The 72089-nt window shown below is 46.1% G+C and overlaps 2 protein-coding genes and 1 long non-coding RNA gene across 5 annotated transcripts; 1 reads left to right on the top strand and 2 right to left on the bottom strand.

Moving 5' to 3' along the window:
* Nucleotides 1-8811: 8811 nt before the first annotated feature.
* On the bottom strand, nucleotides 8812-10869 carry LOC135395869 (uncharacterized). Its single transcript, XM_064626958.1, has one exon. It carries the CDS (start codon nucleotides 10867-10869, stop codon nucleotides 8812-8814), a length of 2058 nt encoding a protein of 685 aa, XP_064483028.1.
* A 1218-nt stretch (nucleotides 10870-12087) lies between these two features.
* LOC135395863 (uncharacterized) lies at nucleotides 12088-13008 on the top strand. The gene has a single exon (XM_064626953.1). It carries the CDS (start codon nucleotides 12088-12090, stop codon nucleotides 13006-13008), a length of 921 nt encoding a protein of 306 aa, XP_064483023.1.
* Nucleotides 13009-43767: 30759 nt separating this feature from the next.
* On the bottom strand, nucleotides 43768-45880 carry LOC135379076 (uncharacterized). Of its 3 annotated transcripts, none has more exons than XR_010418704.1 (4): nucleotides 45578-45880; nucleotides 45435-45498; nucleotides 44007-45358; nucleotides 43768-43898 (listed from the first exon to the last, which is right to left on the bottom strand). It is a non-coding gene; the product is annotated as an uncharacterized LOC135379076 (long non-coding RNA). The 3 variants fall into 3 exon arrangements; XR_010418705.1 differs by having other exon boundaries at nucleotides 43768-44092; nucleotides 44894-45358; XR_010418703.1 differs by having other exon boundaries at nucleotides 43768-45358.
* Nucleotides 45881-72089: the final 26209 nt, after the last annotated feature.

The raw sequence follows: 72089 nt of genomic DNA, 5'->3' as shown, positions 1-72089 counted from the left end.
CTACCTATGGAAAGATAATATTTTCGTATATGGAAAGATAATATTTTCGTACCTCAAAAAACTGAAACTCTTCCGGTAGCCTTTTTTCGGTTGGACATACTTGGCGAAATTTGCTGAGGAAATTGTCGAACTTTTTATAGCATGGCGTCGTTTGGCTTTTAGCGCTCAACTCCTCTTTCAGGAGCGGTCGTTCCGTTGTGGTTTTGGGTAGGCTTCCAAAAGAAAGTGACCATCCACTCGAACACCTGCTTCTTAGACACAGATTACTGGGTGGATGTCGACAGAGCTAGAAATAGGCAAGTTTCTCGTGCGCATTACAATTGGGTTTCGTTAGTTACTCTTTTATTTTCCTCCACGTTTGTCGAAATCTATTAGTCTGACCGGCACTGTACACTGCTGGCCAACCGTGTTCGTGGATATTGCATCGGCTGGTCTCCACGCATTTTCGATATGACGACAAAAACTGCACCGGTGCACACCCCTAGTTGCAACAGTCGGTCTACCTGAGATGGCTCGCTCTCCAAGAAAGAATAAAGGAGAACGCGATACTGCATGGTAATGGGTAAGCTGATAGTGGATGTTTGTCCGAAGTAAGTATCTAAGTATCTATCATGCTTCTGGTATAATCATCCACGGCTGTTGTGCTGTAATCGCAGTCGAGCAGAGGATGCAGCTTCGCGCCAGCGTCCGGTCAGATAAGTTGTGTACAAGAATGAATTCCGTGGCTGATGTTCCTTCTGCTAATTTAAGTCTCGATTACGCAGGGGCTCCGATTTTTGGAAGGGTAAGGTGTCGAACCAATTTTACGAATTTGTGGTGGATCACCCCATTTGAGGCACTTTTCTCTCTTAGTAATGTCCTATGCTCGAATTGTTTTTCACGCTAGAACCACAGTCTTCGCTTTATCGATATAGAATTCTTCGGGAGAGCCACCACCTGTTGGGAGTATGACCCGTACTGACTCAAAACCGCAGCTTCCTAGAGAAAGCCGTCAAAATCAATCCAGAACGGTGTCGTTAAACGAGCCCCTACGAAATAATGATGAGCACAGATAACCCACATAGCACGCGCGAGGCCCTGTTCCGCACAACTTTAAGGAAAGCTCTCCACATCCGAAGGACGCCGAAGCGAAGCCGAAGACGGCGTGACGTAACACGGGCTACGGCACGTGACCAGTGACGTCCAACGGCACAGCTGAAACATGTATACGCGGCACGCGAGCCGACAAAAAAAGAAAAAAAAAAACGACACGGAGCACTTTCTACGTCACGCGGGGCTCGTGTCTCGCGCCCGCGGCTGCGTTTCTCCGGCTGTCTCATGTATATTTTACCGCGCAGTGACAATATGCCGAAGATGGGAAATATTTTGCATGGCGACTCCTTGTGGACAGCTTCACAGATGAAGCAGGGTTTGGAGACACATTAAATCTTCCATGCTCCTTTAATGTAAAAGCCTGAGTCTGTGCACACAGAGTGACGTAACGGACACATGCGACTCAAACCCGCAAAGTTGAATACACTTTGCTGGTTTCTGTCGTGTGTTCGTCTCGGCCCTCCGCATGTCGAAACTCATGCTGTTACATTCTGCAGTTCATCCACCAGCTAGCCTACGCCTACGCCATCTTGTCAGGTGTAGATAAGTCAGTTTTGTCAAACAGCCATAGCCAACTCGTGTCTCTGCAAAGTTCATTCAGCTGTTCCCGTCGGGTTTGCCGCCTTACCGCAGTAATATTGAAATGGGCAGCCATCTCTCGGCGTCTATAAAACTTCCTCTTCTCAAGCACAGTAGTGCGTCCCGCACCAAAGGTTACCCATCATTTCACTCTGCCGTTTCTCATGGCATTTCCCACTCGTGAGAACATTGGCTAATTCGCAAGAAATCAGAGTTGCTTTTTCACTTCCTAACCAACTATCATCACTTGCACCCTTCTTGAAGCCCGAATAAGCGCCGCATTTCTTCCCATGCAACAAGCTTTGTTGAATCTTTAAAACAAATAATGTGTTTATCGTATACTCGTTCAATCTGGTGTCCCATACATGGGCCAAACTGGTTGATGTCTTAAAGACACCTTACGTGGACATTCGAACAATGCAAAGAATAAGCTCAACACTTCTGTACTTTGCGAACACATACCATTCTGTTTTCATTTTCATCCTGCACTGTTGGAAAAATGGGTACTTTCTGTAAAGCTATAAATAGTTTATACCCTAGGTAGCGTCTAGAATTCGTACCTCTTGCATTCACACATGATCCCGCTACAAAGTATACCGGGTGTTTCAGTTAAATACCCGGGCAAAATAATTGGCGAACGCGTACACCAATCGACGAACATTCTTTTTTACAAGTATCTGTCCGATGCCACCTCCAAGCTGCGCACCATGTGAATGAGTCGGAGGCGCTCATTATTTAAATAAAAATTCAAACGTGTTGCGTTAAAATACATTACTACTAAAGCAGGGCGCTGCCGGCATTAAAATGTGTGCTATTCCTTTTGGGACCTTCAATTGACATCTTTTAGAGGAAAATCTGCCACCAGAGCGGGTCAATTGTTGCTGTAAATAATTGGTCTCCGTTTACATATTTTGTCGCGGTTGGTCGCAGTGAAGCGCAAAAAGGACGTAATTCATTGCTGGAAAAGGGAGTGGAAGCGCGTCTTTTTGCGCTTCATGGCGCCTCCTACTCATTCACACAGTATACAGTTTGTAGACGCTATCGGACAGACGCTTGTAAAAAAAGTTCGTCGATTGGCGCATCGGCCCGCGAATTATTTAGCCCGGGGATTTATCTGAAACAGCCTGTATGCTCATGCAGTTTACGATAAATTCGTAGCAGAGAGGACCAGGAAAATAACATTTTTTAAAGAGAGAAGGAGAATAAAAGCAAGAAAAAGAAAACACATTGACACGCGTATACATGCACACGCAAAGAACTGCAGAGCAAAGTTCGTGCACAGTACTCCCCATTTAAAAACAAATACGAAATGAGGAATGAAACAGTAAATTTTCAAGGAGCCAGACCGCTTACATTTACAGTCCTTCAATTGGGATCACCCACTCATCCGTGGAAGGCCCCTGCGATTGGCTACCAGCCTTTGGGCAACGCCCCCGCTTCGCGATGTAGTGCCGGCTTTCTCTCTCTCTCTCTCCCCAGTCCCAATTTGGGCGCGCCGCACTACATACGCGGGCGCGGAGCCATTCCGGTGTGGGGGCGGGATCAAGTGTATGACTTATGTTGTTACTGACTATAGACATAATTATTGGAGGTACCTATATTACGAAGTCACAAACTCACCGTGTGGATATAATTACTACTAGAGAGTTTTAGCAAAGTGCATCCTCCCGCACGATTGATTTCCGTCGGGGCGGCCACGCAACTGCGCATGCTCAGATGACGTCACCCTCACCGTATCTCTCCGGCCGTCGCCGGAGCTCCGCTTGCTAGCCGCCATTACCGGAGACATTTACTGTAGCAATCTTCAGCATGGCTGTGCCGTCTGCTACAGTGGCACCTGCTAAACAGCGATTTACAATCGCCGACGATCTACATCTACTCCGCGAGGTGCTAGCGGAGCATCCCTATGAGTCTTCGGCGAAATCGGCTTCCATTACGGAAGTGGTAAACTTTGTTTCTGGCAAAACCTTCACAACGAGAGGCATAACCGAAAGGACAGAGCTCCTCCTCTCGCAGTTCAGGATACCAATGCCGTTTCCAGAACAAAAATCCGTTCGATAGGCAGTCCACAAAAAAAAAAAAAAAATGGGAAGGAAAACCCATATATTCCATATTTTGTTCATTGCGGATCTCAGAGACGTGTCTACCCTTCGCCCCCGTCGAGAGCGCCTCCGGTTCACTCTGGTTTGCTAAAAGTGTTCACGCTGGCGTTGCGGCGGATACGATCGGTTCGCATTCATCGTATTTGTTGCCGATAGGGAGGTGAAAAATCCGATTTGCTAAAACTCTCTACTCTATCGGTGTCCCTAGACGGGCACAAAATCCAGTGAACCGGTAACGAATTTTGGAGGCAATTGCCTCAGGACGAGAGCCACCGATATTTCGAACATAGACTGTACAACTAGAAGAACACTCTCTGTTCGATATGTCTTTCGTCCTGAGGCACTTCGCTTCATACATGTACCAGTGCCTGTGTCTCTTAATAAAATAACTGTTTAACTTATTTGATACCACCTGAACATGAAAACAAAAATGACGCTACCGAATACGTTGCGCAAGTAAGGGTATAAAAACGCTGAAGGTATAAGCAGCCTCCTCTACCGTGAGAGGTAGTCTGGACGATCTATTCCTTACGCATGGTATACACCGGCGGGGTGGTGGGAGGGGTGGTATATTTATCAAAACAAAGGTATACATCGGGTATAGAAGGGTTGTGATGGTTGCTAATTCAAAACATTATTGTACGAAAACAACACGAAACATTATCGTGATCGACTCGTAAGGCCGGCTGCCAAGGCTGCAGAGCAGCAGGGGAAAAGAGTACCCGAAAAAATTGGGGTACTGGAGCAGGGGTACTTCTGCTGCGCGGCTGCCCCACTGCTGTGGCGCAACCTCATCAAATCGTAAGTGTCGCTGCAGCCCTGATGATCCGCTGCCGTTGCTGTACAAATTGCTGCTGCGCAAATTCAGGCTATGGAATCCACGCCTAACAAAATATAGCCTCGAGGAGGTATAGAGCCTTCTCAAAAGTCAGTCTGGCCACCTTCTAGCAGACGACATTCGGCCATATCTTGGGCACGCCGTATGTGTGGTGCCGTGTATGTTAAGCGAGCGCGCGATGGGGAACGAGAAGTCAGTGGTCGAGAGACTTGACGAACATACGAGATGGGTTTTCCCTAAGACGTGTGGACCCTTTTTGTGAACATATGAGTTCATCTGGCACGTCTGGCCGCGCTAGCGAGAACAGTATGCTTGTTGTTAGAAATGTTTTCTTCTCTTTTTGGTGACTGCCTGGGGGATGACAAAGAAGTGAAGGCTGGGAGAAAAAGGACAACGTTGTGTGTGTGAGATACGTTTTCCGACTTTTCCTTTTTGTGTTTTTTTAAATAAACGGCTATGAACGTGTCGTTCTATCCCCGCATCGAGTTTCTCCTTTTCGACTCTGCTAATAAGTTTGGTGCCGAAACCCGGGAAGGGTTAACGTCAACGAGAAAGTCTGGGAGTGAAGGAGAGATATCCAGAGATGGACCGACTGAAACGGAAACGCGTAACAATTCGAACGGCAACTAAGAAGCTCATGGATGAGATACAGCAACTGGTGCAAAGACCTGTTTCGTCGGACTGCAGAGGTGAGCTTCAAGAGAAACTTGACTTGCTAGCAGTTAAGGAAGATGCAATAGAGCAGCTAAATAGCTCAATTGAAGAATTGACTTTGGATGACGCTGCGTTTGATGAGCTGGCAGGTTCGCATACCTATCAGGATCGGATGTGCATCACAAGATCACGAGCTACACAAAGACTAAACGCAGGAGGTAACGAAGGGCCGTCTCGCACGTCTGCAGTAAGACAAGGCGGAAGGGGCAACGGGGGTGCAGAAGACTTAACGGAGAGTAGACGAGGAACCTCAGTGAAGCTCCCGAAACTGGAGATTCCAAAGTTCAGTGGTGATCTCATCTTCTATCGAGTAGCGCAGAAGACACGCCAGACTCTCACTGGCTTCATAACTAAGGACACTATACCGCCGGAAGCCCCCTGGTCTCTACCGGTACCGCCCACTTTTGTACGCCTCCCAAACCTTCTGGAAAGAAGAGATCAGGTCCCCCCTCAAGTCCTCCGAGCCCATTTTCATGCTCTGGTAGACGAGAAGTTTTCTACGTTTACGGCAGCATATACTGATGGCGCATCCCGAAACAACAAGTCCGCCTCAGCCTTCGTCATTCCATCCGAAGGCGTCGTGCACGGAAGACGCCTTTCACATCCAACCTCCTCCACAGCTGCGGAACTCTATTCCATCCTTTTCTTTCTACAACACATCGCTGATTTTCCACCCCGGGAATGGGCAGTCTTTACAGACTCCAGATCTGCACTTCAAGCAATTGAAAATTCCGGCATACGAGGCCCATCCGCACCCCTAGTCACAGACGTGTTAATGGCTTACCACACTATCTACGCCGCAGGCCACAGGCTAGTTCTCCAGTGGGTTCCAGCCCATTGTGGTGTCGTGGGGAACGAGCAGGCCGACAGCGCCGCAGAAGCAGCACTCTCGTATCGGAAACGGACCCGTATTGTTCTGCTGAGAGGGGACCGCCGTTCAATTCTGCGCCGCCTAGTGACACCCCTGGCTTCCCGCCAACGGACAACCGATATTCTTCCCCCCTCTATGTTGAACAGAGTTGCTCCCACGCTCGCTTTCCGCATGCCACGAAACACCTCTCGTCAAGATGCTGCAGTAATCCACCGAATGCGCCTCGATGTGGCCTTTACAGCTCAGTGGCGTTACCGCTTGAGCCAAGTTGACTCTCCCACCTGCTGCCACTGTGGTGCTCTTGAGGATCTGGAGCACATTCTTCTTCATTGCCCCCACTACGAACCTTCCCGAACCACACTCTCCGAGTCTCTTCGTCAGCTGGACTCTCGCCCTTTCTCCCTATCGAAATTGCTTGGTCCCTGGCCCAATCCAGCCCAGCAACGCTCTGCGCTCAAAGCTTTTCTGACATTTCTGGACACCATCGGACTTCGATCGTTATTGTGAAGGGGCTCGTTATTTTACTCCCCCCATTCCATCCAGCAATGGGGTAGAGTATCGCCTGTGGCGATGAAACTCCCCACTCTCCAAGGTCGAAAATAAAGTTGTTGTTGTTTCAGACAATGGGGAAGCTTTTAGGATGAATTTGATTCTACTACTAAAAGCAATCCCACGATTTCGAATGTTGATAAATTCAAGTAATTGAAGAGCTACCTGATAGAGAAGGCAGTCACAACTGTGAGTGGACTATCAATAACCGCAGAAAACTACGATGCTGCTTTGACGCTTCTGAAGGAGAGATTCAATCGAAGAAACCTCATAATCGATGAGCATAGGTCACGACTACTGAATTTACCTGAAGTTGGTGACTCCGGACAAGCATTAAAGCTTCGCGAACTGCATGACGAGGTTACGGCAGGAGTCAGGTCACTGGAGGCTTTAAATGTCCCACAAACCACTTACGGTGTGTTACTTCTGTCCGCACTACGGAAAGCGATTCCGAACGATCTCAACCTCGAGTATGACAGGAAGCACATTGACGGCGATGAAGACATCAAATCATACGTAGAATTCCTGAGAATCGAAGTGGCGAGCTGCGAGAGGCTGCAGCATGTTGGACCGTCAGGCTTTGAAGGTCGCAGGTCTCCACGAGATAAGCAACGACATCCGAAGAATACTTTTTCAGGACTCGCTCTGATGGTCAGTGCAGAACTACCGACTTGTGTTTTCTGCGGATCGAACGACCACAACCTTGAAGGCTGTACAAAACCTCTGTCTATTCAAGAAAAGAAAGAAAAGCTGAAATTCGAAAGACGATGCTTCCGCTGCGGCAAAAAGTACCATCGACCCAGAGAATGTAGGAATGCTTCACGACTCAGGTGCTTGAGATGTGGAAGTAGACATCTCACAGTTATGTGTGACCCAGTGGGCATCCAAGAGCAAGTATCTCCGGTGGCCAGTACGACACTGGCTTCATCTACAAGTTCGCGCTGCCCTGCTTTAGCCAACGGTACCGTCCTTCTTCAGACAGCACGGGTTTGGGTAGAAAGTGAGACCAGGTGTCAACTTGTTCGTGTACTTCTAGACAGTGGAAGTCAACGGTCATTTATCAAGAGGTCACTTTCGGAGAAGCTCAAGTGTCAGTTACTAGGGGAGAAACAGCTTACACTTCATACGTTCGGGACTGACTTAGCATCGCAAACAAAATGTCGCCGGGTTCAAGTCTGGTATCGTAGCTAGTACAACAGAAATGAAGTTCCCGTCGAGGCCTTAGAGATGTCAGACGTTTGCAACGATGTCATGGAAGGCCCGAATAGCGACTTAGTCTCCGGTCTTCGACTGAACGTAATGCTTGTTGCTGACGTTTCCCCTTTCGACGACAATTGCGAAGATGGCATTGGAATACTCACAGGATGGGACTTCTTCTGGAGGGTCGTTACAGGAGAGACGAGGCACATCAGCGAGAGCCTTGTAGCAGTCAACACAAGATTCGGTTGGACATTCCTAGGACCTTCACATGCGAGCCCAGCAACGATATGCTCAAACGTTGGAGTGATGCGGGTAACAGTAGAAATGCGTGATTCCGATCTGTCAAAGCAGAAGAAGTAGTTTTGGGAGCTAGAACATCTCGGCATTCAACATAGCGACATCACAGTCGACGATGACGCAGTTCTCCAGGAGTTCAGATCAACTGTGAAAGAGGTGAATGGGAGGTATCAAGTCAAGCTACCCTGGAAGGCCTCCAGATCAAGCTTACCTTCCAACGAGAGCGTTGCAAAGGACAGACTCCGTTCGTTAACGAAGGAGTTTCTAAAGAATGATCAGATCATGTTCGACTATGACAAAGCGATCCGACAGTACATGAGAGAGGGGCACGCTGAGCAAGTCGACCTATCAAGGTCAAGTGACGGCGTCACTTATTATATGCCGTACCGTGCAGCCTTGAAGCAAGAGAGACAGACGAGGTCGCAACTTTCAACCACTTTACTAGAATGAGACCAAAAAATACAAGCCTATCTTTCAAACCCTCCCCCTCTTCTTCCAAACCTGAGCGCCGCATACCGCTTCAACCGCCAAACAAAGACGATACCGCCAATCATGAAAGATAACACCCTTCAGAACACCCGTTCGGAGTTGATAAGGTGTTGCTGTTTCTCTGTCAGGGTCGCCGTCGCAGCACTGACGCATTTATCTTTAAGTTGCATTATCGTCTTTGTCTCTAACACATGCCGCACATGAACGTCTTTAGATCTGTATAAGACTTTTGTCTGGCCGTACTGGGGTTGGCACCGGCAATAAATGACGTGGCCTGCAAGCCGAGATCCCTCTTCATCTTTCTTGTCCACCTTGTTTCGATGCTCTCGGATCCGGTCATTCAAACACCTAGAGGTTTCTCCTACATACTGTCGACCGCATGACGTTGGTATGGAGTACACTACACCCGCGCAACACTCCACGAATCTGTTCCTGTGTCTTACCCTGCAAGTCGGTCTGGCATCCTCTGCCGCGCCCCATCCCGGCAATGAACTCAGTTTGCTCCTAACAGTGGGCACAATCTTAATCCCTTGTTTTTGTGCCACTTTTACCAGTCGGTGCGTTGCTCCATGCACATACGGGATCACCACCGTCTTCTCGGGCCGCTCCTCCCGACCTGTACCGGAGCCCCTTGAGCCCTTCAGAAGACGCCTGACCACTCCTCTGGTAAAATCGATCGGGTACCCTGCTCGCGAAAGTCTTAGCAGCTGCTCCCTCAGGCTTGCCTCGACTCGATGTTGACAACTCTTGACAACGCATGCCCTCACCAAGCTGTTTACGATGCCCATCTTCACCATCTTCGTGTGGTTCGAATTGAAGGGGAGTAACGGTTTTTCCGTCCTCTGACCGTACATCCAGCACAGGTGTCGGGCTTCTCTAATCAGCCTCAAGTCCAAGAACTGCAACGTGTCCCTCGCGGGTTCCTCCAGGGTAAATTTTAACCCGTACTCGTTGGTCTGGAACAGCCGCAACACAGGGACCCAGTCCACTTCCCCCACCGAAACCAGAAGGTAATCGTCCACGTACCTACAAATTCGTAGCATGTTGGGTGCAGCCCTTTGTAGTCTTCCCTGAAGTTGCCTATCGAACGCCGCCAGGTATATGTTGCTTAGGGCCGGGGCTATCCTGGACCCGATGCACACCCCCTTCTTTTGCCGGTATATTCCCTTCTGGAACTCAACTGTGGTGGACAATAAATAAATGTGTAGTAGCTCCACGAAACTCCGCGAGGACATCCCGGTTTCAGTGGAAAACGTGACCGGGTTTACCCTGTCCAGCTCCTCCTCCACCAGCCTGAGAAGAAGTCCAGTGTCCAAGTTGAAAAACATGTCTTCGACGTCAAAGGATCGAAAGTCATACTTCTCCTCCCTTAAAGAACCCAGAAACGCGGTGACCTCTTCCGACCGCGACAGGTAGTAAGGGTCATTGACTTCAACGATGTTGAGGCCCTTGCGTAGAACACTGGAGACGTAGGACTGCCAGGACCCTCGCTCAGACACAATCGGACGGAAAGGTAACCCTTGCTTGTGAGTTTTCGCTGTGAAGAAGACGTCAAGATGGGTCTTCATACACTTCTTTACTTGGTTAACGGTGCCCGGCATGCCGGCATCCTCTAGAGCTGCGATGGCCAACCTCCTGAACCCCCTGATGTCTTCTTCAGACAAGGCCATGAAATTCTTATTAAGGGCCTGCAGCGCCTTCTGTTGAAACTCCCCTTGTGGAAGAACCACAAATCTTCCCTCCTTGTCCGCCTGAAGTAGACAACAACCATTTGTTTTCAGATCCCTTTTCACTGACGATAAATTCAGGCTCGATCGAATTGCACCTTGATCTCGTAAAGTCGTCACTGCATCAATGCACTGGTCCGACACTGCTACTTGGGCGTTTGGCGGGCATTTTAGAGCTATCTTCCTAGTGAACGCCACCATCTCTTCTGATGAAACCTTGCTCCGTGGACTATACTTTGGTCCCCGGGCCAGAACGTCTAGGGTATTCTTATGCAAGGCAACCCCCTCCGCCACATAAGGGGAACTATTGGGCCTTCCCCCTCCCGGGGCATGCCTGTTCCGACTGAACAACAGTTCCTTCATAACTGCCTTCCACACGACGTCGTGTAGTGTACTCCATACCAACGTCATGCGGTCGACAGTATGTAGGAGAAACCTCTAGGTGTTTGAATGACCGGATCCGAGAGCATCGAAACAAGGTGGACAAGAAAGATGAAGAGCAATCTCGGCTTGCAGGCCACGTCATTTATTGCCGGTGCCAACCCCAGTACGGCCAGACAAAAGTCTTATACAGATCTAAAGACGTTCATGTGCGGCATGTGTTAGAGACAAAGACGATAATGCAACTTAAAGATAAATGCGTCAGTGCTGCGACGGCGACCTTGACAGAGAAACAGCAACACCTTATCAACTCCGGACGGGTGTTCTGAAGGGTGTTATCTTTCATGATTGGCGGTATCGTCTTTGTTTGGCGGTTGAAGCGGTATGCGGCGCTCAGGTTTGGAAGAAGAGGGGGAGGGTTTGAAAGATAGGCTTGTATTTTTTGGTCTCATTCTAGTAAAGTGGTTGAAAGTTGCGACCTCGTCTTTCCTTTTCTGTTCTAACCGAGTGTCCCTATTTATTGTCGCTAAGAAATCTTCTGTTCTGAGTTCTACCAACCGGCCCTACTTTTTCTGTTGAAGAGAGACAGAGCACGAAGATAAGGATCGTCTTTGATGGGTCTTCAAACGCAAGCGGGTTTCCTTCACTTAACGACGTACTCACAAGGGGCCAAATTTGAACCCTGAGTTGCTGGCTATGCTTATCAGATTTCGGAAGAGCAGTATAGGACTCGCTGCTGACATCGAGAAAGCATTTCTTCAAATTTGTTTGGACGAAACTGACCGTGACGCCCTCTGATTCCTGTGGTATGACACGCGGCCCAAACGCAACGAACCACTGCCAGGAATCGAAGTTTGGAGGATGACCAGAGTCCCTTTCGGAGCAGCATCGAGCCCCTTTCTTATGGCAGCGACGCTTTGTCTCCATTTTGAAAGGATGTCCGCATGTTACCCTTCTCTAACACAGGTACTCGGTGAAAGCTTCTATGTGAACGACCTTGTGACGAGTGTGGCTACACCACCTGAAGCCGAACGTCCCTTCAGCGAGACAAACGAAATACTAACGGCGGCTGGGATTAACTTAAGAAAGTGGACAACGAATTCATCATCTCTGCAGGAAGATAGCAAGGAAGACCCGCTTCGTGCGGCCAACCAGTAACAATAGGTTAAAGCTCTTGGACTCTGTTGGGACACGAAGGAAGATACTCTCCAGGTTTCTACGGAGTCTCTTCGGGCATTTTTGCTACTGATGAGAGATACAAAACGGTCATTGCTGCAAGCAATTGCGAGGATATTTGATCCATTCGGCTTTCTTGCTTCGTTCACTATCAAGGCAAAGATCATTTTCCAGCTGGCATGGGAGCAAGGCGTCAGGTGCGATGATCCATTGCCGGATGAAATTGCTGTTGAATGGTCACGGTGGATCAATGCGGTGCTAGGCATACTCAAAATAAGCGTACCGAGAGCTCTGATGCCCGAAGAATCGACATCAGTGTTGTTCGTACACTGCTTCTGTGATGCAAGCATTCGTGCTTACGGAACCGTCGTACACCTTCGTACCGAAAGCAACATTGCCGTGGAGATGGTGGCGGCCAAATCGAGGATCGCCCCTTTGAAGCGCGTTACACTACCGCGATTAGAGCTCCTAGGTGCGCTATTGGGGGCACGATTGACAACGTACGTGGTTCGGGCGCTTCACCTGGAAGAGGAGGTCACGTGTTTCTGGAGCAATTCCAGTATTGTTCTCCATTGGATAAAAGGAAGTGCCAGTCGTTGGAAACCTTTCGTGGAGAACCGAGTGACAGAAATTCAGACTCTTTGTGACCCTTCAAGATGGCACTTCTGCCCTGGACATGAGAACCCCGCAGATCTTACAACGCGTGGAGTGCAACCGGAACGACTGATCATCGACGAATTCTCGTGGCGAGGGCCCAAATGGTTATCTTCTAGCGATGAAACGTGGTCAGTACTCGAACAGAGAGCTCCAGAACCTTCCACAGATGCAGTCGAGGGAGAGATGAAAGGAGTATTACAGTGTCTCGCGGCAGCTGAGGCAGTTGCACCACAGATGTTCCACATCAGGGACTTCAACATTCTGGTAACAGTACTTCGGCTAACAGCATGGATCAAGCGATTTGCAGTGAACTGCAGAAGTACGGAAGCAAAGTGACGGGGACACCTCACTACAACAGAACTGAATGAGGCGGACAATTACTGGATTCGACAAGTTCAGCGTGATAGCTTCCCAAAAGAGGCTGACATCATCTCAAGACATGCCGGAAAAGTAAGCGAGGCATCGCCCCTATATAATTTAGCTCCCTACATGGACAGTAACGGCATCCTACGCCTACGTGGATGACTGCAAGAGAGCGACGGAAATACAGCCCAAAAACAACCAATTATATTGCCAAAAATACATGACTTCACGAAGAAACTAATCCTACAGGAACATAAACGCTCAGGTGTGCGCGACACACTGGTCCATCTGCGGAAATGCTATTGGATTATTAAAGAGAGACAAGTTGTAAAAAAAACGTGCTTCATCAGTGTATGACACGTCGAAGATGCCGAGCGAAGCCAGCAGAGGAACCCCCTGCGCCACTTCCGAAGGGCAGGGTGACAAAGGACAATCCTTTTGCTGTGATGGGTCCTACTAAAAGAAGGTAAAGCACCACGAAGTCTATGGAAAATATGTCGTGTAGTGAAGACGTTTCCCGGAAGGGACGGACGTGTGCGGCCGTGCTTGATTCAGCGCCCTCAAGGAGCAACAGTTAGGCGTGCAGTTCAGCACCTATTTCCTTTAGAGGTCAGTTAAAACAATGGGAGCACCCATTGCGGGGGAGGATGTTAGAAATGTTTTGTTCTCTTTTTGGTGACTGCCTGGGGGATGACAAAGAAGTGAAGGTTGGGAGAAAAAGGACTAAGTTGTGTGTGAGAGATATAGGAAGGGAGTTGCCTCAGGATAGAAGCCGCCGATATTTCGAACAGAGACTGTTCTTCAAAGAGCAAAAAAAAAAAAAAAAATCTTTGCTCGTTCTGGAATTTTCCCCACGTAACCACTAACCTCCTTATCTTTCGCTATGCTTGCCAATTCTTGCCTGTTGTCCCGTTTCGTCCACGTGTTCGTGAACCTTCCATTTTTCTGTGACCGGTCTGTAGCCTAGATGACTACGTTCACATAATCCCCTCCACACTCTAACAAAGCAGCCATTCACTCCGGCCGTAGAAGCCCGTACGGACCCTTTCTTCCCTCCGGGCTGTTGACCCACAATTCGCATGAACCTTTAAACACGTCACACCTAACCCTATAAATACCATGCCAATGATGAGGACGGTGCCCAGAAGAAGAACAGTCTCTGTTCGAAATATCGGCGGCTTCTATCCTGAGGCAACTCCCTTCCTACATCTCTACCGGTTCGCTGGATTTCTACCCGTCTGTGTGTGTGAGATGTTTTTTCGTCTTTTACTTTTTATGTTCTTTTTTTTTTTTTAATATTGGCTATGAACGTGTCATTCCTTCAGCGCATCGAATTTCTCCTTTTCGAATCCGCTATACGTGTCATATACGAATTCAGCTTCCATCCAAGTTGCTTTGTCGACTTTCAGATACGGTACACCATATTTTTACATGCTGCATTGTGTTCTTATGCACATTTCAAGACCAGTCGTGTAGTTTGAATGTGGGACCTTACTGTGTTGCATGCTTTCGCAGATGCTTCCTACTATCAATGTTCTATGCTAGTTCGCCCATTTAGAATGGCAACAGAACGCCTCTGACGATAATTATTTGGAAAGCCATGTATCATGTGAACTTTAACCGCCAAACAGTTTGTGCACACGACTTTTTTCCTTCGGCGTCTCTCATGCCACGCTGGCTGCAGAAGGGCACGCAACAACAGACTGATATTACAAATGCAGATGGACGAACAACTCATGAAAAGAGCGATGCTTCGATGAGAAAGCAGACCAAGTCCCTGGAGGCGGACGACAAAAGATCACCCCAGACGCGCGGTTCAAACAGAGCCGTACTGTCCGCACGCGGGCAACGCTTCCATCCTTGGCCAAAATATGGCGGACGCGCGCTGCCAGGGCGTAGTTGGCTCGCCTTAAAATAGATGGCGCTGACTTTTCGCGAAGTCGAATTATCCCCTTTTTAGTGTTTTCTTTAGTTTTTTAGTTTTAGTGTTTAGTGTAGTGTTAGTGCAGCAGACCCCAAACTCGGGCGTCACCAAGTTCCAAAACGCAGCTACTTCTACTCTCTCTCTCTAGTGTTTTTTTTTTGCAATGACATCTACATACCAGTATGTACCTGCTAAATAAAATTTAGGACCATATTGGAATTTATTTACTCGCTACAGGAAGGTAAGAAACGGAAAATGCAGGTGTGTCAATGGGATGGACAGCCAGATAAGGCCCATTTTCTACACATGCATACAAATGGCGTAGCTTAAATTTTGCTACGATGCGGAATTGAACTTCGACTTCCACTCGAAAAACATGTTCTTCCTACCTCACATGACCGCGTCAGCAGCGATGCTGAGCGTTGTAATCGGAAAAGAACGTGCGCCTTGTGCTAATAAGCCATATTTTGCTGGCCATGCAGAACATTATTTTCAAGATTGTGCTCGTTTAGCAGCACGATAATCACGATCTACGCTGCTACACTGCACAAAGGTAGCATCGGCCATCCTGCCGTCACCATGAAAGTCCGACTCGTGAAAACTGCTTTTCCTGCACGAAAACCCTGCGCGTGCATTGTTATATTGAAAAAGGGGATATGTCATGCTCCTGGATTTTATTCAATTTCTGCTAAATCGCACACACAGAAATGATGCGATTGGGATATGCATGTATAGTAGGCACATGCATATCTGTTACACATATTGTAGTTGCGTTATTCATGGAAACTTATCCGCAATTAATTTACCAAATATTCACTCGCAGTTTCCCCGGTTTGGGATTTTTCGACTTATCCCCTTATTGCATACGGAGGCTTAATTGTTTGCACTACATGTAAAAGTATGTATAACATCTTCATAACGTTTTCTGTACTCCTGAAGTAGAACCGTCCTAGCTACGGCGTCCTTCTGTGTCGTCCGTCTTTCTGTTGTTAAGCCCAAACTCTGTTTTCCTCTTTTTCTTTTTTCCGCATGGAGTTCCTCGGCCAGATCTGTCTGTGTTTATGCTACGTTGAATCTATGGCTGAAGATGACAGTGAGTCATCACCTGCCTTTCCCTGACGTGACCAGCACCTCGTTCGTATCATCCTTAGATCATTCCGGGTAGCAAACGAAAAGTCAAACTTCCTCGATGTCTCGTCTTCCACATGCTGCGTTATTAGCCATGGAGCCAATGAACACGCAAGGAGAGCGTACACTCGTGGGGACACTTAGCACGATGAACTCATAAAACTGGAGACACCACCCTAGCAGCACCATGTACTGAAAGTCGGGTGCAATAGGGGTGGAGGGTGTGTGTCTTATCAATGTTCTTGAGTCTCACGAGTCTGTTCAATGTCTTCCACCTACCCGTCCACCCCTATTGCACTCGACTTTCAGTACATTGTGCAACTTGGGCACGCTCTGCGTCGCCCTTCGCGCCGTGTGTCCAATTCTTCCCCACTGTATGCTATTACTACATGCCGATATGGACGCGGTACAAACAAATAAGAAAATCTCACAATGTTATTAATAATTAGGCATATTCCACGTCTTCCGCCTGTCATGTGATGGTCCATCTTGTACCAACTGTCGGTCCATGGGCTACATGTCGGTTTGGTACAGCCCCCTGGGTTTGTTCCTGTCACGCCAGGGTCCAGTGATGACACACTGCAGAGGAATCATGCAATGCAACGACAGTATACAGACACCTGATGCAAATACAGACAAAGGAAGCTATAAATGCACTTTGTATACTCCAATATGCAGGGTATGTTCTTCAGCCTTTACGGAATATTTATAAAAAGGCTACGAGAGCAACATTGATGTTGTTTTTCGAGGTTGAGTTCTACTGCCATGCGAACATCTTCTGATTCATTCATTAGAGTTCAATTAGTTTAAACTAATTAATGAGACGGCGAAGGGAAGAATTAATGCGAATTCTCATTAATGACAAGATTTCCAGCAAAAGCGAGATAGCAGATTGAGAGACTGTCCTAGTTGCAAGCTATTTCACGTTTAAGCAATAATTTCACCTAATTCATACAATAAACAGCCTGTCCTTGCCAAAACTGTTTCCTTCCCACAGTATTCATCGTCGCTGCTCTCAGACAAGGCAAGCGTTGCGCAACAGTACGGATAGAGAAGCCTTTACGCATCGCGCTTGGGTCGTTGTTTAGTTGAGAATAGTTTGGGTGTATGAAATTAAGGCACTAGGAAATTAACACTAGGGCACATTGATAGAGAGGCACAAACTGTCACATGTACCTCGAAGTTTATGTGCGTGAACGAGAAAACCTTACAAAGGGAGCCTAAGGGTCATATTATACCGACATGCATTCCACCGTAACCGTAAATCTCGTAAAGTACCCCTGACATGACCTCAGTACACTCGACGTAGGTTCCACACGCCTATTCGTAGTCCAAATCGGCAATTCTTTCTTGGAAGTAAAACTGTTAAATTCCGGTTTCCCTCCTGAGCAAAATACATAAATAATATATATATATATATATATACGGTTACGATTCCGTTCCGGTCCGCACCAAAATAGCGGTATTTTTCGGTTTTCGGTTCTGCTTTTCTGTTCGCTCCGACATACTGGTTCCCGTGATTCATTGATTCTCTACAGCGCTGCCTCCGTTCGTTTTGGCCTACGTTGGCGATGTCTTGATCACCAGCTCCTCCGCGGAACAACACGCCGACAACCCCCACGCATTTTTCGCTCGTCTAGTGGAACATGACATCATTATCAACCTCGAGAAGTACGAGGTTCGCGCCCTTTCCCTAGACTTCCTCGGCCATCGCATCAGCGCTGAACGCTTATCCCCTTTACCGTCCAAGGTGAAGGCCATTGATGATTTCCCCCTGCTTCAGGCCGTAAATCAGCTTCGCTGCTTTCTTGACCTGGTCATCCTCTACCGCCGCTTCGTGGCAAACTGTGCTGTGCTCCTAAGACCTCTGGAAGATTTGCTGAAGAATCGAAGCGCTTCGTCAACTGCCTTGGTTTGGTCAGAGGGCGCCACTTCCACGCATTTCTTTAGGTCAATCAGTCCATTGCTGTCGCAGCGCTTTTCGCTCACCCCCGTCTTGACGTACCCTTCTCCCTGGTGGCTGACGTGTCTAACAATGCTGTCGGGGTAGCCCTTCATCAGTGCATGGACGGCCTCCTGCGACCCTTGGCTTTCTTCTCCAATAAGAACTTTAGTTCAGTGCCGTAGCCAGACTTCCAAGGTAGGGAGCGCTCGATACAAAAATTATTCCCCCTCCTCTGATCCTGGGTACGACAACACACCTCAACTTGTGCATACCGCGAAATGCGGACGTTCACAATACGATTACATGTAAGCTGTCATGCATGACCAATGAGGAGGTGTCACGAGATTGGAAATGGTTTCAGAAGCTCATATGTGGCTGGCTGGCCCGGTGGATACAGCGCTGGCTTCGCATGCGTCGAGTCTATTTGAGATGCTGCAGGAAGCCTGCCCCTGTGGCCGGCCTTCCATTTGATGCCAATACACTCTCATATGCTTTGAAAAGCATTCAGAAGTCCTGCTTAGATACAAGCCATGACGTGCAAGAACTTTCGCGATCGTTACACTGGTCCCCCCATATATTATTTTCTCCTCAGATTTGCACGATGTGCGTGGATCAGTCCGTGGCAGGTAGGGGCCTCGAACCCCCATTAGCCCCCCCCCCCCCCCGTGGCTACGTCACTGCTTCAGTTCCATCTTCGCTTCGTTGATGAAGCTTTTGGCATCGTAGTAAAGCTGCTGAGCGTCTGCTAGTGTATCATCTCTAAGTACCAGATCATCCACATGAAATGATCGTGCAATAATATCCGTATGGCGGCGCAACTCGCTTCGCATAGAAAGGTAGCGGTGGAGAGTGGCCGAAAGTGAAAATGGGCTCGCCGTAGTTCCGAACGTTACACGAGTGATGCGCCATGCGCGCGTGTACGCGTCCTGCACTGTTTCCTACGCGTCTGCACCTACGCGTCTGCTTCGGACTGCCTTGAAAGCAAATAAACCGTAGGGCATCCCGATTGTGTTCACGTACTTCTATTTGAAGGAGTGCATTCTCTATATTAGCCGTCATTTCGACTGGTTTCATTCTGAAGTGAATAAGGATGTTCAGCGGATCATGATGCAGCTTTGGTCCTTTTGAGGTGGTCAGAATTAGATCCAGCGCCATGCGAAGATGCATCGAAGACCACTCGGAGTTTGTTAAGGAAGACTGTTCCCTGATTACCTTCCGATGTGGCGTGTAATATTCGCGCTCAGAGCACGTGGCTGCGTCATTCAGTATCTCTAAGCGTGTCCGTTGTTTACGTAGCTACGAATGGCGCGATCATAGTCTTTTAGTAATATGTCATTTCGACGCAGCCTGCTTACCAGGGGTTTCCTGGGTCTGGTTTTTGCAATGTTGAAATTATCTGCCAATCGTATTGTCTGCGTCTTCTGTGGAAGCCTCACACAATGGCACACTTCGTTAACTGCGATGGACTCGTCAAACTGCTCCATAGTATTTCCATGTTGCGCCACTTCTAACTCGTCTGCGATTCCGACTTGATCCAGCTCCGAGGGACACTTCTTCCAAGCGAAATGAAACACACTGTCCAATGTCTATGTTTGTATGAAGGACGCTTACCACCCCTTACCATCGCCATGCTCAACGCCTTATCACATTATGATATCTTGCACATCAATCCCAGCGAGAGGGAACGGCTTCATTTCTCACCTGTGGCATGGCTGTCAAATTGCGACTGGCGAAATGTATTTGTTTTATCTTGGAAGCAATATTCGTCAGCACGTGCTCAGATGCGGTGTGACTTCGCGCCGCACATGTACTTGGTTGCATGTAGACCAACACTCGAGCTCCCTGTGGCTGACAGTGAGCACGATTAAGCTGACACTTTACTCTGCTTCAGTTTGTTTGCTACTAAAACGTATTCTAAGATAAGGAATTTTTTTGCTTACTCTATCAACATAGAGGCCAGAAGACGGCATGGTCTGTTCCTTGGTTCCGTCTCATGATCTGTAATGTGCATCACATGAACAGGGAACACATGTACTAGGCATAAACACAATTATTCATACACTTTAAAACTTCTTTGCAGCTAGCATGCACCTCCTTTGCGCCCCAGCATATAGTCAACATTCGGGAGTTTGAAATGCAACCTTCGGGAAAAGGGATCCTGGGGATGTCCCTCCTCAAGACGCATTGAAATATTGAAGTTTGCATTGAAGAATGCATTAGAAGCGTGTAAGCGAGTTGGCATACTGTAGACAGAGGTAACATTTCGTTTAGTGTTGTTCTACAGTCCGTCAGCGTATACGCTTATACGCTTCTAACCACATTGAAAAGTCCGATAGGACATAGACTTATCATTTTGTCTGTTTCCCTACATTGGCTGCCTTAGCGATTGTGAGATATGAACAACGAAACTACCAACATTCTTACATCTGATCATTGGGACTCAGATTATTCCAATACTGCTTTAAGATTCAGTTGAATATGGTTCGTAAGATGTGTCCCCCATAAAACTGTCGGATCAGCAGTCAGAAAGGAAGGTAGCACTATGGTGAGCTAGAAGGACTGGTGTGTTGAACGACGGTTGCAAACGGGTCGTGTCGACGGGCCGGCCGACAGCTGGCTACGAAGGGCTCGGCTCGCTCTCGCTGCGCCCGCACTCGTGGTCACGTGGCCCCATGTGCAAAGAGCAACGCGGAGAAGCCTAGAGTACCTGCGATAGGCGAAATTGAAGCCGTACGTCGCAAAATCGAGGGAACAGAAGATGTGGGCGTGCTGGTGCGCTGGGGCGTCACGCTGGTAAGCTGGATAAACACTGCTGACAACGAGGCGAGCTTGAAGTCGGTGCAGTGTTCTACCTAGGAATTGGCAGTAACGTTTTCGTTTTTAACGTATGGTAGAGGTAACGCCTTAACGTTCACGAAGAAGATGTCACTCCGTCATTCTCCCGTTTTGGCACATTGCAAGAAGGTGCCGAAATCTTCACTACCGCATTTTGAGTTACTTGGCTACACTTGGATTTCGTTATACACTCCCGTCCCACCCTGCTTGTAGTGAGTGAATGCAGCTTGTGTGGGAAACGTTAAGGTGTCCTCCGAATTATTTGGTGGGAATAAGTTTCGCACATGGAGACACACTGAGATTTAATATATGATATGCTCTGGAAATCAACTGATGTCGTTCCCGCTGAGATCAGCTACTTTCCTTGTTCGAAAACATAGCGATACATGTTAATACATTCAGAGTGTTTGAAATTGTCGGGGATCTAATATCTAAAGCAGCTCGTATCATCCAATTACGGAAAGTGAAGAATGCTAGGATAATCAGAAATCTATGCTTCTATGAACAGAAGGTGTCTGAATTGAGACAAAAAAATACAGAAAATACTCATTTAATAATGCTTTAGTAAATAAGTGAATAAGTGAATGTAGTGAATATAGCACAGAGAACAGGACGAGGTGGTATGGTCGAACTGAGGGAAGACAAATGGAAAGCTGCTTGATCGTTACATTGCCGTGCTTGTCCGGCTTCAAAGACAAATATGTGGATAGAGTTTTATCGCGAAACCATCGGGGGAAGGCATAAAGCTGAATCGATATGAGATAGTAACAACAGCCGGTGATCTTGCCTTATTTAGCGACTCTATGGCATCTACTGCTGATGGCATTTGGTATCTTGCCAGATGCCATTAGCATTGCCGAAATGATGCAGTACGTTTCGGCATCATGTGCGTCATAACATAACGGTAGGGACCATGATATCATTACATTACGACAAGCTGATAGCTAGATCTCTTCGCCTGTTGAGGTTGCCGATACTTTCGCAACACACTTCAGTAACTGTTTCGCAAACAATATTCACAACAGTCCTTATCAGGCCGCCGGTATAGAATGTGGGGATTCGCTGCATTGCACTGATGTTACTCTGCTTGAATTGACGTTGGCGATAAAAAAGCTAAAAAAAACATTAAAAAGGAGGAGTTGGTGGTATCCCGTCTTTTATTGTTAAGGGTTGTATAGATGTTTTTTCTCCGATCCTAGTGCTCTTGTTCAATGTGTCACTACGGAAGGGATTCTTGTTCCAGTGCATAACAACGGGGATAAATGTGATGCGAGAAATTATAGGCCTATCTCCCAGTTGTGTACCCTGTCTAAGGTCTTTGAAATGGTTATTTCTACGAGATTGAATTGTTATTTTGCATTGTTATTTGACATTGTGTCCGGACACAATGAAACGTATTCTGCGGGAAACCTTAGAGATATGTACGTCTGGGGATGTTATTAGCAGTCCTTCTGTTTCCTACACGTAGCAATTGAAAATTTTTCTTTCCCCCTTTTCCTCTCCCTTTCCCCCTTGATGTATATACCTGTGTGGGATGGAATAAACTTTCAGCTGTGTTTGGGGGGGGGAGACTCCTGTTTAGTGAGTTTTTCCCCAGTCTCAGGGTTCGTTATTCAGATCAATTATCACCAGCTCGCCTGCTTTCTCGCCGCTTAAAAACACACTTCCTTTACTGATATCTGACTTGCCGTCGAGGAGCTATGAGCGCCAAGAAATGTGGAATTTTTGTCATACCTGCTGACTTTGGCATTTTGTCTTCTGCGTCCTTTTAAAGTGACACGGTTTTCACTCCGTACAGGTATAATAGAGCGCCAAGACATTACGTGTGCTAGCTTTGGAGGCTGTGACGCGAATGAAATGGCATCGGTAAGGCTGCAAAGTCGCGAGAAAAAATCATGTCGGGAAGACGGCGCCACCTTACCCCCTCTCCATCTGTGGACTGGTTGATCTAGGCGCAACACCTGGCGCCACCACCAGGCGCCAACCATCACCCAGCCAACCACCAGGCGACTATAGAGTCACTGTACCGGGGGAAGAGTACCGCAATCGCTCCGGCAGCCATATTGCTTCCAAGCCGCCGCGGATCGCGTGTTGGGATAGCTGTAGCCAGTGTTACATCGCGTTAATTTCGCGGCTGTGCACCAAAAATTTTGTGACTTCCTGTGGTGGGACTCGGCTAATACTTAATGAAACAGGGCACAAGCGTCACTACAGTATAGTTTGTTGTATTCTGTACCTAACAGATGAATTATGTTGGCGCGTGTTCGCCTCTAAAAGGCATCGTCGAGTCTCGTTTGCGCTCTATAGATCAGTTTTTTTTTTCTCTTTTAGTTCACTTGTTTTGTGGACATAAAACCATAGTGCTCGTGTGTGCAGCTTCTGGTTGACATAAATAACCTCCACCAGTTATATTCTCATCTCTTCGCAATTAAATTTCTATTTCCCACGTTCAATGGCTATGTGAATGCCAACGTTTTTCCACGCGCATGCAAAGTGCTGTGAATTGTTCTTCCAATCCCCCGCTCCAACGCAAGCAGTTGTTTCAAGCAGTTGTTGTCACAGAAATTTGTGACGGTGTTGTCTTCCTCTGCAAAGTTGATTCACTCACAATTACAGCTCAATATATAGGAATAGTTTTCATAAGTTTCAAAACTTCTCATAGTGCATATCTACATATATTTCGACGGATTACCATCCTCCACTGCCCCTTGATCAATATTTAGGAATAGTTTTCATAAGTTTCAATAATTTTCATAATGCATATCTACATATATTTCGACGCATTACCATCCTCCACTGCCTCTTGATCTTACACTATGTTGTCATCAACTTCAGTGTGCAAGTCTTTTGGTGACTCCTCGGAGAACTCTGCGTGCGAAGAACGGGGGATAGGAGCCTTCCTCAGCCTCGTAGGTGTTCGGTATGCAAGTCTCCTTGCCCTCGAAGTCGTCGCGTGCGAAGTGGTCCTGATAGTGGCGTTTTGTTAGCACCGCAGGACAAGGAACGCAATGGGAAGATCCAACAAGCACTACTTTGATACGCACGGCTGTTCTTCGCACAGTTGAACTGTCATTCAATACTGTGTACAAAGGTTCTGCAATGAAAAATAAACACGCCACGAAATTTACCTCGCTGAAGCGTGTGTTATTCGTAGGCGCGAAGTTGTTCCGGCAGGTTCTGTGCCGATCTACGCGTCTCTTCACTTTTGCCCGTCGGAATGCAGAAAAATGCTTTGCCTGACTCTGTCCCGTTGCAGCCCAACATCCAGACATGGTTGTTCGTAGTTCCTCAGCTCTCTGAGATCCATTTCACGTACAAAAAAAACAAGAGCGACACACCAACGTACGCGCACATGCGTCCCAGCTATTGCGTTGCCCGTAGACCCGGCGGAACGTTGGAAGCAAAGAGGAGGAAAACGCACCACGTGACGCGCCTCGGCGAATGAGCAAGGCGGCGGGACGGGGAAAGCAAATGCGATACTCTTCCCCCGGGTACAGTGACTCTAGGCGACTATATCCAGGCGCAACACCTGGCTCCGTGGCGTCACTTTGAGAAGTAATTTCCCAACAAGGGCTGGTCCCGCGAGGGCGCTAGCAACACGGCAACTCCACAATGCCGTTCACGTAAAAATAGTGAGCGAGAATGTAATCTTTATTATGTCATCGTGGACTGCCAGGAGTACTTTCAGGTCTCCCTCTCGCGGGACTGGACGAATATGCTAATGATAACATTTTGTCGCGCCATTCGTTCAACACTACGGCACTTCTCATTGGTCACCGCGTGCATGGAGCCTACCCACTGCAACTTCAATTCCGTGCAACCGTTGCTGAAACGGACGTGCAGCAAAAGTTGCATAGTGCGAGCGGACCATGAAATTCGTCGAAGAGTGGCTTTGCGCTTGTTGCGTGCACGCGTACGAAGGGAGACACACGAAATACACAAAAAGACAAGTAGAATACGCATTTATCTGTGTCATCTCTCGTGCATGTACGGCATGCGTTCATGGTGTTGGCAAGGTGTACATCCGTTCTGTACTGGTCAAAAGAGCTATGAACTGTACCAAAAAAGAGCCCGCCGACTGTGTCGGCTCCAAACGGCGACTACAACGCCTTGTCTGTGACCAGGTGGGTCAAAGTCGCCATCTTGCCATGTATTTCGGCCCATTCCCCGCGTAAAACAACGGGGATCGCCATCTTGTGGGACAGTTGTTGCCAACATCGCAAAATCTGCCACCTAGATTTGTACCGAAGTAGAAATTATCTGCAAACAATGTGCACCGAGCATGCTATTTCTCAAAATAGCCACTTCAATCCGTATCCAATCCAGCGTGAGTTATGGCTGCCGTCGCCCCTCAATGGGTGTGTGGATGGTGTGGATGTGTTCACGGTATTTCCAATCACTGCGGACGTACGATCCTGTGCGTTCTGTGCAGCTGTGTCCGCGAACTGTGATGGTCGTTAAATATTGTGATGCTCGCCAGCCAACCATCTGAGGCTGCTTTGGATGATGTAAAAGAAGGTGCCCAGCGTAACTCTACGACGCATCTCTCTACGACGACATTGTGCGAAGAAGTGACTACATTTGTACATTCATGCCCGTCGTCCTGCGTATGTTGGCTAAAACACTTCTTCGTTGGTGCGCAGATTATGTTTTGTGATTGCCAATGAACGGCAATACTTGAAGTAGGCAGCTTCGTTTTCGCTTTCGCCAGTGAAGAATGTTTTCTGTCACAAGTGCTTTGTGAAACAATTTTCTTCTGCAACGACCCTCAAAGCTATGTTGCGAAGGTTTGCCAATGGAAATTGTTTCAAACGCTATTCGTAACTACAAATATTTTTGCGACTGAGTTGTGGAATGATAACACACAGTGTATGATAATGGTAGACTGGATTTATTCGCAAATATATATTTGGTAATCGGTTATATTTGATATGGCAAGTTGCATAACCACTTCGAATCCCACGCAAGTACTCCATGAATCAATTTTAACCACCATGTAACTTTTCTCTTAAAAGTCTGGTTTGGAAGTGGAACAGATTTCATGCACCTCTTTTTGCAACCGTATCGTTCACGTCATCCCCTTCCACACTCAAAGAAAGGGGCTTAAGGACGGTGTGTGTTTAGCTGTATCGTAAAAGACCTTTCCCACCGTCCAATCTGATGGCATTCATATTCACACGTAGCATATACCTTTCAGTTCTCCACATATGCAAGCATATCGACGTAACATGAAAAGAGATTGATTAATGATTCACATGAATTGACAGAAAGCATGATTGACTAGATATAATATGAAACACGGTTGAAACTTGGCCTGGTTGGTGATCACGGGAAGAAAGTTGCAGAATGCCATATTCATATAGTTTACTCTATACCACGAAAGTGTGAAAAGGTATATATTGGGGAATCATCAAGAACATTCAACTAGTACCTCTGATAGATATCGTGCATTGGGGGACCACTTATTGACATGCGGATGTGACAATAAAAAAATGGCTAGGAAGCAAACGAGCTGGTGAAGATGATGCATAATGTAAAATCCCCGAGACTAGAGAACACGAAGGGACAGACACAAACGTGACTTCGTGTTTGACTTGTGTTCGTTTGACTTGACTTCGTGTTTGACGGGTGTGACTTGTGTGAAAAGACAGCGTGTTTTTGTCTGTCCCTTCGTGTTCCCTAGTCTCGGGGGTTTATACATTATGTGTGGGATGTCAGGCAGAATTCCAAAAAACAAAAATTTTGTTCAGGTGTAAAAAACGAAGTAGCCTTCTCTTTCGAGAGGCGCATGAGGTAAAAAAAGCAGGTAGTAACTGCGTAAGTAACCCCTGTATTTATCTTTGTGATGTAAACAGGAAGTCCAACATGAGAGGGAATAGAGGGGGAGAGGAGGTCTCACGTATTTAAGGCTTTGTTTCACAAAATAAAAGTTCTTTGGTTGGCAGTTCAGTGTGGTGTCCTCATCTTTTTTGTGTTCCGTTCTCGTCTTTTCCTGCACAGGGGGTTTTATCGTTTTTAACTATATTAGACGTAAGATGTGAAACAGTGATTGCGTGCACAAAGCATATGCACAAATGAAGTTTACTTTGTTGTAGATCACTGATTACAGATTTCTTAACAATATTTGTTTGCTTCGCTTTCACATGAGTTTAGGCATTCATACAATTAAGAAATCTGTGCAGCTGTAAAAGATAAGTAAATGGTTTGTATTACACGTTACTAATATCTGCGAAATTCATATTCACCCACCCATACGTTGCTTTTTCCACACAAACAATTCCTACTTGATAGAAGTGAAATGTGGAACACCGTCATTGCGTACAGAAAATGTGTGCACACATAGTGGCATTACTGTGCTGGACGTAGCTACTTATTGCCTTGAAGTAAAATTTGTTTATGTATGGACATGTACAACATATCTGGCATGAGCTCTGTCATGTACCATGATCGTTACCTGTGTCTGACTGGCACGTCGTTCCGAGGAACGTTGACATCACGCGCACTGTGCCTTCAGTAAAATATCTCACTTGTGCACTTCCAAAGGGTTGTCTCTCTACAAAATCTAAAATGCACAGATGACAAGTGGTTGCAAAGCAACATATGCGCTTTGCCTGTATGTATGCTCATCACAGTGAAGATGATTTTCTCCAATAAGGAGGGATAAGCTATATTGAGACTGCTTTCCATAAGCAGAAGTATGCTGTTCCCACTGTGGTCAACCATCATACTAATATACGCTTAATGTAGACTACTCGTTTTGGTGCAGGAAGAGGGTGAGAGTTCGTCACTGCTGTATCTTAGAACTGAGCTGCTTGAGTAATCACGATAGAGGAAAACAGGAAGCATCAAGTCATTGATATGTAACATTTTGGTAGATATCTTGTTTTTATTTTTTTTGCTATGCCTTCTCCTCTGGTCCATGGAGGCTTCACATCAGGATTATGCCATCGAGGTGTGGTCACATTTCGTGATCTTTGGACGTCTGCATTTATCAACCTTAGCAGTATTGTAATGCGGTGTGTTGAACGTTCCATCCTCCCCCTCCTTTACAAACATAGAAAAAAAATTCAGACAGACTTTGGCTCAACATGTAGTTCAATATGTGCCTGCATATGATAGATATGTAGCACGCCAAAACCCCCAACCACGAAACCGAAACTATCATTCTAGCTTGTGCATGCGTTACAATGCGAGCGTTACAGCAATCGCTAAGAATGTCCAAGGCAACATGGGTTAGTTATTACTACCTTTTACATGTTTACTGCATCATTTCTCAAGAAATTCGTTTGTTTAAGCAAATATGACAAAGAGACAACAGCGGCGTTTTTTGCCGCCGTAACTGGCGAACTTCGGGTTTCCGGGTCTGGCAACTGCGTTCCACAAGATGGCAGCCTCCGCTGTGTGACGCCTATTTTACGCCAGCTTGACCCACCTGTCTGTGACACCTTTTGCATAGGTGAATCTGATAGGTGCGTACCTTCAGCACTTAGCACACTCCTGGCCAACCACCTTCCGGAATGACAAAGTCCTCGCCCATGATTTGTTGATAACGAGAGACGGGGCCTATTATGTATGTATTATGCGCGGCTACAAAGTGGACTTCGCCTCCCGTTTTCAACAAATCAGATACGAGAACGTTGTCATTCGGGATGATGGCTGGCTAGGAGCGTGCCATGTAGTGAAGTTCACCTTGAAGAGGGTAAAGCAGAACGTTATGTGTACCTCCGCGTTGGTGTCTGATTGGGTGCAATACTTCTTCGGATGACGTAACGATTGATGGAGGTATCTGGACGGCAGTGCGTCTACTCGCTCGAATACGAAAGAGAATGCGTTTTTGTATTAACGCTGCACAAGTTACGAAGGAGGAGAACTGAACAATAAATAGAATTACGAAGCATAGAAGAACTACATTACATCTATAGATAGGAGTACTTACCTCCTTGAAAATCAATGGGGAACACTCACCCTCAGCTCTTGCTTGCATGTCGAACGTTACTGCGGCTGCAGAGAGCATGCGTTCGCTTCGATTGTTCAACAGCAGAGTAAGTACTGTAAGTCCTGTAAGTAAGTCCTGTAAGTCCTGTGTACCTACAAGAAAAAGATAAACATTGAGCTTATACAAACTTAAGCTTAAACACAACTTAAGCTCAAGCTTAAACAAACAGCTTATGACACGTCCATCACTGTCAAAGCTGAGGATAGGGGGTAAGAGGCGTCTTCTGTCGCAGTCAGGTACAGGGCGGTTTAACTTATCTAGTACATGCACCCACGGATTTTCCTACACCCCCCTCAGGGGGAGGGGGGTGTACACCCTCCCTGCATTTTTTGCAACACCTCCCCCCCCCCCTGAAATTTCACAGGTGACCCCACCCAGCTCGGATACCAACACGTTCTAGTACTGAGCCCCGCAAATTACATCCTGTGCTGTCAAACTTGAGCTATAGGACCACAGTCATGCAGATGATCGTACCATGCATTTGTCCAAAATCATTTGAAAGTGACTGTTCAGTGCATATATTGCACCCATATTCGAGCAAAAATGCGTGCGGGCGCGCAAACTCAATGTGGATCATAAAGAGCCATTTGCGCGAAACTCAATCAAGCGATGCATTCTAAGGTTTTCACCGTTAGTTGCTAGGTGTTCATTGACAAGATGCTAGTCTCTTTTCTTTGTCGGTCGTGTGATTTGCATCTTAATGTTGAAATGCCGTTCACAATGAATCTCTATTCTAATGTAGTGTGTTCTAAAGTAATAACACATACAAATAAACAGGGAAAGGTGTGCAGATATGTCACCATTGTACCACGAGGGTCAGTTAGGTTAGGGGTTCTGACATGTTTCGTTGACGTGAGAGTTCCTGAAGGGGGATAACGCCGGTACATGCGCAATAGAGCGGAAATGAGTCTCTCTTGATCCGCAAGGTGCATGCATATCGCCCACGCGCGCCACTGCGCGGTGCCTTCCCAAGCAAGCATGCACCAAGCACACAGCGGCTTGCCGGCAGATAAACACAGCCTGTAAAACACAGAGCGTACGTCCTCACTCTCCAGTAATTAGCTGCGTCCATTTCCTCGCTGCGCTGTGCGGTTGTCAATACGAGAATTTGAAGGGAGTCCAGAGCAGAGACCAGAGCATAGCGCACGTTAAAAGAACCCCAGCTAGTCCAAATTAATCGCATTCCTACCCTGCGGCATATGCAACATGTCACCAGACTGCGCAGACAAACCTTGCGTGTAACTTCACTGTACCACAGTACCATTTATGCTCTTTAGAAAATCTAAATATGCCGCCTCGAGAACACATACAGCAGAGGCGAGCTGGGACCGGGCCTGAGCATGGAAACAGTCGGGTACGGGCTGGGTACGGGCCGGCGGAGTCGTGCTCGGGCGGGGTCCGGGCTGGAAAGCTATAGAAGACGCCGGGCCCGGGCCGGGTGCGGCGCCGAAAATTTGGCCCGTGCAGTGGAGTAGTATAGATTCGAGCCCCACAACGACATACTTTTTCTAATCCAGTTCTAGGAATTTCTAATCCACCACCCATTTCTATTCCAGGTGAAGCCAGGTCTAATCCAGGCTCCACCACTTCATGGTGATCCATCCAATTTCTATGTGATTGGCTATCCTTCATTGTCGCATTTGTTCACTCGCTCATAGACACCAAAATTATCTATTCTATTCAATTCTAAGTTGGCTCATAGGCTTCCAAATTGCTCTTTTTTCTAATCCATTTCTAGGAATTTTTAATCCACCAGCCAATTCTAATCCAGGTCAAGCCACTTCTAAGTCCTCTGATTGGTTGGTCACAGCTCCACCCCTTCATCCATCAAATTTCTATGTGATTGGCTACCATTAGTTGCCACAACATCTGCTCACTCGCTCGTAGACACCAAAATGATCTATTCTATTCAATTCTAAGTCGGCTCATAGGCTTCCAAATCGCTCACCTGTCTATTGGTCCAGGGTTGGTCACTTCCATCCATTTCTAAAACCTAGTGATTGGCTTGTTGGCTTCCTGTCATACATGCTCGATAGACTCATTTGTCATTTCCACTCTCTAGTTACTCGGTCACACGCTTTCAACTGTATAATGCTTCATAATTCCAGCTGCAACATAGATAATTCCGTGGGTCAATCCCATTCATTTCTAGGCCAGCTCACAATTCCCTCCAAATTGGTTATTGGTCCCGGGCGGCATTCTTTTTTAGCCTGCGTCGACTCTCAGCAATGGTTGGCACACAAAAACATGGTAAATAGTTTTCAATGTTTATTGAGTACATCATGGCAGTCTCGGAGATATTGTAGTTCTCCTTGGGGACACATCCATGCATGCTGTATATCTCCGCTAACATCCATAGTGTTCTTTACATAGGTACTATATGGAACACCCAGGCACTCATCCTTCTCTGTCCATGACCCAGAGGCAAACCGCAGGAGAGAACAGCATGTGACAGAAGCATTAATTCTCTTCCTGCACATCTTCTGAAGCAAAAAAGAACATTATGAGCTTCACTAGTTATATCACCCACTTAAACTTACCATATTCATAGCTTCCATAAGGATAGGAGTCGATGTCATTGCACAGGTATCTCTTGTCGTCGTATGCCATCAGACTTCTTTTGACATTTCTGATGGTGTACATACACTGCTTCTTTCCAACGATTGATACTTGTTCATTCGATACGCTCATGTGATTGAACAAGGTATTGCAGTACGTCTCATGGAGGAGGTGCTTGCGTACAATATTCTTTTTGACCCCTTTAGCTCTTGCAATTTGCCTTCCTCCAGCTAATTTGATGGAGTACATTTTAGCTTTCAAACAGACTACTTCCTCAATAGGTACACTACCAGTTTCGCTTTTGAATGCCCCAAGCCTTGCACGATTATTTTCACTGTACAGTGGATGATCCCGATCGAAGGAAGACAAATCTAAGTGGTCGTCGGCAATCGCTCGTAACTGATCTTCGTAGTCCTTGCAGAACAGGCCGAGGATCAGAGAATCCTTGTCAAAGTAACAGGTAATCACCGGACAAGTGAGCTTACTCAGCAAGGGTTCATAGTAGAATGAGTACATGGTTAATTTACTCAGTTCCAAAATCGTAAACCCAATCTGGAGCGGGAAATCGCATCGCACTTTTCTTTTGCGCATTTCGTACATGACACAATCCGGGGACAAAATTTCGATCCTCACGCACTCCGCCCGACTCCCGAGGCGACTCGCCGTCTCCTCATCGAAGGCTACTCGAATATCACGCATGTTAAATTTATTTAGAAGTGTTCTCCCAAAGACTGCATTATTTGAGAGTTTGTAGAAGTTTTTTTCGAATGTCGTGCCCGAGGCAACACGTCTGACAACATTGTCCTCGATGTAGGGACGCAGGAATGGCGCCTGGCGAAATTTTAGAATTCTGTGAATTTTTGTCACCCTCATGCCTAACTACAATAGAGTGCGAGCAGCGCGTAATGAACGACGTCCTCGACTTTGTCCTTGCACGTAAGCAACAGCTTTTTGCTGTTAGCGGGCTGATACATTAATTCTTCGAGAAGCCCTCGCTGGAATGGCGAGAGCCATTCTTTGGGACGACTGCCTTCTCAGGAGCGAGGGGAAAGTACCGTGTCAGTGCGTGGATAGATTTTGGATACTCCAAGTCACATACATACACGTAGCCAACGTCTGAATCAGTGGGGTGACGCATAAAATCCACGGAGCTAAAATCCTCGACCCATTCGAAATCACCAACGGGGATGTGCTTTATCATACTGAATCCGTAAAGGTTGTTGCAATCTATGCATGATATGTACACCTCCTCTTTATCGGGATCATAGCCACTACACAGAGGGTTGTTAGCCCGCAAATGACGCCTGCTCGCCTGACAGAGCCCGCCTCTAACGCCCAATTCGATGGTTCTGTACATGTCCTCATTGATGATGAACAACAATTTTGCCTGCGTGTAATTTAGAGCGCATTGCCACGAATAGGATGCCAGAGAAACACAATGAACCAATTCCAATCCACGCGCGCTGTAGCACAGACGTCGGAAGTGCTGCATCACGTCCGCATGTAGTAGGGCATCCGTTTTCAAGTACAGTGCATTATAATCTCTCAAATTTGAGCATCCAAAATGTTCAAACACGAGCAACGCATACTGGTAGTCCTCCTCACTTATATCCTCCCCCGTGAGATCGTTTCGAAAGGAGAATTTTTCTGGCAAGGCCAATTCATCATACACTGCAAAAGAACTGACATGGCTGTACGGGAATACACCTTTACGAAGTAAAATTTCGTAGTCGTTTCCAAATGCCTGCTTGAAACATTGGAATGCCTCTGCACCACCCATGGATTTGACGGTTTCCACGAGCTCCCCCAGCGACGAATTTAGATATTGCATGGTATCTCTAAACAGGAAGGTGCCAATTTCGAACGAACGAATTTTTTCCATGGAGCTGGCCACAATGAAGGGAGGTCGCTTCCACCCAAGAATGTGAAATTCCCGCAGCAGCCCAGCCAAATCGTAGTACAAATTGTGTACCATGATCGGCAATTTTTCCCTCGTCGTGCACGCGACGTTACAGGGGTTACACAATGTCACGATATAATTTGTCTCGCCCGCACTACAATACTTTGAATGGTCGTGATGCCAGACACGGGGTAGATCTTCGGTAAACTCCTGTTTACAGTACGCACAGTGGATAGCAGCTCTGTACTCAGCGCATTGCTCATCATTCAGCACCATTGCGGCGGGGCAAGCGTTCAGGGCGATCATCTGATCCCGCATTTCCATCAATGCTCTCACGCACTGCCTCGCAGCATCTTCCCCATGGTGCGTCCTGATGCGCATCACCTTTGAGTCGTGGGTGTGCACAAGCACAGCACAGAAGCTAGAGGTAATGTGACGTTGCATGCCAACACCACTGGGTGCGAGTACGCTCTCCGTGTCCAACGCAACGACGTAGTTGTACTGCTGCATGTACTGTATTTTAGTAAATTCTACAAAATTTTCTCCGGGTTCACAAAATTCTAATAGGATTTCGTTCACGTCCGCTCAAAGGCGTCGATGTTTCGCCATGCTCTTTTCCTCATTAAAAGAGCGAGTGCAACGTTCGCATACGAAACGCGTGTTCTTTCTCCTCAGCAAACGCTCGAGGGACTTAATTCCGAAAAAATGCTCGTCAACCTCCAATAAGTGAATTTTCTTTTCGCTTTCCAGTTTTGGGGGCCGTGACACGTGCACTCCCTGATCGACCTACGCGTACACGTACACAGATATCCTATTTTTCTCTTCGAACTCGTCCAGATCAGCGAATGAAACAGGGAAGTGAGTAGGCCACCAGTAATCTGCTGCATAATTTTCACATTTTTTCCACGAATTCCTTTCCTGTGGATGCAGGAGAGCGAGTGTATTGTATTTAAAACATTCACCCTCCTTGAGTGCTGGTAAATGGATATTCTTTAACACGTTCCTGCGTTTAGCCAAATTTGTGGGAAGTACCCCCTCGCATCCAAACTTTTTAGTTTTCACAGCGGAAATACACATTTGAACTTTTTGGACGTCAGTGGATACAAACCCACTAGCCTCGCGCTGGTAATTTTCAATGCGCCCGGTGGACTCCTGAATCACATCCATCAAAGTATTTGCGATAGCTCCATCGCTGTGGACTTCGCGAGCAAGCGCCATAAAATGAGCTATGTGTGCGGTTACATCCCCTCGATTTCCTTTCATCATTAGAACGTCAGAACAAATGCAAAACCTAAAGGGTATTCTTTGTGCTCGCAAAATAGCAATTATATTGTGGAGGTGGTTCATTAAATATTGTCGCAAGTCCTCTACTCCCTGATCGTGAACAGATGCCAATAGCACAAACGCTTTGACGATACCTCGAAATGCGCTATCAGTTTGAAAGAAAGGCAGGAAGGAAATGTCCACATAGGGATGTGATCGCTCGACGTGAGCATGCAATGTGGCAGGTGAAATGTCTGGAGAAGATGGTGAATTCTCTTCCAATGGCTCATCATCCATGATATCATGAGGATCAAAAAAGCAGAACATGCATCTAGGCACTGAAAAAAAAAGAAGAAATACTAAGAAAACGTGCACCACAGAGCGTGGATGAAAAATACTTACTTTTGAAGCGAGCTCCGCACACTCCTGAAGCGATGCGAAGACTGCTGCCACTTTACACATCCTCCCCACTTATATACCGGCGACCTCGCTGCATGCCCCAACATGCAGGGGTGCGAGGAGTCGTCATAGCCTAAAAATAACTCGCTCTGCATGTTCAAGGTCGCAGCTTGCCCTTGGCTTCACGTAATGCTCCTTCCGCCTACACCATTGCCGCACCTGAGCGCAAAGTTAGCGCTCTCATCACATGTCATTCCGACATGCAAGTCGCTTCCATGAGCATGCACACATCCACCCCTTTTTGTTCACAGTGGCTATGGAATTTCAATAATATTACTTAAATGAAACAAATTACAGTTAAATGCAGATTCATCTCAGACACGAATTTCTACCCTCAGCGTTAAACCCTCAGATACCAGCATTTCTGCTCGAATAGCAAAATAGCTATGACTTCAAAAATTAAAGCTAACAAACTGCCATCAACTGACAAAACACCCATATCTCCTACCAGATAATTATTGCATAGTGCTACATACAGTCGCATTGTCCCTGCGTAAAGAAACCACAGGACAAGGGTACACAAATTCACTTAAGGGAAAAGGATTAAGACCTCAGGAATAATCGCAGATTCACCACACATCGCTACGCGGCTAGCAAAAGATAACAACAAGATATTAGCGACGGGTAGAATCGTAACACTGCTAAACAAGTCCCAACATGCCATGATGACGTCACAAACCAAGAAAAAAGCACACACGCGCGCGCACACAGCAGCTCAGGAATGCACAAGGAGAGGTGCTTTATTGGAATTTCTACTCCTGGCTCAGGCAAAACATTTCTGCTCAAATACCCATAACTGCAAGATTAAGTACTGCTTACTTCACCGAGCACCCAACAAAATCAAACAAACAAACCTACTTTCCATGATAGAACACTATTCAGCTTTACCAAGTGATTTTCTTCTGCTTTAGCAGTGAAAGAAAAAAAGAGCAATGAAAAATTTCATATACTTTTGCTTGAATAGCTATAATTGCAAAAAAAAGAAAGAAAAAGAAAACGAAGCACATGCTAATAAACGGAGAAAAAGGCACCCATTTCTGCTATCAGATATTTATTGCATAATGCTACATACACAGTCGCGTTGTCCCTGTGTAAAGAAACCACAGGACAAGGGTACACAAATTCACTTAAGCAATGAGGGAAAAGGCTTAAGACCTCAGGAATAATCGCAGAGTCACCACACATCGCTACGCGGCTAGCACAAGGTAACAACAAGATCGGCGGGTAAAATCGTAACACTGCTAAACAAGTCCAAACATACCATGATGACGTCACAAACCATGATGACGTCACAAACCAAGAAAAAAGCACAAACGCGCGCGCACACAGCAGCTCAGGAATGCACAAGGAGAGGTGTTTTATTGGAATTTCTACTCCTGGCTCAGACACCAACATTTCTGCTCAAATACCCATAACTGCAAGATTAAGTACTGCTTACTTCATCGAGCACCCAACAAAATCAAACAAACAAACAAACAAACAAACCCACTTTCCGTGATAGAACACTATTCAGCTTTACCAAGTGATTTTCTTCTGCTTTAGCAGTGAAAGAAAAAAAGAGCCATGAAAAATTACACGTACTTTTGCTTGAATAGCTATAACTGCAAAAAAAAAAAAACGAAGCACATGCTAATAAAGGAGAAAAAGGCACCCATTTCTGCTATCAGGTATTTATTGCATAATGCTACATACACAGTCGCGTTGTCCCTGTGTAAAGAAAGCACAGGACAAGGGTACACAAATCGAATTGGGAAAATCACTTCTACTCGCGCAGCATAATACGATATACGCTGATTTTTTTTATGGGCGAAAATTCCAATAAGAAGCCACTGCTATACAAGTGCAACAACCCTTATTTTTAAACCAACATTTCATGCAATACCACATAAATTTATCACTCGAGTCACACGAAAAGGCATACACAATGTACTTACTGGTTAAGTGGGGTCACAGTTGCACACACACAACACAGACACAACGAGCGACACTGAAAAATAAGAAATTACACGCACTTCTGCTCGAATAGCAAAGTGTCAAGCTTGACAAAACACATTTTCTACCACCAGAAAATTATTAAACAGAATAATACAATATTCACAAAAATTAAGCTTGTGTGGCAAACACACAACCTGTGGAACACACCCATTCACATCTGCTTTCTGAATTTGTTATACAGGCGTGAGCGATTCGATAAGAATATAAAGCACGCTGCTTGGAGAAAGGATATATCATGTGCAGCGCGGTCTACTCTATTGAAAATGCGATAAACCTTATTTTTCAAAAAAAATCACAGTCGGCAAATATACGGCAATATCGGCAATATCACTGAAGTCAAACACATTGAACTTACTTGTCAAGTGGGGTCCCAGCTGCACAAACGCGCACGCACACTCACACATTTTTAGTGCCTCACAACGAGCAAAAACCCAAGATCTATTCACAGCCACATAAATTCATATTATTCCTCACGTCAATAATTATCCAGCCATCGTCAAAACGGGGAACACGCATATGCCAATGCGAAACAATAGGCCTTCGCGCCGGATGTAGTACGATATCGCCAGTCGACCGTCCCAAAGCAAAAAAGAAACACCGCATCTCAGGAATGCATGTTGCCTATACATCCAAGAACAGCGTGCAGCAATTATAACACAGAATGAGATTCATTTCTTTGTACTTTTGTTTGCTTGCATATAAATATTTCACAAGAAATATTACAGAGTGTAAAAGGAGAACAGCATTCGCTACACCCTGTAGCTCTTATCATTTTTAAACAAACCAGTTTTCATAACCACACTACCATTCACTAAATAGGGGAGTCACTAATGATTCAAATATGATAAAATATCATTCCATCATCATTGATTGCAAACTTCACGCAAGAATAAGCAACTGCTGCGCGTCGTATTTTTCTTATAAGAAACATCAAATCTCGCCGTGTTAAACACCAACAGCAACGATTTTTTTGTATTTTGAATTTATTTTTGTTGTTTCCAGCAGCTCATTACTTTGTGCGAGTCATCAAAAATTAAAAATTTCTGATCTGCTGCTGTTAAAGTGATAAAACAGTGTGTGCCCCCACGTGAGCCGCATCCCGGCCCGTTCACGCAATGAGGACACGCTTGACGCAATGACGCGCGCTCTGTTATCGTTTCCCCGTGCAGACACACTGTTTTATCACTTTAACAGCAGCAGATCAGAAATTTTTAATTTTTGATGACTCGCACAAAGTAATGAGCTGCTGGAAACAACAAAAATAAATACAAAATACAAAAAAATCGTTGCTGTTGGTGTTTAACACGGCGAGATTTGATGTTTCTTATAAGAAAAATACGACGCGCAGCAGTTGCTTATTCTTGCGTGAAGTTTGCAATCAATGATGATGGAATGATATTTTATCATATTTGAATCATTAGTGACTCCCCTATTTAGTGAATGGTAGTGTGGTTATGAAAACTGGTTTGTTTAAAAATGATAAGAGCTACAGGGTGTAGCGAATGCTGTTCTCCTTTTACACTCTTTAATATTTCTTGTGAAATATTTATATGCAAGCAAACAAAAGTACAAAGAAATGAATCTCATTCTGTGTTATAATTGCTGCACGCTGTTCTTGGATGTATAGGCAACATGCATTCCTGAGATGCGGTGTTTCTTTTTTGCTTTGGGACGGTCGGCTGGCGATATCGTATTACATCCGGCGCGAAGGCCTATTGTTTCGCATTGGCATATGGCTGATCCCCGTTTTGACGATGGCTGGATAATTATTGACGTGAGGAATAATATGAATTTATGTGGCTGTGAATAGATCTTGGGTTTTTACTCGTTGTGAGGCACTAAAAATGTGTGAGTGTGCGTGCGCGTTTGTGCAGCTGCGACCCCACTTGACAAGTAAGTTCAATGTGTTTGACTTCAGTGATATTGCCGATATTGCCGTATATTATGCCGACTGTGATTTTTTTTTTTTGAAAAATAAGGTTTATCGCATTTTCAATAGAGTAGACCGCTTCACATGATATATGCTTTCTCCAAGCAGCGTGCTTTATATTCTTATCGAATCGCTAACGCCTGTATAACAAATTCAGAAAGCAGATGTGAATGGGTGTGTTCCTCAGGTTGTGTGTTTGCCACACAAGCTTAATTTTTGTGAATATTGTATTATTCTGTTTAATACTTTTCTGGTGGTAGAAAATGTGTTTTGTCATGCTTGGCACTTTGCTATTCGAGCAGAAGTGCGTGTAATTTCTTATTTTTCACTGTCGCTCGTTGTGTCTGTGTTGTGTGTGTGCAACTGTGACCCCACTGAACCAGTAAGTACATTGTGTATGCCTTTTCGTGTGACTCGAGTGATAAATTTATGTGGTATTGCATGAAATGTTGGTTTAAAAATAAGGGTTGTTGCACTTGTATAGCAGTGGCTTCTTATTGCAATTTTCGCCCGTAAAAAAAAAATCAGCGTATATCGTATTATGCTGCGCGAGTAGAAGTGATTTTCCCAATTCGATTTGTGTACCCTTGTCCTGTGCTTTCTTTACACAGGGACAACGCGACTGTGTACGTAGCATTATGCAATAATTACCTGATAGCAGAAATGGGTGCCTTTTTCTCCGTTTATTAGCATGTGCTTCGTTTTTTTTTTTTTGCAGTTATAGCTATTCAAGCAAAAGTACGTGTAATTTTTCATGGCTCTTTTTTCTTTCACTGCTAAGGCAGAAGAAAATCACTTGGTAAAGCTGAATAGTGTTCTATCACGGAAAGTGGGTTTGTTTGTTTGTTTGTTTGATTTTGTTGGGTGCTCGATGAAGTAAGCAGTACTTAATCTTGCAGTTATGGGTATTTGAGCAGAAATGTTGGTGTCTGAGCCAGGAGTAGAAATTCCAAGAAAACACCTCTCCTTGTGCATTCCTGAGCTGCTGTGTGCGCGCGCGTGTGTGCTTTTTTCTTGGTTTGTGACGTCATCATGGCATGTTGGGACTTGTTTAGCAGTGTTACGATTTTACCCGCCGATCTTGTTGTTACCTTGTGCTAGCCGCGTAGCGATGTGTGGTGACTCTGCGATTATTCCTGAGGTCTTAAGCCTTTTCCCTCATTGCTTAAGTGAATTTGTGTACCCTTGTCCTGTGGTTTCTTTACACAGGGACAACGCGACTGTGTATCTAGCATTATGCAATAATTATCTGATAGCAGAAATGGGTGCCTTTTTCTCCGTTTATTAGCATGTGCTTCGTTTTCTTTTTCTTTTTTTTGCAATTATAGCTATTCAAGCAAAAGTATATGAAATTTTTCATGGCTCTTTTTTTTCTTTCACTGCTAAAGCAGAAGAAAATCACTTGGTAAATCTGAATAGTGTTCTATCATGGAAAGTGGGTTTGTTTGTTTGATTTTGTTGGGTGCTCGGTGAAGTAAGCAGTACTTAATCTTGCAGTTATGGGTATTTGAGCAGAAATGTTTTGTCTGAGCAAGGAGTAGAAATTCCAATAAAGCACCTCTCCTTGTGCATTCCTGAGCTGCTGTGTGTGCGCGCGTGTGTGCTTTTTTCTTGGTTTGTGACGTCATCATGGCATGTTGGGACTTGTTTAGCAGTGTTACGATTCTACCCGTCGCTAGTATCTTGTTGTTATCTTGTGCTAGCCGCGTAGCGATGTGTGGTGACTCTGCGATTATTCCTGAGGTCTTAAGCCTTTTCCCTTAAGTGAATTTGTGTACCCTTGTCCTGTGGTTTCTTTACGCAGGGACAATGCGACTGTATGTAGCATTATGCAATAATTATCTGATAGGAGAAATGGGTGTTTTGTCAGTTGATGGTAGTTTGTTAGCTTTAATTTTTGAAGTCATAGCTATTTTGCTATTCGAGCAGAATTGCTGGTATCTGAGGGTTTAACGCTGAGGGTAGAAATTCCTGTCTGAGATGAATCTGCATTTCAATAATATTACTTAAATGAAACAAATTACAGTGAAATTCCATAGCCACTGTGAACAAAAAGGGGTGGATGTGTGCATGCTCATGGAAGCGACTTGCATGTCGGAATGACATGTGATGAGAGCGCGAACTTTGCGCTCAGGTGCGGCAATGGTGTAGGCGGACGGAGCATTACGTGAAGCCAAGGGCAAGCTGCGACCTTGAACATGCAGAGCGAGTTATTTTTAGGCTATGACGACTCCTCGCACCCCTGCATGTTGGGGCATGCAGCAAGGTCGCCGCTATATAAGTGGGGAGGATGTGTAAAGAGGCAGCAGTCTTCGCATCGCTTCGGGAGTGTGCGGAGCTCGCTTCAAAAGTAAGTATTTTTAATCCACGCTCTGTGGTGCACGTTTTCTTAGTGTTTCTTTTTTTTTTTTTCAGTGCCTAGATGCGTGTTCTGCTTTTTTGATCCTCATGATATCATGGATGATGAGCCATTGGAAGAGAATTCACCATCTTCTACAGGCATTTCACCCGCCACATTGCATGCTCACGTCGAGCGATCACATCCCTATGTGGACATTTCCTTCCTGCCTTTCTTTCAAACTGATAGCGTATTTCGAGGTATCGTCAAAGCGTTTGTGCTATTGGCATCTGTTCACGATCAGGGAGTAGAGGACTTGCGACAATATTTAATGAACCACCTCCACAATATAATTGCTATTTTGCGAGCACAAAAAAATACCCTTTAGGTTTTGCATTTGTTCTGACGTTCTAATGATGAAAGGAAATCGAGAGGATGTAACCGCACACATAGCTCATTTTATGGCGCTTGCTCGCGAAGTCCACAGCGATGGAGCTATCGCAAATACTTTGATGGATGTGATTCAGGAGTCCACCGGGCGCATTGAAAATTACCAGCGCGAGGGTAGTGGGTTTGTATCCACTGACGTCCAAAAAGTTCAAATGTGTATTTCCGCTGTGAAAACTAAAAAGTTTGGATGCGAGGGGGTACTTCCCACAAATTTGGATAAACGCAGGAACGTGTTAACGAATATCCATTTACCAGCACTCAAGGAGGGTGAATGTTTTAAAAACAATACACTCGCTCTCCTGCATCCACAGGAAAGGAATTCGTGGAAAAAATGTGAAAATTATGCAGCAGATTACTGGTGGCCTACTCACTTCCCTGTTTCATTCGCTGATCTGGACCAGTTCGAAGAGAAAAATAGGATATCTGTGTACGTGTACGCGTAGGTCGATCAGGGAGTGCACGTGTCACGACCCCCAAAACTGGAAAGCGAAAAGAAAATTCACTTATTGGAGGTTGACGAGCATTTTTTCGGAATTAAGTCCCTCGAGCGTTTGCTGACGAGAAAGAACACGCGTTTCGTATGCGAACGTTGCACTCGCTCTTTTAATGAGGAAAAGAGCATGGCGAAACATCGACGCCTTTGCGCGGACGTGAACGAAATCCTATTAGAATTTTGTGAACCCGGAGAAAATTTTGTAGAATTTACTAAAATACAGTACATGCAGCAGTACAACTACGTCGTTGCGTTAGACACGGAGAGCGTACTCGCACCCAGTGGTGTTGGCATGCAACGTCACATTACCTCTAGCTTCTGTGCTGTGCTTGTGCGCACCCACGACTCAAAGGTGATGCGCATCAGGACGCACCATGGGGAAGATGCTGCGAGGCAGTGCGTGAGAGCATTGATGGAAATGCGGGATGAGATGATCGCCCTGAACGCTTGCCCCGCCGCAATGGTGCTGAATGATGAGCAATGCGCTGAGCACAGAGCTGCTACCCACTGTGCGTACTGTAAACAGGAGTTTACCGAAGATCTACCCCGTGTAGATCTATCTCCCAAAGGATCCCAAAGAACTATCTCCCAAAGGACTGGCTCTCGCCATTCCAGCGAGGGCTTCTCGAAGAATTAATGTATCAGCCCGCTAACAGCAAAAAGCTATTGCTTCATTGTGTTTCTCTGGCATCCTATTCGTGGCAATGCGCTCTAAATTACACGCAGGCAACATTGGAGTTAATCATCGATGAGGACATGTACAGAACCATCGAATCGGGCGTTAGAGGCGGGCTCTGTCAGGCGAGCAGGCGTCATTTGCGGGCTAACAACCCTCTGTGTAGTGGCTATGATCCCGATAAAGAGGAGGTGTACATATCATACATAGATTGCAACAATCTTTACGGATTCAGTATGATAAAGCACCTCCCCATTGGTGATTTCGAATGGCTCGAGGATTTTAGCTCCGTGGATTTTATGCGTCACCCCACTGATTCAGACGTTGGCTACGTGTATGTATGTGACTTGGAGTATCCAAAATCTATCCACGCACTGACACGGTACTTTCCCCTGGCTCCTGAGAAGGCAGTCGTCCCAAAGGAATGGCTCTCGCCATTCCAGCGAGGGCTTCTCGAAGAATTAATGTATCAGCCTGCTAACAGCAAAAAGCTGTTGCTTACGTGCAAGGACAAAGTCGAGTACGTCGTTCATTACGCGCTGCTCGCACTCTATTCCCAAGCAGCACAAAGGACCGGGGCGAAGCCGGTCCAGCATCGGGAAAGAATCCTACAAAGTCGGGGGCATGCCACCAGCCGATACCGGTCCTTCCTCCAGTTTGCAACACCGGGATGATTAAGGACCGACATCGGCAGCAAGTATTCGGTCCCAGCAGGTCCCCGGCGGATCCCCGATAATGCTGGCAGGGGCTCCCCCCATGCATATTTACCCCCCCCATGCATATTTTGGCATTAATATGCTTATTTTTAATAATTACAATAATTTTGAGTGTAAACAGTGTGTGTAGAGCCCAACATTTTATTTTCGGAGAGGAAATAGACTGACACAACACTTGGAGCACCTCAATAGACTAAACGACGAGTGGTGTACACTAAGCAGTCTGCCTGCATCATCCAATGCATGCCAATTGTGTCTGAAATGAAAAACAAAAAAAGAGGGGTATACAGAAATATGCAGCATGTCCGCATAACTACTGTCATTGCCAATGTAGCCTGAAAAGAAAAGGGTGGAAATGGTCTACCGTAATATCCAGCCTGCCTGCGTAACCACTGGCCCTTCAATGGTGTCTCAAAAGGGGGGGGGAACGTACACAGTAAGAGGTGGTCTCTGAAAGGAAACAAAAAAGGTATGCAGTAGTAGGCAGTCTGCCTAACCACTTGCACTTCGGCAATGGCCCTGGAAGAAATGAACGGCTTGTAGCATTAATATTAGACGTAACGGTAAAATTGCTGCATGGTGGGAAATGGTATACAGTAATATGCAGCCTGCCTGCGTAACCACTCGCACGTCAACAGTGTCTCAAAAGAAAGAAAAAGTATACAGCAAGAGGCGGTCTGCCTGTCCAAGTGGTGGTGCCTCAAAGAAAACGAAGTTATGCAGTAATAGGCAGTCTGCCTATCTGCTCACGCTTCAGTACTGCCCAGACACAAAAATGAATGGCATGTAACATTAGACGTAACGAAACAATTGCTGCACTTCAGCACAAAATAGTATGTGCACGGTACGTGGAATGAGCTTTATCAAAAATGGTAAAATGCACAGCGTAGGGATTACGAAACTCAAGAGTTACCAAGAGAAAATTTAAATTATGAAAAAATGACAAAGCCAACGACTGGGAGAAATGCAAGTCCAGGAAAGAGAAAATAGTTCACATCCAGCGCCTTTGGTGCAAATGACTAGCAATTACTACAACGAAAACTGTAAAAAATGACAGCTGACCGGGACTAGAGCTGACAGTCAATGGTGTGCGCATATTCAGCGTTCCTTCACAAAAACGTCAATAAGCAAAAAAAAAACATGGTCAAGGAGAAGCATCCCTATTGAAAAAAAAAGCGACATCAGGTCTGATGTTAACATCACAGCTGCTCTGATGATGTTAACATCAGAGCTGCGCTGGCTGATGCTCACATCAGAGCTGTCTTGATGCTGATGTTGACATGAGAGCTGCATTGATGCTGGTTATGGCAATCTTGAAAATGCTGCAGTCTTGGTTTACTGAAATGTTCTGCAAAGAAAGCCCCTCATGCCTGCGGTATATGAGTACCGACAAGAACCCTCACGAAACAGGAGATAGCAGCAACGAATCACTTCACCAGAACAATTCACCACTCCGGAGTACGTACCTTTTAACGCATATCCATTTATCATCAACATACCTAAGCGTTGAACTCACGGGGGCACAAAAACTGGTAATGATCGAACGGTGAACAACAGCGCAAAAGAGCACACCTAGGTCCTCATTTCCGGTCCAACTTGTCCTTCTTCCGAAAAAGCACTTCTAAGCGTTGTCATGGCCAGCAAGAGTCCCCACTGCATTTGAACACGGTGCTTGAGTTTCTCTTGCTGAAGGCCGCTGCGTCATACACGCTGAACCTGCAAGAAATATCGTTCCAGAAAATACGATGGCAGGACACCTATATGTAGAGCAGTGTAGAGACATATGACATACCGTCTGCACAAAGTACACAGTCGACTTCACTTGGCGTTCTATCTCCCTGTCGTTGCGCAGATCCCTGCAAATAGAGTAAAACGAACAATGAGAATGCATGGCGCAGTCGAACATATTACTTCAGAGTTATATTAATTACACACCTGAAACGGCAATAATCCTGAAGGCGAAGAACGATTTGGCTTCACATGCAAGGTAGCGTCTTCACTCTTTGACATGTCAAACGAGACCGACTGGTTTGCTCGCGGTTAGAAGAAACGCTTCCACTTACAGACAGTTGCAATATCAGACGGGTTGCAAGAACGACAGCACCAGGTGAGAACAACAATACAAAGCCTCTAAAACGCTTTAGACTTGCTGGAACGCTCGCAATTACGCGAACTACACGCGGCGACGAGAAACGACCGTTACAGCAGCCAAAGCGAAGCCAACAAGAACAGCGCATGCGCGACTGCGCGACAGGCAGCGCGCAGCGCTGGCTAGTGGCATGGAAGACAAGCGACGACGCGCGAGCGAGCGCGGGTGAGCCTGTGTTGAAATGGGCATGGAGCCAACATCTCCGCGCAATGGCTTGGCGGACGAAATATGACGACGGGTAGAATCGTACTACCTCTTGAGATTGTGGCCGTTCCAGGATCTTTCAGAAATGCTGCTGTTTTCATAAGAATCCCTGAATGTTGTGTTTGAAGCAAAATTGCAACATGAGATTGGCCAAAGCTAAGGTATTAGTTAGTTATGATTGTGAACAGATCGGCAGTGCAACCTGACAGTGAGAGATCAATAGAATCAAAAACAACAAAACACTCACTGTTTTGCCGACCCTTTCTCTAGTGTTCTTTCTTTCTTTCTTTTTTTTTGTTTGTTATAATGAAGGAAAGCAAGGTTAAATGCTACATTTTTCTTGACTGTGTGCGATGGTGTACATCGCAGGTTCCTCATGTGCCATGAATCTACTTAAAAGCTGCTGATGGTGGCAGGGATTCACATTTATAACAGTGACCAGAATGCGGCAGGAGTACTTTTGAGGCACTCTGGCCACGTTGACCACAAAACGGCGTTCCATACTCCCTCCGAACCAAACTTTGCAAAACTTGTTGCTCAGAAACATTAAGAACACACACGCCGGCCATTTGCACCCAGCAATGACAACCAAAAATGATGGCGATGGCAGTCGCGGTAGCCCAAATGCAGGGAGCTCCAGCGTAGTCTTTGCGGGTTTCGGTGCAGCGGTTTTCGTCCGATCAGTTCGACTTGCTAAAGCTCTCTTCGTTTCGTTTCACGTGAGTTTTTCGATTCGGGAGATTCGGTCGTTTCGTTCGGGCGTGGCCGACTCTTCCCGAGTATCTTGTACTTGCGTGCTTTGCAGTGAGGCTCCATTAATACTTCTGTTCAGGGTGCTGCGTGTGCATGTTTTCCGTCATACAACACAACACAACACAACACATGAAGTGAACTGCAGCCCAATGTTTGAAAGAGTTACCTCATACCAGACAGCCAAATTCCTTCCTGAAGGGATGCTTCACTGTCTCGTACAGCTTGGGACAAAAGTTTCTGAAACACGGGTGTTTTGTATTTCACTTCTCTACGCCTCCCCTGCGGCCTAAGGGGAACACTTGTTGAACAGAATCCCCAAGGATTCTGCTCAACAAGCATTTCCCAAAGGTGGCTGGGAAAAGTCCAATACAGAAAACCCGTGTTTCAGAAACTTTGTCTCGAGCTGTACCATCCGATCACGTGTTACCGAATCTGCATAAACATCGGGAGACGAGCGGGAAGAAATACTTAGCCAGTACACCACAGCAGATCGGGACGTTAACGGGGATCCATCGGGAAAGAATCCTGGCCGGGACGCAAACGGGAATCTATCGGGAAAGAATTCTGACCGGGACACGAACGGGGATCTATCGGGAAATAATTTTATGTAGTTTCCCTCTCCCTCAATTCTTCCCCCTCACATAGTCGGGAAGCAGTCGGGCTCGTGACGGTGATATCGGCCACCTCGAACCCATCATCCCCGTTACGTTCCCAGCCGAATCCCAGTCCTTTGTGCTGCTTGGGATTGTAGATTAGGCATGAGGGTGACAAAAATTCACAGAATTCTAAAATTTCGCCAGGCGCCATTCCTGCGTCCCTACATCGAGGACAATGTTGCCAGACGTGTTGCCTCGGGCACGACATTCGAAAAAAACTTCTACAAACTCTCAAATAATGCAGTCTTTGGGAGAACACTTCTAAATAAATTTAACATGCGTGATATTCGAGTAGCCTTCGATGAGGAGACGGCGAGTCGCCTCGGGAGTCGGGCGGAGTGCGTGAGGATGGAAATTTTGTCCCCGGTTGTGTCATGTACGAAATGCGCAAAAGAAAAATGCGATGCCATTTCCCGCTCCAGATTGGGTTTACGATTTTGGAACTGAGTAAATTAACCATGTACTCATTCCACTATGAAACCTTGCTGAGTAAGCTCACTTGTCCGGTGATTACCTGTTACTTTGACACGGATTCTCTGATCCTCGGCCTGTTCTGCAAGGACTACGAAGACCAGTTACGAGCGATTGCCGACGACCACTTAGATTTGTCTTCCTTCGATCGGGATCATCCACTGTACAGTGAAAATAATCGTGGAAGGCTTGGGGCATTCAAAAGCGAAACTGGTAGTGTACCTATTGAGGAAGTAGTCTGTTTGAAAGCTAAAATGTACTCCATCAAATTAGCTGGAGGAAGGCAAATTGCAAGAGCTAAAGGGGTCAAAAAGAATATTGTACGCAAGCACCTCCTCCATGAGACGTACTGCAATACCTTGTTCAATCACATGAGGGTATCGAATGAACAAGTATCAATCGTTGGAAAGAAGCAGTGTATGTACACCATCAGAAATGTCAAAAGAAGTCTGATGGCATACGACGACAAGAGATACCTGTGCAATGACATCGACTCCTATCCTTATGGAAGCTATGAATATGGTAAGTTTAAGTGGGTGATATAACTAGTGAAGCTCATAATGTTCTTTTTTGCTTCAGAAGATGTGCAGGAAGAGAATTAATGCTTCTGTCACATGCTGTTCTCTCCTGCGGTTTGCCTCTGGGTCATGGACAGAGAGGGATGAGTGCCTGGGTGATCCATATAGTACCTATGTAAAGAACACTATGGATGTTAGCGGAGATATACAGCATGCATGGATGTGTCCCCAGGGAGAACTACAATATCTCCGAGACTGCCATGATGTACTCAATAAACATTGAAAACTATTTACCATGTTTTTGTGTGCCAACCATTGCTGAGAGTCGACGCAGGCTAAAAAAGAATGCCGCCCGGGACCAATAACCAATTTGGAGGGAATTGTGAGCTGGCCTAGAAATGAATGGGATTGACCCACGAGCAGTTGTCTATGTTGCAGCTGGAATTATGAAGCAATATACAGTTGAAAGCGTGTTACCGAGTAACTAGAGAGTGGAAATAACAAATGAGTCTATCGAGCATGTATGACAGGAAGCCAACAAGCCAATCACTAGGTTTTAGAAATGGATGGAAGTGACCACCCCCAGACCAATAGACAGGTGAGCGATTTGGAAGCCTATGAGCCGACTTAGAATTGAATAGAATAGATCATTTTGGTGTCTACGAGCGAGTGAGCAGATGTTGTGGCAACTAATGGTAGCCAATCACATAGAAATTTGATGGATGAAGGGGTGGAGCTGTGACCAACCAACCAGAGGACTTAGAAGTGGCTTGACCTGGATTAGAATTGGCTGGTGGATTAGAAATTCCTAGAAATGGATTAGAAAAAAGAGCGATTTGGAAGCCTATGAGCCAACTTAGAATTGAATAGAATAGATAATTTTGGTGTCTATGAGCGAGTGAACAAATGCGACAATGAAGGGTAGCCAATCACATAGAAATTGGATGGATCACCATGAAGTAGTGGAGCCTGGATTAGACCTGGCTTCACCTGGATTAGAAATGGGTGGTGGATTAGAAATTCCTAGAACTGGATTAGAAAAAGGATGTCGTTGTGGGGCTCGAATCTATACTACTCAGTGGTTTACCACACCCATCCCCTCCTCCAACCCACAACACCCCGCCACGCTTCAATTGTGATTAACCACAATACTCTGCCTTCGCAGCTGCCGTTACATGACTGAGAAAGGGGCATGGCACGTTTGGTGAAAACGGTTCTTTCTGTCGCGAAACCCGTATCCTGGAATTTTTTCCCCAGTAGAGTGCTTCAGTTTTGTTTAACACGCCGCTTCTCCTTCCACTCGTTGTTTTCCTCTGGCTTCTTAACCACTCTACGCGTGTTATTTTATTATCCACATCCCCACCAGCAATGGGATAGAGTATCGCCTCTGGCGATGAACCTCCCCACTCGCCAAAGTCAAATAAAGTTGTTCTTGTACGTGTGCTTCCGCTGCCTCCTTACATTTTCTTTTTTTCAGCTTACACCATGGAGCGTCGGCGTAATCGCTGGCATCCGACTCGATGTGCCGTGACGTAATATGACACAGCGATGAATGTGTCGAGTTTTGATCCCACGGCTCCCCGTGGCGCGTCGGCTCAAACTCCGAAACCTGGATTTTGCGTATACCTTTTCTAAAACCAGATTGGGACTTTTTTTAAATATTATTTTTACATGAGATCATATTAAGCCCCAAATTTGATAGTATTTCATTTTCTTTTTTACCTTCATGAGTGTCGTTATGGAAGCAGTCTCCTCAAACACAACCTCTCCATGTACAGGGGACACAGGTACGCCCTGGCACTGCGATTAAAGGGGCTTCGCACGTTTTAAAGGGCTCTGGTACTGCCTTTCACGGAGTTTGCGGTCGCCTCCGTTGTAATTCCAGTAGAAGGGCAATAGCATAAGCCGTTGCGAATACGTATATCCTTGGAACCATGATACAAGCAGTATAGACCGTTTTAGAGGGCTCTGCTGCAGAGATAACTGATGTTCTGAGGCTAGAACAACATAGAAAGGGCAAACTGCTGCAGAATTTTCCGGATTTTGCGGTAGCCTCTGTTACAATCCCACTAGAGGGGCAAAGCAGAACCATTGGTGACATGTCTTTGGCATAATGATACAACTGGCCTCGCTCGTTTTGAAGGGCTATGCTGCATCTTTTCCGATATTTGCAGTCGTCTGTGTCATGATCCTGGTAGGATGGCATAGTAGAAGTTGTTGGCAATAAGTGTTTGGCTGCATGGCACAAGGGGTTTTGCTCGTTTAAGAGGGCTCCGCTGCTACGTTTTCCGAATTTGACGATCGCCTGTGTTATAACCCGGCAGAATAGCATTGCACAAGCCACTGATAACACGTCTTTCGCTGCATGATTGAATTGAAATTATTTGAACTTTACGAAGCATAATGAGTAGTACAATCCATGCAGAGCGAGGACCCAGACGGAAAAGTTTCCCGGTTAAAGGGTCTTCCGTGGGATATACATAGATTAGAGCCATGAAAACAATGCAAAGGTGGAAAACAATACTTAGCAATAATACACATGTAATAGCAAAGCACGCACTAGATGCAGCTGCACATCTTTGTGCCCCAAATCAGTAATATTACCATATGCAATATATGGTTAAATTAATATCGATATATTTTTGGCAGCCAAAAAAAATATTTCGCTAGTCTGCTAAATTTATAAAAAAAGAAAAAGATCTGACGCTTTTGATGTTTGGTGGTATGCTATTCCATTCATTTACACTCCGAAACAAAAATGTTAGTTTCCCGTAGTTAGTCTTAACGGTAGGGAAGTTCAGCCTCTGTTCTTGCGTGACCAACAGCTCGAAGTTCATCGTAATTCGTGGCTACAGAAGGGAGGTGTCCGCTCAAAACGCCAAATGTTATATGTAATATGTGTTAAGATATTATTTGTTTAATAGCTAGTATCTAGTGACCGCGCATGATTGATGCAACAGGAGACAAGTATGGTAATCTAAACATATTCCTAATAACACGATTCTGAACAGTTTCCAGAGAACGTAAATGGGTGTTGTAAGTTATGCCCGAAACGCTTGCAGAATAAGAAAAATATGAGTGCGCAAAAGCGTAGTAAAGACTTAAAACAATGGACGGCGAAACACGTGTCCTCTGGTGCTGTCGCATCATTCCATGAGTATCTGTTTCTCTGCGTGCAGCCATAGAAGCCATATTAATCTGTAATTTTGAATTTCAAACACGTCTAGTGTCATTTACTTTTTTCTGTAGTGGCTTTTTTTCTGCTTTATAATTCACTGGCTTGCACTGTGGCATTGAGGAGTGCTCAATCACCCTCCCAGGTGTATGTAGCTCGCTTTGCGACCCCTGGTTTGCCATTTCCGAACGATGCGCAGCTACCCAAAGCTGACGAGCCGCAAACATGGCGAAACACGTGTCCTCTGGTGCCGTCGCATCATGCATCGTTCCATATATATATATATATATATATATATATATATAGCCGCATTTAGCTGGAACTCCCTGTATTTACTTCAAGCTTTAGCAACCCTTGATCTCGGCTCAAAGTTGGTGGGACTGAGCCATAGCCCGGTTTCACGAACGCCGATTAACTTTAAACCAAGATCAAGCGTGGCTTAGGGTTGAAGCTACTCGAGGTTATTGACGCAAGGTGAATTCCAGTGACGCTATAGATAACGTTACAGAAGATGGATTCAGTCGCAATTCCAAGCTAAGGGACGCTTTATCGAGGATCAACACTTAAGCAGCGTTGGTGAGACTGCCGCTCTGATGGAACGACGGAAATGCGCCTCTACGTCCGCGGGCCTCTCACGACCTCGCGTCGTGCTTCGTAAGCTGGCGGCGGAAACAGACGCGCATTTCCGGAGTTGGGAGACGTCGAGATATATATTGGCATATACTGGCAACTTCTTTCACGACATTGGCGAGAGCTGCCGAGAACGATAGCTAGCGACCAATAATGTGACACAGAAAGGCCGCGCCTCCTGACCTTTCGCCTGACCTGGCTTCACCTGGATTAGAAATGGGTGGTGGATTAGAAATTCCTAGAACTGGATTAGAAAAAGGATGTCGTTGTGGGGCTCGAATCTATACTACTCAGTGGTTTACCACACCCATCCCCTCCTCCAACCCACAACACCCCGCCACGCTTCAATTGTGATTAACCACAATACTCTGCCTTCGCAGCTGCCGTTACATGACTGAGAAAGGGGCATGGCACGTTTGGTGAAAACGGTTCTTTCTGTCGCGAAACCCGTATCCTGGAATTTTTTCCCCAGTAGAGTGCTTCAGTTTTGTTCAACACGCCGCTTCTCCTTCCACTCGTTGTTTTCCTCTGGCTTCTTAACCACTCTACGCGTGTTATTTTATTATCCACATCCCCACCAGCAATGGGATAGAGTATCGCCTCTGGCGATGAACCTCCCCACTCGCCAAAGTCAAATAAAGTTGTTCTTGTACGTGTGCTTCCGCTGCCTCCTTACATTTTCTTTTTTTCAGCTTACACCATGGAGCGTCGGCGTAATCGCTGGCATCCGACTCGATGTGCCGTGACGTAATATGACACAGCGATGAATGTGTCGAGTTTTGATCCCACGGCTCCCCGTGGCGCGTCGGCTCAAACTCCGAAACCTGGATTTTGCGTATACCTTTTCTAAAAGCAGATTGGGACTTTTTTTAAATATTATTTTTACATGAGATCATATTAAGCCCCAAATTTGATAGTATTTCATTTTCTTTTTTACCTTCATGAGTGTCGTTATGGAAGCAGTCTCCTCAAACACAACCTCTCCATGTACAGGGGACACAGGTACGCCCTGGCACTGCGATTAAAGGGGCTTCGCACGTTTTAAAGGGCTCTGGTACTGCCTTTCACGGGGTTTGCGGTCGCCTCCGTTGTAATTCCAGTAGAAGGGCAATAGCATAAGCCGTTGCGAATACGTATATCCTTGGAACCATGATACAAGCAGTATAGACCGTTTTAGAGGGCTCTGCTGCAGAGATAACTGATGTTCTGAGGCTAGAACAACATAGAAAGGACAAACTGCTGCAGAATTTTCCGGATTTTGCGGTAGCCTCTGTTACAATCCCACTAGAGGGGCATAGCAGAACCATTGGTGACATGTCTTTGGCATAATGATACAACTGGCCTCGCTCGTTTTGAAGGGCTATGCTGCATCTTTTCCGATATTTGCAGTCGTCTGTGTCATGATCCTGGTAGGATGGCATAGTAGAAGTTGTTGGCAATAAGTGTTTGGCTGCATGGCACAAGGGGTTTTGCTCGTTTAAGAGGGCTCCGCTGCTACGTTTTCCGAATTTGACGATCGCCTGTGTTATAACCCGGCAGAATAGCATTGCACAAGCCACTGATAACACGTCTTTCGCTGCATGATTGAATTGAAATTATTTGAACTTTACGAAGCATAATGAGTAGTACAATCCATGCAGAGCGAGGACCCAGACGGAAAAGTTTCCCGGTTAAAGGGTCTTCCGTGGGATATACATAGATTAGAGCCATGAAAACAATGCAAAGGTGGAAAACAATACTTAGCAATAATACACATGTAATAGCAAAACACGCACTAGATGCAGCTGCACATCTTTGTGCCCCAAATCAGTAATATTACCATATGCAATATATGGTTAAATTAATATCGATATATTTTTGGCAGCCAAAAAAAATATTTCGCTAGTCTGCTAAATTAAAAAAAAAAAGAAAAACATCTGACGCTTTTGATGTTTGGTGGTATGCTATTCCATTCATTTACACTCCGAAACAAAAATGTTAGTTTCCCGTAGTTAGTCTTAACGGTAGGGAAGTTCAGCCTCTGTTCTTGCGTGACCAACAGCTCGAAGTTCATCGTAATTCGCGGCTACAGAAGGGAGGTGTCCGCTCAAAACGCCAAATGTTATATGTAATATGTGTTAAGATATTATTTGTTTAATAGCTAGTATCTAGTGACCGCGCATGATTGATGCAACAGGAGACAAGTATGGTAATCTAAACATATTCCTAATAACACGATTCTGAACAGTTTCCAGAGAACGTAAATGGGTGTTGTAAGTTATGCCCGAAACGCTTGCAGAATAAGAAAAATATGAGTGCGCAAAAGCGTAGTAAAGACTTAAAACAATGGACGGCGAAACACGTGTCCTCTGGTGCTGTCGCATCGTTCCATGAGTATCTGTTTCTCTGCGTGCAGCCATAGAAGCCATATTAATCTGTAATTTTGAATTTCAAACACGTCTAGTGTCATTTACTTTTTTCTGTAGTGGCTTTTTTTCTGCTTATAATTCACTGGCTTGCACTGTGGCATTGAGGAGTGCTCAATCACCCTCCCAGGTGTATGTAGCTCGCTTTGCGACCCCTGGTTTGCCATTTCCGAACGATGCGCAGCTACCCAAAGCTGACGAGCCGCAAACATGGCGAAACGTGTCCTCTGGTGCCGTCGCATCATGCATCGTTCCATATATATATATATATACATATATATATGGCCGCATTTAGCTGGAACTCCCTGTATTTACTTCAAGCTTTAGCAACCCTTGATCTCGGCTCAAAGTTGGTGGGACTGAGCCATAGCCCGGTTTCACGAACGCCGATTAACTTTAAACCAAGATCAAGCGTGGCTTAGGGTTGAAGCTACTCGAGGTTATTGACGCAAGGTGAATTCCAGTGACGCTATAGATAACGTTACAGAAGATGGATTCAGTCGCAATTCCAAGCTAAGGGACGCTTTATCGAGGATCAACACTTAAGCAGCGTTGGTGAGACTGCCGCTCTGATGGAACGACGGAAATGCGCCTCTACGTCCGCGGGCCTCTCACGACCTCGCGTCGTGCTTCGTAAGCTGGCGGCGGAAACAGACGCGCATTTCCGGAGTTGGGAGACGTCGAGATATATATTGGCATATACTGGCAACTTCTTTCACGACATTGGCGAGAGCTGCCGAGAACGATAGCTAGCGACCAATAATGTGACACAGAAAGGCCGCGCCTCCTGACCTTTCGCCTGACCTGGCTTCACCTGGATTAGAAATGGGTGGTGGATTAGAAATTCCTAGAACTGGATTAGAAAAAGGATGTCGTTGTGGGGCTCGAATCTATACTACTCAGTGGTTTACCACACCCATCCCCTCCTCCAACCCACAACACCCCGCCACGCTTCAATTGTGATTAACCACAATACTCTGCCTTCGCAGCTGCCGTTACATGACTGAGAAAGGGGCATGGCACGTTTGGTGAAAACGGTTCTTTCTGTCGCGAAACCCGTATCCTGGAATTTTTTCCCCAGTAGAGTGCTTCAGTTTTGTTTAACACGCCGCTTCTCCTTCCACTCGTTGTTTTCCTCTGGCTTCTTAACCACTCTACGCGTGTTATTTTATTATCCACATCCCCACCAGCAATGGGATAGAGTATCGCCTCTGGCGATGAACCTCCCCACTCGCCAAAGTCAAATAAAGTTGTTCTTGTACGTGTGCTTCCGCTGCCTCCTTACATTTTCTTTTTTTCAGCTTACACCATGGAGCGTCGGCGTAATCGCTGGCATCCGACTCGATGTGCCGTGACGTAATATGACACAGCGATGAATGTGTCGAGTTTTGATCCCACGGCTCCCCGTGGCGCGTCGGCTCAAACTCCGAAACCTGGATTTTGCGTATACCTTTTCTAAAAGCAGATTGGGACTTTTTTTAAATATTATTTTTACATGAGATCATATTAAGCCCCAAATTTGATAGTATTTCATTTTCTTTTTTACCTTCATGAGTGTCGTTATGGAAGCAGTCTCCTCAAACACAACCTCTCCATGTACAGGGGACACAGGTACGCCCTGGCACTGCGATTAAAGGGGCTTCGCACGTTTTAAAGGGCTCTGGTACTGCCTTTCACGGGGTTTGCGGTCGCCTCCGTTGTAATTCCAGTAGAAGGGCAATAGCATAAGCCGTTGCGAATACGTATATCCTTGGAACCATGATACAAGCAGTATAGACCGTTTTAGAGGGCTCTGCTGCAGAGATAACTGATGTTCTGAGGCTAGAACAACATAGAAAGGACAAACTGCTGCAGAATTTTCCGGATTTTGCGGTAGCCTCTGTTACAATCCCACTAGAGGGGCATAGCAGAACCATTGGTGACATGTCTTTGGCATAATGATACAACTGGCCTCGCTCGTTTTGAAGGGCTATGCTGCATCTTTTCCGATATTTGCAGTCGTCTGTGTCATGATCCTGGTAGGATGGCATAGTAGAAGTTGTTGGCAATAAGTGTTTGGCTGCATGGCACAAGGGGTTTTGCTCGTTTAAGAGGGCTCCGCTGCTACGTTTTCCGAATTTGACGATCGCCTGTGTTATAACCCGGCAGAATAGCATTGCACAAGCCACTGATAACACGTCTTTCGCTGCATGATTGAATTGAAATTATTTGAACTTTACGAAGCATAATGAGTAGTACAATCCATGCAGAGCGAGGACCCAGACGGAAAAGTTTCCCGGTTAAAGGGTCTTCCGTGGGATATACATAGATTAGAGCCATGAAAACAATGCAAAGGTGGAAAACAATACTTAGCAATAATACACATGTAATAGCAAAACACGCACTAGATGCAGCTGCACATCTTTGTGCCCCAAATCAGTAATATTACCATATGCAATATATGGTTAAATTAATATCGATATATTTTTGGCAGCCAAAAAAAATATTTCGCTAGTCTGCTAAATTAAAAAAAAAAAGAAAAACATCTGACGCTTTTGATGTTTGGTGGTATGCTATTCCATTCATTTACACTCCGAAACAAAAATGTTAGTTTCCCGTAGTTAGTCTTAACGGTAGGGAAGTTCAGCCTCTGTTCTTGCGTGACCAACAGCTCGAAGTTCATCGTAATTCGCGGCTACAGAAGGGAGGTGTCCGCTCAAAACGCCAAATGTTATATGTAATATGTGTTAAGATATTATTTGTTTAATAGCTAGTATCTAGTGACCGCGCATGATTGATGCAACAGGAGACAAGTATGGTAATCTAAACATATTCCTAATAACACGATTCTGAACAGTTTCCAGAGAACGTAAATGGGTGTTGTAAGTTATGCCCGAAACGCTTGCAGAATAAGAAAAATATGAGTGCGCAAAAGCATAGTAAAGACTTAAAACAATGGACGGCGAAACACGTGTCCTCTGGTGCTGTCGCATCGTTCCATGAGTATCTGTTTCTCTGCGTGCAGCCATAGAAGCCATATTAATCTGTAATTTTGAATTTCAAACACGTCTAGTGTCATTTACTTTTTTCTGTAGTGGCTTTTTTTCTGCTTATAATTCACTGGCTTGCACTGTGGCATTGAGGAGTGCTCAATCACCCTCCCAGGTGTATGTAGCTCGCTTTGCGACCCCTGGTTTGCCATTTCCGAACGATGCGCAGCTACCCAAAGCTGACGAGCCGCAAACATGGCGAAACGTGTCCTCTGGTGCCGTCGCATCATGCATCGTTCCATATATATATATATATATATATATATATATGTTTATAAGTCCCAAACGTCGCCACACCAGCATTGGACAGCTGTTTCGGCCTTATTGGGCCTTCATCAGCAATGCGTAGGTGGGCGACGTTTGAGTGAGTGGCGTCAGAAGGTCACGTGGAACGTGATGTCCTCCCGTCAGGGTGAGTGACTCACCTCTGAAAGCCCAGTGCGAAGCCAGTAAAGTATTAAATGAAGAAAAATAGCATACGCTCTTTGGCTGCACGTTGAACATATGTTTATAAGTCCCAAACGTCGCCACACCAGCATTGGACAGCTGTTTCGGCCTTATTGGGCCTTCATCAGCAATGCGTAGGTGGGCGACGTTTGAGTGAGTGGCGTCAGAAGGTCACGTGGAACGTGATGTCCTCCCGTCAGGGTGAGTGACTCACCTCTGAAAGCCCAGTGCGAAGCCAGTAAAGTATTAAATGAAGAAAAATAGCATACGCTCTTTGGCTGCACGTTGAACATATGTTTATAAGTCCCAAACGTCGCCACACCAGCATATATATATATATATATGGCCGCATTTAGCTGGAACTCCCTGTATTTACTTCAAGCTTTAGCAACCCTTGATCTCGGCTCAAAGTTGGTGGGACTGAGCCATAGCCCGGTTTCACGAACGCCGATTAACTTTAAACCAAGATCAAGCGTGGCTTAGGGTTGAAGCTACTCGAGGTTATTGACGCAAGGTGAATTCCAGTGACGCTATAGATAACGTTACAGAAGATGGATTCAGTCGCAATTCCAAGCTAAGGGACGCTTTATCGAGGATCAACACTTAAGCAGCGTTGGTGAGACTGCCGCTCTGATGGAACGACGGAAATGCGCCTCTACGTCCGCGGGCCTCTCACGACCTCGCGTCGTGCTTCGTAAGCTGGCGGCGGAAACAGACGCGCATTTCCGGAGTTGGGAGACGTCGAGATATATATTGGCATATACTGGCAACTTCTTTCACGACATTGGCGAGAGCTGCCGAGAACGATAGCTAGCGACCAATAATGTGACACAGAAAGGCCGCGCCTCCTGACCTTTCGTCTGCTTGGGACGACGTTACGCCACTCTGGTAGGAACACGAAAATCGTGCGCTCTGACGGGGCTGCGGGAATGCGCCTCTACTACCGCGGCCCGCTCACGACGCCGCGTCGGACGTCGCCAAGTGAGAGCTGCCCTAATGAAGGGCGACGCTGGACTGTCAACAGTTTAATGCAAGGGAAGTATAAAAGAATTCCAACCTTTGGAAAGGACATACAACACCCACACTGGAAGCAGAAAGTAAGCAAAACACACAGAAATGCAAGCCGGAAACGTGTTGATAAACAGGGTTCATATGATGAGCCCGGGATGGGAATACACTCTAAATCCAAAAACGCTTACTGTGACGCTTGCGACTGAAAAACGCCTATTTCAAGCGTTTTTTATGTCAATTTGTAGGCATACAAGCCTGTACGTGCCCTTTTACTCCTAACACGCGGCACATATCAATATGTAAGGCATAATGAGAGGAAAGTTATCCACCGAAAGCAATGTGCCGCCTATTTGTGCCGGGTAAGTCAATACGTGTCTGTGTTTGTGTTTCTTTTGTTTGCTTACTTCCGCTCTTACCTGCGTCGCCAACCATCTCACTCTCTCGCCTGGCAGTTGATAAGCGATAACCACCATAACGAGGACGCGGGGTTAACTGTCTGTTAGAACATTTTTGCGTGTAACAATTTTGGACTGAAGTTGTAAACGTGTTAGAAAGGGAAGAAGACAACGATCGTGCCTGGAGAATGTGTGTGTGTGTGTTTGGGTACCGCGAGACATGGTCGCAAATAAATGATGCTGCGATGGAATGCTTGAGTCCCTGTCTTTGAGCGAAGCTCCCCAACGAACGATTTCACACACTTTTGGTGCCGAAACCCGGGATGTTCGAGGACTGAAGGTATTGAAGGACTCTGATCGACGAACACTTCTGAAACGGTAACGGCGCAGCGAATCGACGGAATCGAACACGGCGGACGCCATGTCTCATCTACCGAAGAACCGTCAGGTGCTCCGGTCCCAAGTGACCCGAATCATCACCGAAGCCAACAATATACTGAGCGGGACTGGAGAAGTCACATTGGACGCTCTCGATGTGTTGATCGAACGACTTCAAGCTTGTCACCAGCAACTTAACGACGTAGACGCTGAAATCGAACACAGCGAGATCGAACAGAGCGAAGAGGATTTTACACGCACATATGAATACACCGACCGTGTGATTACCTGCATCGCCAAACTGAAATGCAAGAAGAGTGGATCTGTACAAGCTGGAATACAGACCACTAGTTCAGTTCAGTTACCCAAAGTCGGTATCAGTCGGCGAGGCAGCAGCTGCCATAGCAGGTCTGCACTTGTCAGCAGAATGCTACAATGACGCAGTAGAGTTTTTGCGGCAACGGTATGGGACGAAAAGTGCCATCATTCAGGACCACATGGAAGCGCTTTTGAATATTCGTCCCGTACGATTGTCCGAAGACGTACGCGAGCTTCGTAAGCTCTATGACAGACTTCAAGCCCACATTCGCGGACTGAATGTCCTAGGTGTGAGTGAAGACTCTTACTGTTCACTGCTGTACCTTGTACGGCTACGCTCGTTACCGAGAGACATTGTGCTGCAATATCACAGAAAATCGGCAATGGCATCCATCCCGGTGGGAGTTTCATCTAATATCCAAGCTGGAGAAAGCGCCGGAACGACAAGAATTTTGGACCCTGCTGTGAGGCAATACCGGCAGAAGGTGTCAGACCTACTTCAGCTGGTAAGAATTGAAGTACAATGCCGGGAGCAGGCAACACCCCAAGAACACGCTGACATCCCTCACTCATCCTGAGGATGTCATTGCGGGACAGCAGTGACATCCTGGGAATATCCCCACATGATCCTCAATTTGTTAGAAAAGTGTTAGAATGAGACTCCAGAGATGGTCCTCGGGACAACATATGGGGACAAGACTGGGATATTCTCAGGAGCAGTATAGGATAATGTAAAATCCTCCAGTACATCTGCTTTCATTTCTCATTTCTACAAGTGTGCAAACGTTTACAGTGGAAACGGACTCTCTCTCGTGCAGTTTTCAACCTCGGCCACCAGCTTGTCATTTTCCGTCTCTCATTTTTGATTGTTTTTCGATGACGAACAATGGGTGCCGTGGCATAAAAAGCAAAAAATATATAAAAGGCCATGTGCCACTAAGTGTAAGACTAAGACAGCCAACTTTGAAAGGAATATCCAAAAGTGGCATTTCCTTTCGCAGATAAAACATATACTATTTATTGCTTATCTTGCAAACTCCTGCATGTGCGAGAGTCCTCCTAGCATCGCAGTCAAAACCAAGGGTGAGGTACCTAAGTTTACTTCAATTCCATGTATAAGCAACACACCAGTGACGAATTCCTTGGATGATAAGGTTACAACCAAGGTGACGTCCGTGTTTCCTACTTAGTTGATTTAAAGCATCCAACGAAAGCCAAGCACGCGTTGTAAAATGCCATCACTTTTCTGTATCTTCCACGGAAATGCTCCGTGCAGCATCCCATCAGGGACGTTGCACGGATGTTCATGGCAACAAGATCACAATAAAAGTTCTAGCAAGCTATATTTTATCGCACATTGAACCCAGTGCGTGGAGTATCCGTTGAAATCATCCAATTTGTATTTGTACCACTGTATTTTTTGTATTTTCTCTTTGTGGTATTTTTGTAGTTTATAAATGATCACTGCTGATTTTGGTTGAATTTGGTTATGACAAACAAACCAAAACACTAATTAATGGGCGTAGCCATAGAAATGCACATTGCATTATTAAACTAATTTACTTCACCTATATATGTCCTCCGGCTGGCGGCCGCAGGATGTACGCCAATGACTCTCACTGGAAGATCCCATGATGACACTCTACGGATCTCCTCCGGGCATCCTATCACGGACGAGGACGCGATGACACTTTGAGGACGTCCTGAGGATCGCGAGTGTTCTTGGGGCATCTACCGAAAGAAACCAACGACAAGGGACAATACAAGACTTCTCACGACCGGAAACGCCAGCCAACAGCTTCAGTAGCCGCACTGCAGCACTTGGCTGGGAAGACTCGCTGCACATACTATTCGTCACAACAACATGGGACGGAGAATTGTGATTCTGACATTCCGTTAACGAAGAAAAAGGAGATAGATTCTCAGAGCTGAGCGGAGGTGCTACCGATGCACTAAACTTAATCATCAATCCAGGGAGTGCAAGAGCAGGTTGCGTTGCAGGAAATGCACAGGCCGACATGCAGCTTCAATGTGCGATCCAAGCTACGCGTCGAGAAAAGGATCGAAAGAAATTGACGGAGATCAGGACTCTGTCACAACGCCATCGACGTCCGTTAGCCTACATTCAGCTGCTGACAATTCAAGGAGGGCTACAGTTCTCCTTCAGACTGCGACGGCTAGGCTGGCAGGTGAAGTATCTACGGCACTTGCCAGAATCATGTTTGATGGCGGGAGCCAGCGGTCCTTCATATCAAGGAGGATGGCGAAGAAACTGGGGTGCAAGTATTTGGACACCGAGGAGCTTACGGTTGAAGTGTTTGGAAGCCACCTCTCAGAACGGAGCTTCAGAAGAGTACGATTGTCGAGGAGCAGTCGTGATGGAGAAAAAAGCTTCGAAACTGAAGCATTGGAAACCGACAACAGTTGCGAGCAGATTCTTCCGATGATTGACAAAGATATACAAGGTAAGCTGAATGACAAGAATCTGGAGCCAGCTGATGTTATTCAGACCGATTCCAAAGATGTCGCAGTGCTCATAGGATCTGACTATTATTGAGAAGTCGTCAGCGGGAAGGTGGAAGACCTCGGAAAGGGACTGAGGGCCATCGAAACGTCCTTCGGCTGGTGTGTTCAGGGTCCCATCCCGACAGGCGGAAATGTTGTACACTGTAACAAGACTGTAGTGCTGCGGACGGTGACGCAAGAGTGGCCACTGGAAGAGCTCGTGACAAAGTTGTGGGATTTGGACAGCTTGGGAATATGTGAGACAGAAAACGATGATACGAAGGATAACGACGTTGAAACGTCGTTCACAGAGGCTGTGGTGAAGGTCGAAGATCGCTATCAAGTATGCCTACCGTCGAAAACGGAAGTGGATCTGGAGAGCAACGAGGGCGACGCCCGAAAGCGACTTCATCAACTCCTGAGGGAGCTTACACGTGACTCACAGCTCATGAGCGAGTCTGACAACGTCATACGGCAGCAGCTACGCAGCGGTATTGCGGAAGTGGCAAGCCCACATCAATCATCGCAGGGCAGGACGTACTACATGCCCCATTAGGCGGTAAGCAGAGAAGGCGCCAGCACGACAAAGCTGCGGGTCGTATTTGATGCCTCGTCACACGATGCCAAAGCGAAGTCACTGAACGACAATTTAGAAAGTGGCCCGAACTTGAACTGTGACCTAGTGGCATTACTGCTGAACTCATATAAATATATACTTGAACGGAAATATCGGGTGGCTATGGTCGCTGACATCGAGAAGGCTTTCTTACAGATTGGCATCACCAACGTTGACAGAGATGCGCTACGGTTTCTGTGGCTGAAGGAAGCTCCGACACACGATCAACCTTTGCCAGACATCGAAACGTACAGAATGACCAGGGTCCCCTTTGGAACCACGTCGAGCCCTTTTCTACTGGCAGCTACATTACAACACCACATGCGGAGCCTGAAAGACGAATACCCCGTCACGTGTACGTTGCTCAGCGAGTCACTGTACGTTGACGACCTTATGGTTGGAGCAGCAGATGAAGGAAGTGCCGAGAAACTTTACCGTGAGGCGAATAGCATATTACAAGCTGCTTCTATGAAGTTGCACAAATGGGCCTCCAATAGTCCGACCATAAGGAACTTGTTCGAGGAGGAAGCAACAGCAGCGATGCCACAGGGTCAAGTGGCGGGTGTACTGAAAGTTCTTGGATAATCCGGCGACGGACAACCTGACATTCGCAGTGGACAGTGTCAGGCAGTTCTCCGAGCAACGTAAAGATACGAAACGTTTCGTACTACAGACAGCAGCAAGGCTGTATGATCCAATGGGATTTATTTCGCCATTTCTCGTAACCACTAAACTCTGTTTTTAACGCACTTGGCAACTTAAACTTGGATGGGATGAAATTCTACCAGATGACATCAGACACCAATGGGCTGACTGGTGCGACGACCTAAGACATTTATCGCGGATACAAGTACCGCGAAATTACGAGTATGGCTCAAGTGACGTCGCCTACAGCAGAGTGCTGCACGTCTTTGCGGATGCAAGCACAGCAGCCTACGACGCGGTAGTGTACCTGTGTGTAAGGGACTTAACAGGAAGGACGACTACGACACTTGTTCTGGCGATGTCAAGAATCGCTCCACTAAAACAACTGACGCTGCCCCGTCTAGAGTTGATGGCGAGCCTCGTGGCATCACGCCTGTTTCAGTACATCGGCGGAAACCTCAAGCTGGACATTAGCGGCGTGCATTTCTCGACTGACAGTATGATCACACTTCATTGGATCCAGGGCGATGCAGCAAGATGGAAACCATTCGTAAGGAACCGAGTGACCGAAATTCAAAAGAACAGCGATTCGCATCCTTGGCACTACTGTCCGAGCAAAGAAAATCCCGCTGACTTAATGACCAGAGGAATATCAGCTCAACGACTGATCGAGATTCGGTTGTGGTGGAAGGGACCAGCGTGGATCGTCAGCGACGAGAGCTCGTGGCCAAGAAGGCCCCCAACGACACGGTTTGCGTCCGAAGAACTTGAAGAAATGAAATCCCAGGTGTTAACCACAGCTACTTCAACATCCACAGTACCGGTTTTACTTGACATCAACAAGTACAGTTCCGTACTCAAGCTTCATAGGACAACAGCATGGGTCCTGCGCTATATTCATAACCTGAAATCGCATGTCAGGAGGAGTGGAGTATTGTCGACAGAAGAGATCAAAAAGGCCGAAGTCCATTGGACAAAGACGGTTCAACGGATGACCTTTCAGCACGAACTGAGCTGTATCGAAACGGGCTCCAAACTTCCGGGCAACTCGCCATTAAGGGACCAAACACCATTCATCGACAACGACGGGATTATCAGGGCTGGCGGACGTCTACAGTTCAGCCGTGGAACGTACGACGAGCGACATCCCAGGATCTTGCCTGGAGATCATCATTACACGAAGCTACTGGTTCGTCAGACTCATCATCAACTTGTTCATGCGGGCATCAGAGAAACACTCGTGCAACTACGAGAGAACTTTGGTTACCAGAGCTCGTCGACTTGTAAAAAGGGTCATTCACGACTGCGTGACCTGCAAGCGTTTGAACGCCAAGGCAGCAAGCGGAACGGTTGCTCCTTTGCCAGCGGACCGAGTAACGGAATGCCTACCTTTTGAAGTGGTAGGAATTGAGTTTGCCGGACCTCTCTGATGGTGAAGGAAGCTAACGGTACCAAAAAACGTTACATCGTCATTTTTGTATGTGCAGTCACGAGGGCAATACATCTCGAGTTGTCGAAGGACATGTCCAGCAAGAGTTTTCTACAAACTCTACGATGGTTCGTCTCACGGAGAGGGCTATGCCACATTGTGTATTCTGATAATTTCTTATCGTTCAAGAGAAGTAGGAGCGAACTGAAAGAGCTGTGGTTGGCCTTAAGGGATCCGGTGGTGAAAGATCATTTCTCGAAGAGCAAAATTGAATGGCGGTTCATTATGGAGCGGGCGCCCTGGTGGGGCAGGTTTTACGAACGACTTGTGCGATCCGTCAAGACATCGCTGAAGAAGGTACTAGGAAGGAAGCTCCTTGATACGGAATAGATAATCACCATCCTGACTGAAGTTGAAGCGGTGATTAACTCACGGCCTATAACGTTCCTCTACAGCAACAGTTCTGAAGAAATGCTAATTTCCCCAGCGCACTTCCTCGTCGGTAAACGTCTGACGTCTCTACCTACCCCACAATGCAGAGAACTTACCTCAACGAAACTATCATTAGACGAAATTTGGACAAGTCGACAAAGGGGTCTTGTCCACTTTTAGAAAAGATGGCGCAAGGAATACTTGGCCGAACTGCAGTGATCTCGTTCGTCGAGAGTTTTCAAGTCCTCAGCGCTCAAACCTGGCGACATAGTCATCTTGCACGATGAGAAACAACCAGTGTTGTGCGTAGCGGCGCTACTTGTAGCGGCGCTACTGTAATCGCTACGTTTTTCAGTAGCGGAGGTGTAATTCTGCTACATTTGTTATTTGTAGCGGGAAAGTAATTTGCGCTACAATTTTGAGTAGTGGAACCGCCTCCGCTACCGCTACTTTTGAGGGAGAAAAAAAAAATAAACGCTATAGTCTCTAGCGTCTAAAGGTGATTTTACTACATGCTCCGTATTGTATTCAACTGCGAAACCGGTAACGACACATGGTATTCACTTTAGGTTCGGCCGATTAATGTCAGACCATAACTTTCAAATCGCTGCTGTCTTAATTCCGAGGTTCAAGCTCTCATGGCTCACGGATGAAAACCAAGGAAAGCAAGTAACCATCTTGACTGTAAACGAAATGTTAATGTGTTCGGTCGCTTCAAGTGAGCTCGCCGAGGAATCCACGAGCGAGCTCCATGCCATGATTTCTTTTCTTTTGGAGAGTCAACTTCTACAGTAGATCCAGCTGATCGTGAGCTTACTCAGTACCTCTTTGTGCCAGATAACTTTAATTTAACATCGCTAAAGCAGGGTTATCCAAGAGTGCACGGGGCGTTCCTCAAGCTGAGTACCGCCGTTCCGTCAAGCGCGTCTGCCGAACGACTTTTCAGTGTTTGCGCCGATACGTTCACCAAGAAACGTGTTAGGCTCAGTGACGGGAACTTTGAGCGGCAACTGCCCTAGAAGGTGAATGCAAGTGTGTAATGAATTTTTCAGAAAGTACTGATCGCAAGAAATAAAGTATCAGCTAGAGCACGTATCTCTGAATGTATCGAATCACATATTAATAGGCCTTCGGCAAGAAAGTAGCGGAAGTGTAATTGCGCTACTTTTTTTTTGTAGCGGTAGCGGTATCGCGCTACATTCGTAAATTTGTACCGCCGCTAGTATCGCGTTACTTTTAAATAAGGTAGCGGGTAGCGGTATTTCGCAACCTAAATTGAGTAGCGGGCACTACACTGGAAACAACCACGGCTGCTCTGGAAGTTGTGCAGGATTGTGGACGTATTCTACGGCAGAGATGAGAAAGTCAGGGCTTGCACCGTACACCTACCTGATGGGACTTTGCGAAGGAGACCGGTGCAACTGCTGTATCCTCTAGAACTGGCCAACGACGGTTAAAAATGTGCGCTAGCCCATTTTGGGGGGTGGGGGGAGTGTGTTAGAACATTTTTGCGTGTAACAATTTTGGACTGTAGTTGTAAACGTGCTAGAAAGGGAAGAAGACAACGATCGTGCCGGGAGCACGTGAAGTTTTTTGTGTGTGTGTGTGTGTTTCCTTGACATTTTTGGTTCGGGTACCGCGAGACATGGTCGCAAATACATGATGCTGCGATGCTTGAGACCCTGTCTTTGAGCGAAGCTCTCCAACGAACGATTTCACACTGTCTACTGTCTACGCTTGCGAGTGGAAAATCAAATACACCGGAGCATTGTTGAAGGAATTTACGGAATTTGGAGTTCAGGAAGTCTCTCAGTCAACATCGACTACTACGAAGCGGCAAGGGCCCGCTGTCATTTCCAAAATGTGTTCCAGAAATGCAGTGTAGTGCACAATTACATTTGTGCTGGTCGCGTCAGTTTCGTCAAGTACGTTGTTGACACACTCAAGGTAAGTAATTAATTATGTTCATTTCTTAGGGGTGTACCGAAAAGTAGTGAATATTCATACAGGAATCAATCATGAGAAAGGGTTACATGTAGAATCTTAATGTTAGGGTTTTTTTTATAAATGATTGTGCATGTGACAGAGAAGAAATCTTCATTGTCAAATTATCTTTGTGTACACTGTGATTATTCCTAATAGCAGTTGTACTAGAGACACTGATTACGTATAGGCCCTTAGAGTGTTATGATTTCATGAGAACTAGATGTGGAATATGCCAGGTGCCAGGCTCTTGTTTATCGATACGGTCAACTAAATCGGGAGGGCTTACTGCGATATGAATCAGTAACTCGTGATATGGCCGAACCAAATGTGTGTGGCATGCATGACGATTGGGGAATGACGGGATGTAGCAGTGACTGTGCCGATTTTGACTCACAAATGTCACGTAACAGAGAAGCTCGGAGAGTTTCGTGGGTGGATATGCAGTTCGGTCGGAACTACATCCAAGGCCCACTCATGTGTTGTAATCAAACAGGAGAGCTACCTCATGAAGGGGGGGGGGGTGCCTTTCCTGCATGCACCATCCCATAGTTCATGCTATTCAACGTAAGAACTAAAATTGGTTGTTGCATCGTGAAATGAATTTGTGGGTATGCAAATAGGTTCATATTTCTCTCTATCTGTTTCATACAGATGTGCTAGAACAAAGCAGTAGCCCACCACACACAAGTCACGCTGCAAATGAAGCTTCGCAACGTGCAGCCTCCCTGAGCAGTAAATTCTCTCAAAGGAACGAGCGAAACAGCAAGAAAATATCTTCAGTGATCTATCACCCTTTTTGTTTTGCAAGCGCGGAAAACTGATATTCCTTTGCCTGCGTTCAGTATTTCCCCGCAGCATTTTTGTCAAACACGTAATTTTCTTGCAGAGGTAACACCACAAGCAGCGTGTTGAGTTTCGATGGTGTGCCATATCACTAAACAAGACTAGAGGTTTCAATAAGTCAGCGACATCTCTCATCGTCCCTGCCGCTACAAAATTTGAAAAATGAGTGTGTCCTTCAAACAGCCCAGCCAGCAAGTCAGGAAGGTATGCACGGACACCACAGCCTCCTACGGCAGCAACTCCCTCAACCACCATTGTACACCATCGATGTTAGGGGTGTGCATTTACAAGCGTATTTTTCAGCCAGTTTCGGAGTCATATCTGGACTTCAACGTTACCTTGATTTTCATTATATGCCATGCAAAATGCCCGCTCTGCATTGTTTTAGAAAAAAAACGTCCTGTGATATTTACTGTTCTGTGATATTGTTATGTGATAAATGCTTCAACGTTTGTATAGTGCTTGCTTTGTTGCCTGAATCAAGGTGTCTTGAGATAAATAAATATCTGTTTCGTGCCTTTTGTTGATCACTACTTGACTGGAGACGTTTTCAAATTGCATTACCGGCTACTGTAAAACAACCGATTGAGAATTTGCAAAATGAAATATCACATATCGGTCTTGAGCTGATGCTTCTGATGAAATATAGGTTTGGGTGTAACAAACACACGAGTGATGTGTTCGTCCTGTCCCTCTAATGGTTACCCACGCTCAGGTTTGCACATGAGCAATAATGGTACTTGTAGGGTAAAACTCTAATTTCGCGGCCCTATAATTTTCTCCAATCGTGTAACAGGAATATATTCGTGGCAACTAAATTTCACGAGCTCCGCGAGCTCCTCAAAGCTTCTTCTCGAGCTTAACAATTAGCTTAACAATAGCTTAAGCTTAACTTATTAGCTTAACAACAAGCTTAAGAATAACACACACACACATTTATTTGACAAGCTCCGCAGACCTCAGGAAACTCAATCACTCACGACACAAATTTGATCTGCCCCTGTGACACAGTGAACCGAATGACATTCCCAGCGAATGACTGTCGCACCGAATGTCACTCGTTTCTCTTACATCGAGCTACACGAAGAAACAGAACGTCATTCGCAAATGATGTCAGTGTAGATATAATTAAGACACCAGGGCACAAACATATGAAGCATTATACAGGTACATTAGTTACATTTTTATTTATTTCGCTCGAAACATTCGATTATTTGACAGAATCGTTGCCCTTTCAAAGACATCTAATTGGCTAAGTGCCACAAGCAAAGACAACTAAGAAGCCTATATATCTGCACCGCACTTGGCAACGTGGCGACTGGGAACGAGGGTAGTTATCCGAAAAACAGTGTTTAGCCTTCCTTCCTTCGCGTCAAAAGTTCGTGATTAAATATTGAAGTACAACTTTTAATTCGCCTTTCATTTCTTCAAACTGTTTATCGACGTTGTTTTTGCTACCTCTCTACTGCGAGGGTACGCTGTCAGTGCGAGAGGAAAAAGCGAATGAGTTCCCCGAACTCATTCGCTGGGAATGACATTCAATTTGCCGTGTGACAGGGGTATCAGCTCGTACGACGTAGTAAAAAGTTGGTGGAAGATAAACAACTTCGGCCGTATCATTAGGGAGTTTTAGTAGATCGTACCCTATCGCCTTTGCGTACGTAAGGGATCACGTTGACGGTTCTGCGCACACCCATAACAGAAAGGGGGCTTCGCGCAGTGCGCAGGACCACAGACTCTGTCCCGTACGCACGCAAAGAAGATTGCGTACCATATACTAACACTCACTATTACCGGACAAGTCATTTATATATATATACATATATATAAAGAGGGGGAAAAAGCCATTAAAAAAATAGGTAAATGATGCTAGACGTGTTTGAAATTCAAACTTACAGTTAAGATGGCTTCTATGGCTGCACGTAGAGAAACAGATACACATTGAACGATGCGACAGCACCAGAGGACACGTGTTTCGCCGTGTTTGCGGCTCGTCGGCCCTGGGTAGCTGCGCATCGTTCGGGATTGGCAAACCAGGGGTCACTCAGCGAGCGATATACACCTGGGAGGGTGACCGAGCACTCCTCAATGCCGCAGTGCAAGCCAGTGAATTATAAAGAGGGAGGAAAAGCCATTAAAAAATAGGTAAATGATGCTAGACGTGTTTGAAATTCAAACTTACAGATTAAAATGGCTTCTATGGCTGCACGTAGAGAAACAGATACTCATTGAACGATGCGACAGCACCAGAGGACACGTGTTTCGCCGTGTTTGCGGCTCGTCGGCCCTGGGTAGCTGCGCATCGTTCGGAATTGGCAAACCAGGAGTCACTCAGCGAGCGATACACACCTGGGAGGGTGACCGAGCACTCCTCAATGCCACAGTGCAAGCCAGTGGATTATAAAGAGGGAGGAAAAGCCATTAAAAAATAGGTAAATGATGCTAGACGTGTTTGAAATTCAAACTTACAGATTAAAATGGCTTCTATGGCTGCACGTAGAGAAACAGATATTCATTGAACGATGCGACAGCACCAGAGGACACGTGTTTCGCCGTGTTTGCGGCTCGTCGGCCCTGGGTAGCTGCGCATCGTTCGGGATTGGCAAACCAGGGGTGACTCAGCGAGCGATATACACCTGGGAGGGTGACCGAGCACTCCTCAATGCCGCAGTGCAAGCCAGTGAATTATAAAGAGGGAGGAAAAGTCATTAAAAAATAGGTAAATGATGCTAGACGTGTTTGAAATTCAAACTTACAGATTAAAATGGCTTCTATGGCTGCACGTAGAGAAACAGATACTCATTGAACGATGCGACAGCACCAGAGGACACGTGTTTCGCCGTGTTTGCGGCTCGTCGGCCCTGGGTAGCTGCGCATCGTTCGGAATTGGCAAACCAGGGGTCACTCAGCGAGCGATACACACCTGGGAGGGTGACCGAGCACTCCTCAATGTCACAGTGCAAGCCAGTGGATTATAAAGAGGGAGGAAAAGCCATTAAAAATAGGTAAATGATGCTAGACGTGTTTGAAATTCAAACTTACAGATTAAAATGGCTTCTATGGCTGCACGTAGAGAAACAGATACTCATTGAACGATGCGACAGCACCAGAGGACACGTGTTTCGCCGTGTTTGCGGCTCGTCGGCCCTGGGTAGCTGCGCATCGTTCGGAATTGGCAAACCAGGGGTCACTCAGCGAGCGATACACACCTGGGAGGGTGACCGAGCACTCCTCAATGTCACAGTGCAAGCCAGTGGATTATAAAGAGGGAGGAAAAGCCATTAAAAATAGGTAAATGATGCTAGACGTGTTTGAAATTCAAACTTACAGATTAAAATGGCTTCTATGGCTGCACGTAGAGAAACAGATACTCATTGAACGATGCGACAGCACCAGAGGACACGTGTTTCGCCGTGTTTGCGGCTCGTCGGCCCTGGGTAGCTGCGCATCGT

Source organism: Ornithodoros turicata, chromosome 1 (genome assembly GCF_037126465.1).
Source record: "Ornithodoros turicata isolate Travis chromosome 1, ASM3712646v1, whole genome shotgun sequence".
Lineage (NCBI taxonomy): Eukaryota > Metazoa > Arthropoda > Arachnida > Ixodida > Argasidae > Ornithodoros > Ornithodoros turicata.
Note: the sequence above shows the minus strand (reverse complement) of the source record. Positions and strands in the feature narration are given on the sequence as shown.

Excerpts from the sequence above, each read along its gene's own strand:
- LOC135395869 (XM_064626958.1), bottom strand. The coding sequence starts at position 10,869 with ATGACGTTGGTATGGAGTACACTACACGACGTCGTGTGGAAGGCAGTT.
- LOC135395863 (XM_064626953.1), top strand. The coding sequence starts at position 12,088 with ATGAGAGATACAAAACGGTCATTGCTGCAAGCAATTGCGAGGATATTT.